At 35.1% G+C, this 72,089-nt stretch overlaps 1 protein-coding gene and 1 non-coding gene across 2 annotated transcripts; both read left to right on the forward strand.

Annotated features, from left to right (window-relative positions):
• Nucleotides 1-24,676: 24,676 nt before the first annotated feature.
• LOC131639891 (uncharacterized) lies at nucleotides 24,677-32,061 on the forward strand. Its single transcript, XM_058910335.1, has 4 exons — nucleotides 24,677-25,892; nucleotides 26,091-26,237; nucleotides 26,611-26,796; nucleotides 31,280-32,061. Exons 1-4 carry the CDS (start codon nucleotides 24,816-24,818, stop codon nucleotides 31,358-31,360), a joined length of 1,491 nt encoding a protein of 496 aa, XP_058766318.1. The 5' UTR covers nucleotides 24,677-24,815; the 3' UTR covers nucleotides 31,361-32,061.
• A 3,255-nt stretch (nucleotides 32,062-35,316) lies between these two features.
• Nucleotides 35,317-35,389, forward strand: TRNAK-CUU (transfer RNA lysine (anticodon CUU)). Its single transcript has one exon. It is a non-coding gene; the product is annotated as a tRNA-Lys (tRNA).
• Nucleotides 35,390-72,089: the final 36,700 nt, after the last annotated feature.

Here is a 72,089-nt window from a genome sequence, read left to right on the forward strand (position 1 = left end):
ATCATGTTGACCGCAAAACTTTCACTTTCAACAAATAAATTTAAAATATCAAATTAAAATTCAAGTTAAATCATATTGATATTCTTAACTAATAAATGTATGGTCTAAGTTTGATTTTCGAATACTTAAAAAAAATAGTATGTGTATCATTATTAATCAATTAATTAGCGGGGTATTCGAGTTGAGTTGAATCGGAGTTGGCCTAACTCGTTATCCAATTCTTTCATATTTTAATCAATTAAGTTCATTGTTCAATCCACAATTTAATAATTAAAATTGAATTAAATTGACCCGTTCATAAAAGTTGGGTTAGTTTGTCGGTTTGTCTATCAAATTTGTTTATTTTTTTATATTATAAAAAATTATAACACAGTTCAATATAATTACATATATTTTTTATTCTTAAATTGAATGAAATATATCTTATGATATTTAAAAATTCATCCATATGTCACAACTTTTAGGGTGTTTTTGTTTGAAAGATTTAAATTATAATTCTGGGAATGTTATTCTTATGAATGTTAATGTCAGGAGTTTTATTCTCATCAATTTGTTTGGTAAATGATTAAGGTTCTTAGAAATATTTTTGAATTTTATTTTATTTATAAAATTTTAAAAATATAAAATAATGTGTTGAAATAATATGAAAGTGGATAGCTATAGTTTGTTATTTTTTATTCCCTTTGCAATATATGATTCCAACCCTTTGACATGAGAATAAATATTTAAAATTTCATTATATTTCTGGATATTATTTATTTCAACACATTTTTTTCTTTCCCGTCTACTAAACAAAAGAATAATTATTTCCAGCCTCGGGTTCACAGGAATCATTTTCCAAGTACCGAAACAAACACACCCTTAATAAAATTATAAAATTTCACAAAACACATCATTTTTATAAGTTGCATAAGTTGAAAATGATACAAATGAAAATAAATAACACCAGTTATTCTTAAAATTAATTTAACTTATTGATCTAGTAGTAGCATTGGTGGTGAATAAAACAATGGCAAAATTGTGGTTTCTAGTGATATACTAATTTTATATCTTCAATAAAATAATTTTAAAAAATCACTGTCACACTAACGGGCTGGGTCAATGGATCCATGGGTTGAGAAACTCAATCTTGATACCTGAACCAAAACTATACGGGTTGGGTATACTCATCAATGAATGAGTTTGGATAATTTATGGGTTGGTTCAGTTTGGGTCGATGGATTCGCGAGTCTACCTGCACCCATGAACACCCCTACAATCAACCAAATGAAATTGGTATCCTTGTGTGTGGTACTCTATTTTGGATAGATTTTTTTTATATAAAAAAAGAAAAATGTGGATCTATGTAATAACATCTATGAAATTAATACAACTGTTGTTGAACCAATAAGTCTGCTATTGATGATTACCTTAGAGGCAGGGTCGTCTTTAAGGGGGTGCAAGGCGGGCTAGCGTACAAAGCCTCAAATTCTTCACACTTAACATGTGGTTAAATAGGGCCTCATAAAATATTTATATTGATTAAAATATAGTCAAATAGGGCCTCTATTTATTATTTTGTGACTAAACTACGACTAATCTACACGGGGCCTCCAAAAAAGTTGAGACGACCCTGCTTAGTGGTTTGATGATGACAATGTTGATACTTGTTGAAGTAAGTGGTGATATTTTTCTGACTCACTATTGATGGTGATTAACTTGAAGATATCTCAAGCTTCATCAAGTAAATAAATCAAGGTTCCATTGAAGTGCTTATTAGTTTGGTGTATCTAGCAAAGAAACTTGAAGCTTTAGAGTTGTGAAATAGAGAAAATGTGGAAGCTCATCTCGTCGTGTTTGTCTGAGTGAATTTTTTTGTGAAAGTAGGAGAATAACTCCTAAGCAACTACGATAACACACACATAAAACCTTTGAGGAGCCTATCTTTATTCGCTAAAATTACCTAATAACTTTTTAAAGGCATAACAAATAAATTAGGGAACTGTCTAACCAATTAGGAGTTGTTTTACCATTGAATAATCGATTAGCTCTACGGTTATAATAATTTATTTCACTTTATAATGCTCAAAATCGATTGGAATAATTCTCTTAATGATTGACAACAGTTAGAAATCAAAACATTCCATTTGTGGCTTGCACAATCGATTATTCACATTTAATAAATGATTGGGCTAATTGATTATCTCGTTAAAACAGTCCATGCATTGTTTCATTTTGAGCCCTATTTTCTCCTATATAAAAGAGGCATTTCCTTGTTTGAAAACATAGCAGAATTTAGAGTTTCCTTGTTTCTTTTTATTTTACTACCCTGATATTTTTCTTTCACCATAAGTTGCTTTAGTGCATTGTGAATGAATACTACTTGTGAGAAAAGTTTTGTACTAATATCATGCTTTATTTGTTTATTTTAAGAGTGAAATTCTCTTAAATGTTCTTGTTTTCATTCTAGATATAAACCAGTGAAAATCTCTATTTGATTCTAGAACTCAGTATGGTAAAAGTTATGTTTGGTTATTAAGATTAGTTGGTAAAATCTCTACTCGGCTTGTGATCTAAACCCGTGAAAAATTTCTTGTTTGGTTGAAGGGATATGCTAATGTGAAATCTCTCGATTCTCTTGTAACAAAGGTTCGTGGGCATAACCTGTAAAAGCTCAAGTCATTATTAAAAATCTCAATAAGATCTTTTGGGGAAAGGACTATGACAACATTCTGTCAAACGTCTATAAATCTCAGTACCATCTCTCTAACCCTATCTCTTTATATTATGTTATTTATTTTCTGAGTTTTAATTGTCTCTGTAACTCTTCATTGTGTTATTTCAATACTAACACAAATTGTTATTTTAAGTAAACATTTTTCAAAATTACTCACAAATTTTAATACCATAATTCACTTCCCTCTTCCCCCTCATGCTTGGAGTCACTTGTTCAACACAATCAAGTAAGATCTAAAATTTTCCAATGCATAAACTATCGCAAGTAATTCTTTTTCTCTTGTTGCATAATTATAAAGCCATTTATCTTGAATCACTTAATTCATGTATTCTATCATGATGGTTGCGGTACAGGTTGTTACTTTTTGAAATAATAGTTCTATTTGTTACCAAAACATTTTTTTGGCATTAAATCTCCATTAATCAATTTATGAAAGTAATTACATACTACTTGTTGTCCATTTAGCCACTTTTTATTAAAAAAAAATTAAAAGTGTCTATTAACACTGTATTACTAGTATATAGTTATTGATAATTTCCATGATTTGAGTTATGCATCGTCATTCTAAACTTTACTTGAATAATTTTTTAGCATGGAAATTTTTTGCCTTTCGTTTTCCTAGTACTACACCAATTGCATAATGGCATCACACATTATTTCAAATTCAAGTGTCTAATTTGATGTAGTGATTATGTGTGTAGTTACTAGTTTTTTCTTTCAATTTTTCAAAAGCAAGTAAGCATTGTATTCTGTGTTCTAGTACAATGACTTCTGTTACCGTGAAATTGTATTTTTCCCAATATAGAATCAGATTGATTTTCACACACCTTTTCAATATGGAGTCTAGATTTTGTAAGCACATTTCGAAGGATGCTCCGAATACCTAGAAGCCATCCATAAAACTGTTATGGGCCAGCCAAAGGCCCCATACAGGTAAGATTCAGATATTAAGCCCAAATAAAATTATCCATCATATATAATGGACACACGTGAGACTTAAGGTAGACTTTTTTAATCTCATAATTTTCCTTCACTCGTCTTGGACTCTGTAACTGATTTGGATGTTGGTGTGATAACTTTGCAAGTGTACCCCGTGTTGTCGTATTGAAGATCAACATCATTGCATCAGGAGTCCATTATCATCAATCACAATTGTGGTTCCAATACGAAACAAAAACTTTTATTCATTTTTATTCAATTGTGCTTCATATATACACACACACACACACACACGATCTAAGAGACTGTTATTTTAGTGAGCATTGATAGTAACATTATATCTTATTATGATTTGTTTATGTTTTCGTAGTTGTGTATACGGAAGTTTTCCACATATGCATCTACGAAGTTAAATTTGTTTCTTTTTTTATTATGTTTTTAAACTTAATCGTATCAAATTAGTATTTATTTATTATACCTTGCAGACATTATGGCTAATGAGATGGACCGACTGATACATTGGAGGGTTACCAACATGCCTCTGTGTGACGTGTACGGAGCCAGATAGTCCCAATGGTAGCTGACACCTCTGTTCCAGTAGAGGTCTTGGTTGAGGCCACACCGCAGACTACTCCGCAGCTTAGTGCACACACGCCTTCCACTTTTACTTCTTCATCCAGGAGGCGTCGGGATGTTGGCAAGGGTACATCCTCGGCGCCCTCCTCCCGCAGACATCATCGGGATATTTCAGTGCCACCTCCAGCTGAATTTGCTTCTCCTGTACCACCTCCAGTCGATGATGGTTCTCCTATGCCACCTCCTGATGGTGTTGACCCACTACATGAGGATGTTGATGCTCTTGAGGGTTACCTAGGGGGTCCCTCCAATTTTTCATGTTGATAGGATACATTGATCATACCGCTAAACATGTCTGGGATGGAGAGGTAACATTGCTTAGACTTATTATTTTTTTTGTTCTCATTGGAAATTTATTATTTCTAACATTGCTTGTTATTAACAGTGTTTTCATTAGAAATTTTCAGGATAGGACGACCCATAAGTTCTATAACCATAGGTGGAAGATATTATCTCTAGAGCAGCCTGAGGAGCCGTGGTTTAGAGATGTCCTCACAGCATGGACCTATGTCAGATTGGGTACACCACTATCCATAGCGGGATGCTCTTGGAATTTGCAGATAGATGACACCAAAATACGTCCTCCTTCCATCTACCTCATGGTGAGATTACTATTACCTTGAACGGCGTCTCATGCTTATTGCATATACCTATCGGGGGTTCCCTCCTTCATCACGGTAGGATGACGAAGAGGAAGTGATAGAGCTTCTGGTTGAGGAGCTTGAGGTTGATCCACTCAATACACTAGAGGAGGTGGATAAGACTCGCGGAGCGCACGTGAGGTTTTCTTTCTTGATGTGGAGGTATGATGAGGAGTTAGTTGCGGCACGACAAGCTGTTGCTGACCCAGTTGAGGTGGAGATACACAAACAACGTGTGCTTAGGTGTTACTTTCTATTTTTGATTGGCACTCAGTTGTTTGTGGACATGAGCTCCACATATACGTATGTCCCTTACCTCATGTACTTTTTGGATCCCGCACAGATTCATGAGTACAACTGGGGGAGGCAACACTATGGTACAGTTATCCGAGACTAGGAGAGGGATACTTGTGGAAGACTAGGATTGTTGCAGACAGTTGTTCACTATTAGTGGTAACAATCTTATATCCTTATACTATTTTTCACTACTTTTCATTCTATATTCGTGATAATGTTTGATCTCAGTGTTTTTATTTTCATTTTAGGGTTGGATATTATAGCATTTCCCGATGATCATTGGCTGGGGAGAGGTGGATGGCTACAATGAGGCCTGACCATGTGCTCGTGTCTTCATATCCGTGAGAGGGAACCAGGCGGTGGATCCTTACAGAGTATATCTGGACTGCATAGTTGCCGAGGACACCCGATATGATTGCTACGCTACTTACTGTGAGACGCACCCGTTTGATAACATTGCATTATTTTCTAGATGGTTGGCATGCAGTTTGACCATCACTATTTCATATCTTCCAGAGCGCGTCATGCGGTAGCTCGGCTACTGTCAAACGACACTTCGCCACCTTCTGTCTCAGCTCCTCTCGGGTTGACCCGTCGGCAAATAAATTGGATCTTTGTTGACTATCAGTAGCACATGGTTCCGGACGAGGCTCGGGCGACCAGAGTAGAATTAGACTGGAGTTCATCGATGGGTACATCACTTGGTTCTTCACTGTGTCACACCCCTATATGGTCCACACTGCAGCGGGATCACCGCCCAGACCAGCTCAGATGGACCACACTCAGGATTAGGGGTGACAGACTAGCATGTCCGTCCCGCAAAAGCCCGTGAAAAAATAAGACAGGGCGGAGCAGGTATATTTTGAGAGTGCGGGTCTAAAACCTTGCCCTGCCCCACAAAAAAGTGAGGCTGGGGCGGGGAAGGCCCGCATGCATTGAACCTTTTAGGCCTAAAAATAGTGAAATTATATGAAAAAGTTCATGCCCGTAAAAAAAAAAGGGGTGGGGCGGGGCAGACACATTAAAGAGAGTGGGTCTAAAACCTTGACTCGCCCCGTGAAAAAGTGCGAACAAAACGGACTTTCCCAGTGGGCCGGGTCCGTTTTGTCACCCCTACTCAAGATGTGCTTCCTCGCTGTCGTCAGACAATAATATAGCGCGGGCAGACATTGAGGGTGGTTTCTCCCCTTAGGGGGTTTGATTTCATATATATATATATATATATATATATATATATATATATATATATATATATATATATATATTGGATGATATCATGGAGCTGGCACATGGGGCATTGGTGTATCGTAGACATCGTGCCGGGACAAGTAGGGTAGTAGACGGTAGAGGTAGACGAGCCGACAAAGGAGGTGGTGGACGCAGAGGAGGCGCGAGAGACAGAGGAGAGGATGTAAATATTGTCCTGCACACACAGTAGTGATAGTGTTGATTATTTTGATGTCTGTATTTTTATTATATTGATATACTTTATTTTGATTATGTATATGACATATAGGGGTGGAAATAGGCTAGGCTAGGCTTTATAAGGCCCGAGTCTGGCCTACGATAAACTTAAAAGGCCTGAGCATGACCTGTGGCCTATAATAAACTCTCTTTTTTGTCGTGGCCTGGCCCTTTTAAAAGCCTGGCCTGGCCTGAAAGCCTATTTTTTATTATGGTTTTCAATTAATGCATATTATTTAAGAAACCTTATAAGTCGTCATATATATGCATATATATATATATATATATATATATATATATATATATATATATATATATATATATATATATATATATATATATATATATATATATATGTATATATATACCGACCTATTTAGCCTTTGTTCTAATACACGTGCATATATAGGCTTGCCTATTTAGTTTTTTTTCTAATATACATGCAAATATAGACTGATCTATTTAGCCTATTTTTAATATACATGAAAATATAGGCCGACCTATAAGGCTTCATAGGCTTTTCTAATAGCCTAAGCCTGACCTATTTTATTAAATAAGCTTTTAAAAAAGCCTAAGTCTGACCTTTTTGTTAAATAAGTCTAACCTGGCCTTATATAGGCTAGGTCATAGGCCCCTGTAGGCCGGCCTGACCTATTCCCACCCCTAATGACATATCACTCGTTGGATGATGTATATGATGTATTATTTCATGTACTATATATCATTGAGTTGACGGCACAATAATTTATGTATTTTTTTTTGCTGTATTATTTTGTCGTTGAAAAACAAATTGGAGTTTTGGAGTAAAACATAGTTGTTTTAAAATATAACGGAATACTCCGTAGATACATCTACGGAACATTCTGTTATTAAGACTTTTCAAAATTATATCTACGAAAAAACTTCTAAACTAAATTAACTTGAGGTTTTTCCCAATATTACTATTTTATATATTCTTACACGATCTAAGAGGCTGTATTATCCTTCAATTCTATTATGTCATATAGGCATGGCAAGCAGACCCACACCCGCGGAGCCCACCCGCACCCAAGTCAACGGATGAAAAATCGAGTTGACTGGGTTCAGATTCGGGTTCGGGTGCGAGTTTGGGTAGTGTGAAAGCCGCACCCAAAATCACACCCGCTTATATATGTATATATATATATATATATATATATATATATATATATATATATATATATATATATATATATATATATATATATATATATATATATATATATATAATATTTGTGGAAAATTATAGGAAAAATATATTTTCTGTATTTTGCTGCAGGTTCAGTTTTGGGTGAAAAAACCCGAATTCAATGGATGTAGACGTGAGTGTTATTTTACCACCTGAACAATATTTAGATTTAGATTTAGATTCAAATGCCAATTTTAAATGCGGGTTTGAATAGTGTGAAACCCGCACCCGACCCGACATGTTGTCATCCATATCATATCTTTTCTTCCACCTACCATCAAATAAATGTTTACACCTAAAATAGACCACAATCCACCTTCTTCCTATTAAATTATATATGACCTAACAAAGTAGCATCTATTCTATTTTATTGCATATCGTGCTATCTTTCTTCTAGTAACTTTTATACTAAAAAAATGAATTGAATATAAAAATATTTTATGCACTTTGGAGGTTGTTTATTTTACTTTTTGTATAAAATTAACCATTAGTCTAAACCTTCTGTCAAAAAAAAACCATTAGTCTAAACCTAATTAGTTGTTTTCTTAATACCATATATATGTGCGAAGTTTACATTGTCATTTAAAATAATTAATCTATATAGGAGAATCAGTTGAAAATACGAGATGAATTCTTTTAGTCAAAAAATTTTCCATTCGCAAATGTCATGTTAGAATTCTTTACCACTTATTTAAAAGATCAAAGATCTATTACCATTTAGATTAATTTATTATTATTGTTGCTGCCTAATTAGCTTTATTGCATAATTTCTCTATTGATTCTGTGGCTACGTTATGAGACTTGTACGACGATTTGTTTGGCAAGGAGAGACGTGTATTTAGACCAATTTTGTTTTCTTCATCTATTGACTTGATGCTTACCGGAATATATTGATTTTGTTTTCCTCTTGTTTTCACTGAAAAAAAAAAGAAAAACTTAAATGCAGTTTTGGTCCTCCTATTTTAATATTTTTTAACTTTTAGTCCCTCCATTTTAAAATTCAACTTTTTGGTCCCTCAACTTTAATTTTTTTGAGATTTTGATGGTCCCTCTCCAGTTTTGCATATGTGGCCTCCTCATTAATGACGTGGCAGTGCTACATTAGGTCCATGTCATATTTTATTTCATTTTTAATTCATATTAATTACATTTTATTTTGTAGATTATTAAAATAATTAAAATAATAAATATAAAAAATATTTTTTTAATTCATAATTAAATTGTAGTCATCTTCATCTTCTACAACTTAATCGTTTAGCCAAACCCAGATTTGTTTTCCAGATTTTCAATAAAATAAAACTATGTTTAATCAGATTTTCAATTTTATTTAAGCCTCGTTCAAGTCTTTTGCATCCATGTGCAACCAAATTCTTTTTCACAATATTTCCACCTCCATCAGTATTCATTATTCTGAATCCAATTCTTCAGCAGTCATGAACAATCCAATTCTTCTGTATCCTGTTAAAGGCTTTGATTTGTTTATCCTCATCAATTTGAAGATACTTCACAATGAACCTAGTTACTTTCATGTACAACCCTTTCTTCAAAACCTATCAGTTATGGTCTCAAATATCATCATTGTGTTCCTAGATTCAAAAGAAAAAAAATCCAAATTCGTTGTTTATGATCTCAAATTTACTCATTGCATTTTCAGATCTAGAAGAAAAAAACTCAAAATCAGAAAGAATAAAAACCAGAATACTCAGATCCACAAAAAATTAGGAGACTTTGGAGGAAAAAAACCATGATACAAAACCTAGATCCCAAAGATTTTTTTTTCCGATTCAATCAATTTTGAGTTTGGAGTTTTTTCCCAGAGTTCTGGTTATAGTCTTATATCCTGAATTTTGTTTCATGATTTCATCTATTTGAATGTATGGTTGTTCTAATCATTCATTGTCACATTGAATGAAAATTAATTTAAAAGTTAATTTTTCATATTGAGTATAAATTGAAATTGTGCATACTAATAACATTTAATTTCTACCAAATATATGTAGTGAACAATGCGAAAGAGAGATACAATACAATAAAGAATAAGAAAAAATGGGAAGAAAGAAAAGAGAATAAAAATGGGAAGGGAAATTTTTTTTGTTGTTTTTCTGAGTTTTTGTTACTTTTAAACTTGTGTTTTGTGTGATTAATGAGGATGATGAATTTTTTTTTGCTTTATACCACCGGTTTAGTCCGGTTCGGGGGCGAGTTCTGGCATCAAGTGGTTTCACCCACTTCTCGATCGCAGTTGCGGGGGATCAAACCGTGGTTCTCCCTACCAAGTCCAGCGCCAATCACCACTGGACCAACTAACGATTGGTAATGAGGATGATGAATTTGTTTATGGATTAGAGAGGATGATGATTCGTTTGATTTTATTTTTTCAGTTATTAGTATTTAATAATATTAAATATATTTTAAATAATTGAGTATGACTTTAAATGATGGATTAGGGAAATGTTCTTATTTTCAATATTTAAGGTATCATAATATCACATTAAAATGCAATATAAAAAGTTAATATTAATTCAAAAAAATAAAAAGTAATTAATTTTATTTAAAAATGAAATAAAATATGACATGGACATAATGTAGCACTGCCACGTCATTAATGAGGAGGCCACATGTGCAATATTGGAGAGGGACTATCAAAATCCCAAAAAAATTAAAGTTGAGGGACCAAAAAGTTAAATTTTAAAATGGAGGGACTAAAAGTTAAAAAATATTAAAATAGGGGGACCAAAACTATATTTAAGCCAAAGAAAAAATTTAAACCACAAGAAAATACCATCAGGGATGTGTTTAAGGTGGCATAATGGAAAATTCTCTAAATTTTTTTTGTGCGGTGTTAGTTTTAACTATATATTTATTATTATTAAATTTGAACGGTTTAAATCAATATGTGAAAATCAATTTGAATAGGTTTCGACCACTTCTTTTTGAGTTTGTTGGTTCGTTACAAGGTAGCTTTATACCGGAGAAAGGGACTACAAAAAATATAATTTTGGCCAAGGAAGTCATGCACACTATACACATTCATAAGAGAAAGGGAGGGTTAGTGGCTCTCAAGATTGATCTGGAGAAGGCTTATGACAGAGTCACGTGGAATTTTCTTCGAGCCACGTTATTGAATTTTGGTTTTCTGCAATCTGTGGTTAACTTGATTATGTGGGGTGTTCAAGAGGCTAACATCTCTATTATGTGGAATGGTTCTAAATTAGCCCCCTTCAAGCCTCAATGAAGCCTTCGCCAAGGGGATCTATTGTCTCTTTACCTTTTTGTGCTTTGTATGGAGCACCTAGCAATTCAAATTCAGAAGCTTGTGCGTGATTATGCTTGGAAGTTTGTCTGCATCACTAAGGAAGATATTGGAATCTCATCTTTTTTTTTTTGGATGATGTGCTGTTGTTTTGTGAAGGGAACAAAGAACAAATTCATTTAGTTGCAAATACTCTCAATGAATTTTGTAATGCTTCTGGAATGAAAATTAACGTTGAGAAGTCCAGGATGTTTTGTTCAACCAATATGGTTAGTGATCTGCGGCAGGAGCTTTCTAATATCTTCGGTATTACCAGACCTAGCAGCCTATGTAAGTATCTTGGATTTGCCTATTTTGAAAGGGAGAGTCACAAGAGCAAACTTTTCCCCTATCATTGACAATGTAAATACTCGCTAGGCCTCATGGAAAAACAAGCTTCTAAATAAAGCTGGAAAATTGTGCCTAGCAAAATCGGTTTTGTCTTCCCTTTCGGTTTATGCAATGCAATCACTGTGGCTTCTTGAATTTGTTTGCGAGTATATGGACAATAATATTAGAAGATGCATTTGGGCTAAGGGGATAGCAACCGCAATTGGAATCTAGTCCCTTGGTGTGATATCACTTGCCCCAAAATGGATGGTGGCCTCGGTATTCGAAGTGCTAGGATGAACAATGTGGCGCTTCTTGGAAACCTCTTGGTGGATGTTATTCGTTATCTGGATAAGTTTTGGGTGCAAGTGTTGTGTCAAAAATACTTGGAAAGGGTAACTGTTCTTGAAGTTAATAAAAAGTCGAGTGACTCGTATATTTGGAGGGGCATTTTGAAAACTAAAGAGCATTTGAGAAAGGGATTTCAGCCGAGCTAGGCCTTGGAGATTCCTTGTTTTTGTATCATAACTGGCTAGGTTCAGGGAAGCTTTGCAATAGGGTCCCCTTTGTGCATATTTCTTATACTTATTTGCACGTAAATGATGCATGCGAAAGTGGATTTTGGAACTTTGAAATGTTGTATTCAGTGCTGCCCTCAGATACTCGTGATGAGATTATGCAGGTGCGCATTCCAATAGAGTTTACAGGCGCTAATATATTACATTGGAAAGATAAATTTGATGGGGGCATATACAACAACATTTACTTACCATCTTTTCAAGGGTTCTAACATGGTTGATGTCTGCTGCAATTGGAGGAAGGTATGGAGTCGTAAAGTCCCAGAAAAATCCGAATATTTCTCTAGTTAATTGGGAAGAAAACTTTGCCTGTAACACCCTTCTAAACCCCCGCGGAATACAAATTAAATTTAGAGTAAAACATGTAAAAGGATGTTACAACTCAAATAAAAATAAAACCATTTGTGATGCTTTTTCGAGGAACATAAATCAACATTATTAAGCAAACATGTTTAGCACAGCGGAAATAAATTTCAAAGTCTGAATAACTTAAACATCAGTTATCAGTACCAAATCACCAACTCATAACTCAACTAGAAATTATCCAAACCAATAAAATAAGAGTTTACCAAAATAATTCTAAAACAAAAGTTCCCCAGTGTTACAAGACCAGAGCATGACACAAACACGACCGAAAACTAAAAGGATTAGCTTTACGAGCTATCCTCACCAAGCACAACGCCGATACTCCTTAATCTGAAAATGATCAACAGTAAGGGTGAGACATATTCACAATTAAACTATATTATGAGTTCATAAACAACAAAACATCATAAATAAATTGTTCACCCTATTGCAACATATTATAGGTTTCAGAAATTATTCACCAACAGTTACGAATGCAGTCAAACACAAACCACATCACTATGATATAACACTGGAAATCTTCCAATAATGTTATAACAACACATATACAAATGCAATGACTATGCATGTGGTACCAATCATGGGATTAACCCATCTCACCGATCCAAACACCACCGGGATACGACCACCGCCAACTCACTAATTCCACACAATGGGAATTAGCTACCACTGATCCAAACACCATTGGGATACAACCACCATATGATTATGAGTGCATGCATAACATATAACATACTATTCATCAACACCGAATCAATATGAACAATTTCACCACAACATAACTCATCGTTAACAACACCGAATTTATTATATTCACGTTTCGGCACAATCACATAATCACACCATACATAATTCACACCAAACATAACATCAACATCACAATTATGTTGTCACAACATCGCCACATTATCACATTCATCAATAACATTCACATAGCTTTTATCAATCACAAATGACATATTGCATACAAGACAATCAATGTCATTCTCAACAACCACCAAAAACAACATCTACATTTGATAAATTTAAGCATCATGTATACATACAATTACCAAAACATATGCAAATAAGAATTATCCATATAATCTTAACATTTAAGCATATCATCATATTTCAACATATTGAATTATCCACCACTTGCACGACATACATTCATCATGTAAAAATCACAACAATGCATAAAAATTAGCATTCATCAATTCCATGTATCAAAACTAGCACATGATACACAATATCAATACATGTTATTATTAAATAACAATAATCCATGACATACACATATACAATTACATGTCATTTACACAAACACATAATAATTAGATCATCTAGTGCTAATCAATTTATTTTCATCACAAAGAGCATTTCGTTAGCTTCCTAACGCTTCGAACGAGGATCCAAACGGAGTTACAGTTCAAAAGTTATGAATATTTGAAGTTCAGTAAAAACTGTTAGACTCAGCCGTAACCGGGTACGACATGGATGGTAACCGGTTACGCCGTGTTAAAAAGTCCAGTGACACTATTTTTTGAGTGGTAACTGGGTACGCATATACCGTCACCGATTACCACTGTACCATAACCAAAAAACCCCTTTTTGACAGCATTCCATCTTCTCGACTCAAACCAAAACATACCCAAACATTTATATCATCAAAACAGTGCCAAATTCAACATTCTAACACATTCCTAACATGCTTGGGGTTTATCTAACATCAAGTATACTCCATAATCATCAATTTCATCAAAATCCTCCAAATTACTCTATAGGTTTCAAAACCCCAAAACCCTTGATACATTCAATTGAGATAAACAATACACCTAATCAATTTTATCATCCATAAACTGATAATATAGGCTAAAAGGAATTATTCCCCTTACCTTAGTCAAGAATCTTGAGAGCTTCCTCTTCCTCTTCCTCTGATTTCACGTACCTTGAATTCTTCTTTTATCTCTTCTTTTGCTTTCTAATTTATTTTCTTTCTAAAATTCTAAATATATGAAAATGAAAACTAACTTAGTAGGGCTTACTTGTTTGCACCTCTCTTTTACTAACCATCACACTAAGCCCAGTTGTTTTATTTCTCATAATATTCAAATAAATAACCAAAAATCCAAATAATCCAAATTAATAATTTAAATTCTAATTAAATTAAACAATAGAAATTATGGGGTGTTACACTGCCTACCAATGCAAAGCGAAACCAGAAACATCTCGCAGCTACACTAGCCCGTGCGATCTGTGGGGGGGGGGCATCGAGAATCTTGATCATTTGTTTCATGAATGTCGTAGTGCAAAACGGTTGTGGGAAGCAATTTCTCCTTCATCTTTATGTTAGTCTGTTACTGCCCAGGATTTCCAGCAATGGTTCTCCAAAGTTTTGAACTCTAGCCAATATTTACTACATATTACCATCATGTGGTGGATATAGAGATGAAGGAATCATGTAGTTTTAGGTGCAGGAATTTGGACTATGAACTATGATACGAGACAGGTTTGGCAAGATACTCAATCTTGAAAAAACTGGACTCCGTTACCGGAGCATATATATATATATATATATATATATATATATATATATATATATATATATATATAGGCGAAATACCCCTTTTGGTCCCTTAAGTATACCCACTGGTTCACTTTGGTCCCTCAATTAATTTTCGTGCCATTTTGGTCCTTTAAGTTTCTTAACATATCCACGTTTGTCCTTCCGTTAGTGAACCGTTAGTCAAAGTTCAAAAAAAATGTCCAGCTGGCATTTTGTTTAATGACATGGACACGTGGATTCCAGATGGCAGTGAAATACATATGTGTACCACCAAATGCAAGGGTTATCCTTATAATTTAAACTTATGTTTTTTTTTAAAGAAAAAAATAGCTACACTTTGATTAAATTGAAAGCCATATAGAAACCAGATGCAGATAAAAATATGGTGTTTGCAAAACCATAAAAAGTGTAATGAATTACAGCAATCATAAAGCCAAAGATGCTTTTTCCAGCTAAATCTAAAGATGAACAAAACCTTGCCCAAATTAGTTTCATGAAGAAAAAACATTAATGTTGTATCATGAACCACGTACCACGATAGCCTCTGCCGCCTTCATAACCTCCACCCATGCCACCGTCATAGCCTCCGCCCCGGCCTCCTTCATAACCTCCGCCCCTGCCACCTTCATAGCCCCCACCTCTGCCTTCACGAGTCTTCATGGACTCCCTGTTAGCAAGCTACGCCTCAACATCAATTAATCCCATCCAAAATTCCTCCGCCCAAATCATCTTCCTCCTCTTCTCTCTTCAACTTTCTTCCTCCTCCCAAACAACCCCCTTCCAATACACTTTCAACTACTCCCTTCAATTTCACCGGAATCTCTTATCTCCCAAAACCTAAATCCAAAATGCATGAAAAACCCAAAAGACTCGTTCAATCCGAACCCCCTAATCATTCCTTTACTGAAACCTAATCTTTACGAGAATGAAGATGATGACAACGAAGAAGAAGAACGAAATAGAAGAACAAAGCTGGAGTCTTCCCTTCAAACTCCATCGATGAAATCATTCTTATTCAGCATCACAACACCCAGAAACTCTTCCACTCTTGGTGTTTAATCAACCTCTGGCTCTGGTCTTCATCCTTAAACGCTTTTGTCAAAGAAGCTGAAAATTTCCATTTTGAAAAGTGATTCTTCTCTCAAGCTGAAAAATTTCCAATCCCTATTTCACAATGCACCGTCCTTTTCTTTCTAATCCTTATTTTCATTTTTATTTTTATTTTTTATTTAAGTTAAATGGATGCCACATGTTAGTTTTTAATTGGTATTGATTCACATGATCAGTTACAGTACCTACTCAGCTGCCACGTAGACATTGTTAACGGACGTTTGAAGAAAATAGACAGAAAGGACTTATATGCATTTATTAAAAAGTTAAAGGACTAAAGTGACACGAAAAAAAAATTAAGGGACCAAAGTGAACCAGAGGATATATATATATATATATATATATATATATATATATATATATATATATATATATATATATATATATATATATATATATATATATATATATATATATATATATATATATATATATGAGTCAATTTATCATGAATTAATTTTGATATTATTATCACTATTATTAGCAAAATCAAATAGTGTTATTAATATTAGTACTATTTTGTGTTCTAAACAAAAAAAACTAAGATTTAATATTTTTCTGAGCTACATAATTATTTTTATAAAACACAATTTTTTAATATTTTTTTTCAATATCAATATATTTTGATGTTAAAATGATGTATTATTTAATATTTATTATTATTATTTTATTTTTCTTTTGCATTTGTCAGGATTTGAACTCGTGACTTCTAATACTATGTGAAGTTTTCTTTTGAGAAGTAAAAATGAATGTTGGAAGAAAGTGCTACGTATGAATATGGGCGATGTGAGTTAAATTATATTTAAGTGTCAGGATTAGAATGTGCGATTTTGATTTAATATATTATAATAGATCCCCTAAAATCCTCCCTATTTAAATCATTATATTATTTTCACTCAATACTTCTCTTTTTTTCAAAGTCATCTCTTTCCTTGCCCTCCAAACTCCAAAACAAAACCTTAAAATCATAATAAATCAAGACTAAAAACAATTTAATTCAAGTTTATTTACGTTAAATAATTTCTAATTTTAAGACTGGCCATTCTACTCATGGTAATACATTTTAAGGTGGCTAAGGTGCATACATTAAACTACCCTAAAATGTCAAATTAAACTATCCTAAAATGCCAAAGGGTCCTGCTAACTTGTGTCTCAAAGGCACATGTTAAAGATATATATATATTTTTTTTGGAAATCTTGGTATCCGGCCTTGCGACCGACTAATCTAAGAGGGACCAATCCCACCGTCCACTAGCGGGGGCCCCGTTTAAAGCCAGAACAAAGTTCTGTATGGACTGGCCCACGCAAGGATTGATAGCACCTGGCAGGATTCGAACTCAGGACCTTGAGAGGAGCACACTATCAAGACCCAAGCCTCCACCACTAGGCCAACCCTTAATTAGAATATTTAATTGAAATAAAGTCGTATTTAAAATTTCAAAAAATAGATTGTACGCATTCCAAAAGAATATTACTATAAATAGTTTATCAACTTGTGCCCCTGAGCCACATGTTAGCATTTGTCAATGTCAAACACACAAAAAAAATAATAAAAACTAATTAATATTTCAATAACTACTAAATTGTAGAAATCCATGAAATTTAAAGAATATGAACTACTTTGTCGTTCACGTGCATTTTGTTAGCAAAGAGAAAATAATGATATAATAATATTACTTTTCTTTTAATTAAAAAAAACTTAAATACACTTTTGGTCCTCCTATTTTCAAATTTTTTAAGTTTTAGTCCCCCATTTTAAAACCTAGGTTTTCGATCCTTAAACTTTACCTCATTTGAGATTTTCATGGTCCACTTCAATTTTGCACAGCTGGTCTCTTCATTAATGACGTGGAAGTCGAATAGTTCAGCCACGTCATTAAAAATATTTTAAAACTCAAAAATTTATTATCTTTATTTTCTTAAATTATTTTTATTAATACTTTTAATAATTAAATATTTTTAATGATTTTAATTAATATATTTTTAGAAAGTTTATTTATGAATTTATTATTAAAATATATTATTTGAACCCAAAGCCCATATCCATCTCAAGAGCAGCCCAATACTAAAGATTCAAGAAAAGTATTGTGAAAGAGTTTTTATGAACATTTCTATTTACTTTGAAATTTCGATGTGAGACTTCAATGTTAGAGCAAATGATACAATATCACCATGGCAGACTTTGACAGTAGCAGTGCAGTTGTTAGTTGAAGATTTCGTTTTGCAAATATGATCCTTCGAAGGGTGAAGACTCGAAGGAAGATGGTTGCTGATGACCGTCTTTGAAGATAAAATGGCTCCTGATGGCCATGTTTCGAGGATGAAGAATTTTAAGTCATAACGAAGATAGTGAATGCTGAAACTAGTAGGAGTGTATATCTTCGAGACTTAGACAAATTTTACGAGATATGTTAAGTACTGATGCTTAGCGTGTTTTCGTGGTATTTTAATGTTAAGTTATATTGCCACGCGTCGAAGGAGGATTCAGGCGGGAAGATTTGAAATTCGAAGAAGTTTGCATAACTGTCCAGAGACAGATGGCTTTCCGGGGATTCTCATGAGAAACGTGGCATTAGATTAGCGTAGGACCGTTAAGGTCGAAACTAGTATAAATAAGGGTTCTAATGTTAGGATTCAGTGTGTTCATTTTGTACAAATCACTCACATATTACTCAAGTATCAAGTGTTAAGAGAAAGAGTTCGCTGAGAAATGTACGTATGACACCACCACCATTTTAATACATGTGTATTTTCCTTTATTTTCAAGTATCTTTCGATATTATTGCATTTCGTTTACTTCCTGCCATTTACATTCCTGCACTCTTTACTTTCACGTTATTTATCTTTGAAGTATTTAACATTTCTGCACTTTAAGATTCTTGCACTTTTACAGTTTTTATCTTATGTTTTATCTTGACTTATCTTTCGCTGAAGTTATATTTACGTGTATAACCAAGTGATTGCTAACCTTTATTGTTTCGATTGAGTAATTCTTATTTTCAAGGCAAATCGTAAACATGGTTCGAATCATCATAAATAACAATCTTTTTGACTATGTCCTAGGATCAATCTAGTCGATCCTGCGAGTAACCAAATCATATTTATTATAATTTGGAAGACTAGCGGTTGTTTACCGGAAATCACCGTAAACAGCAGCACCATTCTTTTTCAACTTCTACAGTAATATATACCAAAATACATTAGTAATTTGTAAGTGAGGAAAAACATTGAGAATTTTGTTTGGTCTTTATTATATATATATATGCAATGCATGCTATTGTGATGGATTTAAACCAAACATTGACCTATCACACAATCACAACTAAATATGTGGTACATAATGAAAATACTATTTCAAACGGTTAAACTGATTCATCAAAGTCAATAGAACGGGTTGACTACTCAGATTTGATTCTTCTCATTCGAGTTTGACAAGTGAGAAAAGAGAATGGCACAAGACACGGCATAGAGTGACCTAAGTTCAAGTACACGTTCTCAGAAATTTTACCATACAAATTCTCATCTATATATGTGTATCACCAATGCCACAAGAAGGACTCACACAACGTTAAAAGAAAGAAACTTACATATAATACGATAAACTATGAAACACAACTTACATAAAAGAAAGAAATTTTTTTATACTAAGCAATGTGTTAATATTTAGAAACCTACATATAACACACGATATCATGTTGTAAACATAGTCACAATTGTAAGAACCTTAATTAGAATCATTTAAAGATAACACAAGGAACATTGATGTAAGACAATACAAGTATCACTTAGCTCTAAAAGGCAATACACAACTTTCAACCAAAGAGAATACCATAAAATGTGAAACTTTAGAACAACAAGATATTACAAGAGACAAAGGAAATCCCTTATCCTACTGTATGCATCCATACCATTTAACACCGCATTACTCAATTAGCTTTATAGAAAGCTTCCACAATATTGTTTGAAGTGTTAAAATGGGAGATGAAAGTTGCAAGAAAAACAAGGTTTGATATAGAAATCTAAACCAGTCCAACATCGTTTGATATATAAAAAATTTAGCTTTTATAAAGTTATTTTTACATTTATTTTATTAAAGAAAAGATATCTGGACTACAAAAATTAGGCCCATTGATTCCTTCAACATTTAATTAATTAATTTAAAATAAAAATATAATTAAAATTATTAATAATTAATTTATAAAATAAAAACAATTATAGGAAAGTTATTAATAATTTATGCTAAAATAGAATTTAAAAAGTTATTAATAATTTATAAAATAAAAAATAACTATTGTTAATTAAAAATGACACAAAATCTGACGTGGAGTTACTATAGCATAGTGTCATATCATTAATAAGGGTGCCACGTCTCAAAAAATAAGGGGGACCAAACAAATCTCAAGTGAGGTAAAGTTTAGAGACCAAAAACTCCCAATCTGTCATCAATGACACGTGGCACTAAATTTGGCACTATACTATAGTGGGATTAAAAAAAGGTTTACTTTCTAATCTATAGCTAATTCATAAATTTTTCATAGATAAAAAAAATATAGGAAATGTATTGACGAAGCTATCATTTACAAACATTAGTCTCATTCTAGGAAAGAAGAAAATCAAATTGAAAGAAACAATGTTTGAGAACTTGCTCCTAAAGCTTCAGATAATCTAGTAATTGAAACCTTAGTGGGTCTTTCACAACAAGTTTGATATTTTTGGAAATGTTTTGAGAAATAAATTAAAACTCATTGCAAAAGGTTACAATCAACAGGAAGACATAATTTTCAATGAAAATTATGCCCATGTAGCTCGATTAGAAGCCATAAGCATGTTTCTAGATTTCTCATGCATAATGTTTTTCCAATCTATTCCAAATGGATGTAAATAGTATGTCATTGAATAATTACATCCATAAGGAAGTGTATGTCAATCATCCTCTCAATTTTATAAAATTCTTCTTACTCATGTTTTCAAAATGAAAAAAAGGCTCTCTATGATCTAAAACAAGCTCATAGAGCTTGGTTTGATAGTCAGAGAAATTTTATGCTTGAAAACAAGTTTCAAAGAAGGAAGGATGATACAACCCTTTTCAAACCGAGCACAACTTTTTCTTATGCACGCTTTTGTCATTTATTCCATACGTTATCATTCAAAATTTTGAATTTTAGTTTAGATAATCTTTTTAATTAATAGATAAATGTTTTATATCTTGATCTAAATATTACAAAAATTATAAAATAATGAAAGACAAGCAAGTCAACAAGTTGTGTTGTTAACCCTTTTTAGATAATAAAAACAATCCTCTTAAAAATTACACACATATATCTAAGAGACAAAATATTGTGATGCATGATCATTTAAACTCTTTATAAAAAATTCACTATCTTTGGTGATAGGAAGGCAAAAGTATCAAGTACAAATGGTAAATATGTTGATTGTCAAAACATGATTTCTAATGTTTGACCATTTTTTAAAGTGGTTTTGAAGCATGCGTCTCCCATTGTAAAATCATTGTTTCTTAATTCCATAAGTGGAAAAACCATAGTCAAGTCTATACACACGTGTTTCTATCTTGCTCACATGTACACCAAAATATTTATCGACCTAAGTGTCAATCTTCTCTCATGCGTTTCGGCCAAGAAGTTCATACACGCCTCTTTCTTCACAGATATTCACACCCACCTAAATATTTTAAAATTAACCTCCTTAACAAAGTCATGTTTGGAAAATACCTACATTGAACCGTGTGCTCATAAAGATATCCATGCACGCCTTCTGAAAAAATACAAACTATGTTAATATAAGATAATGGAATCACAAGGCAATACCTGAGGAAAAAACGATACTCTAGTGATGACATATGCTAACCTTACCCATAAAAGGAATGACTAGACCAAAACCATGTGCTGCTTGCAAACATCCAAAATTTGCTTTCTGTCATGTCTAACTTTACTTTTATATCCAGAACACTTTTACTAAGAAGGGACAAAATATGTGGACTTTAGAAGGACACTGTATTTCCTAGTAAAAATGTCAAGGTCAAAAGCTAGAATTATACCATAAAGACTATCCAAAGCCATGTCAAAATCATAGCCTATACCACATATCCTATTGTCTCTCAATACATGATCTTGTAACCAATATATGACCCTAGAAGGCATAAAAGTGTATAAGGTGTTGGGTGAGAATACGGAGTAGGAAAATAGTCTAGGATATGTGAATAGACCCTTTAAAAAACTTTGATTGATTTTCCAAAAATAGAATATCAGAGGTTTTTCAAAATTGTGTGCGGAAGGTTTGAAACGAAAATCTGAAGGCTATACTTTTATTGGAATTTTAATCACGTCAACAAATACACAATTCACAAAACTTACCGATCATTCAATAATGATTTATTGAATGATTATATATTACACGAGATGTATCCTATAAGATATTTCAATTATGATTAGATTCTAACAACACTAGTTTCCCATAATTTAATCATTACTAAAGCTCAATTAGAGACCAATGCTAACAAAACCCAAACTTTACATGATAAATTGCTACCAATTGAATAAATGATAAACTAAGTTAAGAATTGAAAACCTAAGCATGCAATGTCTTACGAAAATTAAATGCGAGAATGATATATAGTGGTTCAACGTTCGTCATCACATTGCCCACTCCACTCTTCAATGGTTTCCCATTGGAACTTGCTTTTTCCTTTTTATTTTAACAAATATTGCAAGAGTTCATATAATCGCTAATGCATAATAATACTAAGAAAAATAAATCTCCTATTTGGATCTTGACTTGTATACAGTGTAATGCCAAACTCTTATATGCATAATCAATCTGCTCACAGTTTTCGTGTGTGGCAATCACCCATTGATCCCACCGATTTCTTGAGCGATGAACTATTTGAAGATTTGAGAAGAACTGCACCTTGTCCGGAGCCTTCCCCACAATCACTACCAAGGTAATCTGAAGAGAATAACCTCTTTCTTTCCATAGGAATTTGTCAACATCAATGATAGCAATCTCAATCTTGCAAGCTACCTGAAAATCTCAATTGAATCTTCAAGAACGATTAGTTTCAAGATGATGTCCCCCTCAATCAATGACAAACCTCTCATTATCAATATCTGAAATTTAACTAGAGGTTGAAGATTAAAAAAATCCGTTGCAAAGGTTTTTGAACTTTTAAAAAATGAGAGGGAATTGATTTCACAAAAATCCCAGTATAGATTCGAGTCAAGATCATTTCATGATTTGAGTCAAATGAGCAAGTGGTGTGAAACAAGATCTCATGAAGAAAAGTGACCCATTTGTTTGTGATTCGAGTTAGGTTAAAAATGTGATTCGAGTCACACAGATTTATGATTCGAATCATGTTTTAAGCATGATTTGTATCAGACAAGTCAGTGGGTGCCAGGATGTCTGTGATTCGAGTCATGCACAAACTGTAGTTCAAATCACAAATACCTATTTTTTCTTTTCACCACTGTTTTGCTTGATTTGCATCATGGATTGTGAGTGATTCGAATAACACATAAGAAATCTTATTTTTTCAAGTTTTTCAAAATAGTTTATAAGATTCAATTTCCCACGTGGCTTGAATTAATATCACTTATGGTTCTTGTTTCATTAACTCAGGCAATTGACTTAAACCATCATCATCAAATCTCAAACATAACAATTGATTTATGCATGCAAAAAAACAAATCAATTCAAACTTTATTTTGAGATATGCAATCATGAAGGAGTCTTAATAAACGATAATAAACGAAAGCGATAAGACTTGCATCGAAACAAATGTATTGGGGATGCTCCCCCTGAATGTGTTGGGGACATGCAACTTCATAAGAAAACTTTTACATTCGATTACAAACCCAACCCTCAACCCTAAATGGTAAAGAAACCATCCTCCAATTAAGGTAATCCCCATACAACTTTTTACCATCCTTCACTATCCACAATATCTTCAACCGTCCCTCACAACTTTTTACGAAACCATATAACTTTCTCCTCCATGTGAATCAATGGACACATCCTTAGTCCAAAAAATTGTTTAATAATCTCCATACATGATCGAAGTAGAAGAAACTCACTCTGTGAATCCTTTAATTATGGAAGAAGATGAATTAACTCCATAATTCCCGATAATTCTCTTCATGGTAACCCCTCGATAAAACTTGTATCTCGACTAACAACTCCTCTTAGCAATTTCACCCATAACACCAGACTCCTAATGTCCAAAGAGAACTTGATTCGACTACTAAATCATTGAATTTGGTTCATGAATCAAATGAGTTGAATATGAACAAAAAACTAAATTCTTTAACTAAATGAGCTGAACTTGAAGTATATATAGTCTGACTCGTTAAGTTCACATATCGAGTTTTGAGCTGAATCAATATTTATCAAATTGAGTCAAGATAAGATAAATTTGACTCGATCGCCTAATTTTCATCTTTAACCAAACATTAAAAAAAATTTAAAAAATGCATGCAACGATCCCTAGCCCCAACGGACCGGCTTATAGCACTCCTCTGGTAGTGACTAATAAATCTTATTCTTTAGTATGCTTAAACGACAGTGTTTTTAAGCAATGTTCTAATCCCAAATATTCATTCAGCTGAAGTAACACCAAAAACCACTAAAATTTTGTTTGCTCCGCACTAGAGGATTCAATTTTGTTTAATCTACCCAATGAGAGGAAGCATTGGAGCAAGACTTCAAAATTCCAACATTCCCAATGCCACAAGAAAAACCCTAGCTTCATTTTCCACATCTTCAGGTTTCGGCGGCGGCGGGGATGGCCGTGGCGGTGGCCGTGGTCGAGGCGGCTCTTTCTCTGGCCCGCCACAGTTTAACTTCAACGATAAAGCTCCGGGTAACCCTAACTCCGGCGAATCGAAATCTGACACAACAGAGTCACCAATTCCTCCTGGTGCTGGCCGTGGCCATGGTCGTGGTGGAACAGTTCCTCCTCCAGCAGGTTTTCCTTCCTTTTCCTCATTTATGTCTTCCATTCAGCAACCTAGTGTAGGTCGTGGTCGAGGTTTTGGTCCATTGCCGCCTCAATCTGAAAATGATAAGCAGCAAGAACAGAAAGCTGATTCTGTACCCAAAAAACCCATTTTCTTCAAAAGAGAGGATAATGTTTCTCAGACAGAAACAAATCAATCACTGCCTCCGAAAAAACCTATTTTTACTAGAACAGAGGAAGTTAAACCAATAGATTTATCTGGTGATAATGAGAGTGATAGTAGATTCTCAATGAGCTTATCCGGGGTGTTGCCTGGAACTGGGAGGGGGAAGTCCGTGGAGCAGGCGGATCGAGAGGCTCCTCAAGTTACTGTAGAGAATAGGCATATCCGCATTCGGCAAACTCCAGGTGATGCTGCATCTGGGAATGTTCCTAAGAGACAGCCAATGCTGAGTCAGGATGATGGTGATGGAAGTAGTAGTGAGAGAGGAAGAGAACCTAGGGAGAGAGGTGCGTTTGTTCGTGGCCGAGGTAGAGGACGTGGTAGAGGAAGAGGTGTTGGAAGAGGGTTTAGAGGGGCGGGTGCAGATGATAGGATGGGTCAGATTCAAGATTCAGCGCGTTCTAATGCTGCTGGGCTATACACTGGAGATAATGCAGATGGTGAGAAATTAGCTAAGAAGGTTGGGCCTGAGATAATGAATCAGTTGACGGAAGAGTTCGAGGAGATTGTTAGTAGAGTTTTACCCTCACCGTTGGAAGATGAATATGTGGAAGCATTCGACATTAATTGCGGTGTAAGTGGCCAGCTACATATATTTATTTGTTGACAATAGAATTTTTTTTCTAGTTTAGCTGCATCAAGGTGAAACTTTGCCGTTTTTTTATAAAGAAAGGGAATGTTTTAGGTCAACTTTCTATCATCATTTCTTTAAGCATATCTTATATTTTATTTCCTTGTTTTTGCTTTTCTGTTTCTTGATTGATTATTGCAGATTGAGTTTGAGCCGGAATATATTATGGAGTTTGATAGCAATCCAGATATTGATGAGAAAGAACCAATTCCACTTCGGGATGCACTAGAGAAAATGAAACCATTCTTGATGAAATATGAGGGGATTCAAAGTCAAGAAGAGTGGGAGGTATGTGGTTTTATTGCTAATCTTATCCATGGCTGAGGATTATTGCACAGTAATTTATAATGGCATAACTTGCAATGATTTAGGGCATAATTTTCTTATTAGTACTCTTTTTTATGTCGTTTATTCTGCTCTATCTTCATAACAATCTTATGGCTTGATTGCCAATAACTTTGTTTTAGACTTTTAGTTAACCTGTGTAACAAGTACATTGAGATAAGTGTTGTTTTGCTGCATTTATTTTGAAATAGCAATCTATTATAATTTATGTGGGTGCTAGCGGTGAAAGATTTGTCATTGTTGTTTATTTATCTATATGTGCACATATGTTGGTGTTACTTTATCTCTATTATTTTCTAACCCTGTATCCTATTAGGAAATAATGAAAGAGACAATGGAAAAAGTTCCATTATTGAAAAAGATTGTTGATCACTACAGCGGACCAGATAGAGTAACCGCAAAGAAGCAAACAGAAGAATTAGAGAGAGTTGCTAAAACTCTTCCTGGAAGTGCGCCATCTTCTGTGAAGGATTTCACTAACCGAGCTGTTATCTCTCTCCAGGTATGGAACTGTTAAAATTGTAGTGTGAAACTTAAACTGAAAATTTTAAAATGCCTTCTTTACTCTGATTACTGTTTCTTGTTCTGAGTGTCTCTGCTGGTGTACTATTGCTTGCTCATACCGTTTACTGTTAAACAAAACCCCCTTCAGTATAGTTTGAACATAATTTGATATTAGTATGGGGTTTATATTGGGAATGGTCGTAGAAGGTTTTGTACAGATTTGGCATAAGAAATTCTGTTCACAAGATTGTATATTCCAATCCTGAGGAAATGTAGTTCTTCTTTCTAGGAAGTTACAACCGTATTAAGAAATGTAATAACGGGTAGAATATTTGTTGTATTACTATTTTGGATTCTTGAAATCAATACAAGGTGGATTCTGTACATAGGTCGAGGAGTTATTGCAAAGCATTGATAAGAATATTAGTTCTCTGGCTAAAAAATGATTAATATTTGTTTAAATCTGTTATAAAAAATATTGTTTAAAAATGAATGACTATCATGAGTTATATATGATGTTAAGGTAGACTATTTTTTGATACAATGTGATAGTTAACTCTTTTTTTTTTTTTTTTTGTGGTTGAGAAAAGGATAGTTAACTTTGTTATTAGCCAACTAGGTGGTTCCCTGATTTTAATTGTCAGTCTAATTCTGAAGCAGTTTGCTGTTCTTAATGTTTATTTTTACATTAAAGAAGCCATTCTGAGACTTTGTATTTTAGGACTTGTGTTTATATATGTTTTGGTAATCCATTTATTCTGGTCATAGTTACTTCCACTTATACTTGTGTTTGAAATTATTTGTACTATTCCTCCTTAGCACATTTGGTAGCAGTGTCCAATCTTGACATGTGAGGAAATATGTTTTGAATTTGTTATCCCGAGTCTGGCATTGATTCATCCTTTCATTAGTTTCGATAAATATGCATATTCAAAATGCATGGTTAGCTGCATAGTTTTTGTGCCAACATATTTTTTATCCTATGGATAAGTTGTTACTTAAAAGTTTGGAGCTTTCCTATGAATTATTTAGGAGTTCTATGAATAATTCCTTGTATAAGGACATGTATTCTAGCATTTCAAATAGTTTTTTTTGCATTCAGTTTGAAGCATATAAAAAAAATGGTATTCTGATATCATCAGTTTTTTTTTTTTTTTTAATCGTGTAGCTTAGGTTTCTTTGGTGTCATTGCCATAGTACTTTTTTTTGGAATAATTTTCTAAAAAACAGTCTTGATCGCTCAAATACAGCAGAATGAAGTACTAGAATTCAAATGGTTATGCTAAGCTCTTTATGAGATTTTGCTTATGTGAGGTACGTGATATAATTCTATATAAAGTATCAAGAGGGAGAATTTGGTCAATTTAGTCCAGTTGAGAGTATTGGGCCTAAGTTATCAACTAAGTAGAAAAATGCTGGGGAAATTGGCAAAAGATGGGAAATAAGAGATTGACGAGGACTTAGCTATATAAGGAATAAGTGGGAGAAGAAAGAGACTATTCACAATTTTTAATTAGAGTTATTAATCCCAAATAGAGGAGTGAAGTGGCCGACTCCAAAAATGGGATAGCGGATAGTGGGATGACCACTATTTGACTATTGTTTAGACTAATTATATGAAGAGGAGTGCTAGGAATATTTTCTTTTTAACACTCTCTTATACTCACTTTCTTATTTGACGAAATACACGTGGGTCCCTCATTTTTGAAACGGATCCCACATAAAGTGGTAGAACCCGCATGTATTTCACCCAATAAAAGAGTGAGTGTTAGAGAGTGTTGCTAACATTCCTCTTATATGAATAATCTATAAAGCATATATTCAATGTAAAACCAAACAAATAAGAGAGGAAGAAAAATAAAAGAGGAAGAAGAGGAATAGAGTTATTAAATGACTATTACTTAAAAAAATCAAAAAAACAGAGGACAAAATGAATAAAGAAGCAAAAAGAAAGAAAAAGATTTAAAAAAACAGAGTAACAAAGAAAAAAATAAGAAAGAAGAGAAAAGAAAGAAGAAAGAAGAAGAAAAGAAAGAAGAGAAAAGAAAGAAGAAGAAAGGAGAACATAGAAGTAAAAACCAACTTGAGAAGAGGGGATTGTCGGTGACAATGCTAAGAAACAAAGTAGACGGATGCGGCGGCATTGATAAAGGAAGCAGACGGAGGCGGCACTTGGAAGAAGATCGTGAGAAGAAAACTCTGAAAATTGAAGCGAATGCGTGTGAGAAGATCGAATCCTCTGTTTTGTGTTCTGAGCTGCTCCAACATTTATTTATTTTGAGGATAAATCTAGGTTTTCGTGTTCAAAACATTTCATGTCCGCTCGGGCCGGGAAGCGCTCTGCTCCCACTACCCGTTAAAATATCAAATAGCGGCTCGGGCCGGGAAGCGTTTTGTGAGAACCTTTGGGTTGCCATCAAATGAATCACCATTGGCACACACATAGTATGGTATCATAGCCTATTGAAGACCCGTTGGGCCACCTGCTATCAAATCATTGTTATTGGGCCACCCGGGTTGCACTTCAGATATCTCTAGTCATGGACGTGAGAGGTGTGTTAAGAGTTCCACATTGGATGAGATATGATTCTAAGTGAAAGATGAGTTAGAAACATAAAATCTAACATAGCCTTTCACGTGTACTATGACATAATCAAGCAACCTATGAAATTACATATCAAGTTGAAAATGTCATAGAACGTATACACACAGCATCTGGTCAGCTTACCTTTGATGTGTAGAAATTGAAACAAGAGCTTCTGCAACCGAAAGCAAATTCTTTCAATTCTATGTTCCGGCAATCTCTGTTGCGCACACTGTCTTGGGGCGAGCCTGCTTCTGTCTGCGATCCTCCTTGCAAGCTCCTTCAGGGATGCATTTGACGCAGCTCAGACCAAAGTCAAAAGGCCCCAACAAGAGGTATATGAGTCTCGAAGAGAATTCAACTGTGTATCGAGTCGTCGAGTTTGCCGCGTGATGGATTGGAATTAGTGAGGAAGTACAAAAAAGAGTTTGTGCTTTCTGCATGTGCATTACTTTTTTGCAATTGTTGTTGTGGCTGGTTCTCGGGCCCAGTGTTAAGCTTGAAGTTTTGAAGCATGCTGTAAAAATGCTGTGTGTTGATGCGGCCCTTTGTTTAAGTAGTTTCACTAGTTTGTTGCCAACATGTGCTGATTTTCATGTGCTGCGTTGTGGAATAGAGTTGCATAAACATGTTATTTGAACTTTTGTTATTAGGGATGACATTACTAGAAATTACTTCAGTTGAGATGTATGTGGATTATGGTCGTGTTTCTTGGGCATTGGTGGGCCTACATGTTAGAGTTTAATAATAGGAGGTATTTAGGGAATGAAAGCTTAAGTGTCTACATCAAAAACTTTGTTCTTGATTTATCTACTTACAGTCAGTGGTCAAATTGAGAAAGGATTACATATTTTTAGGAAGATTAGAGGGTGTATGGCTTAGAGCCAAATCCTAATCAACTTTGTAATGTGCGGAGACTTTTGAGCTTCTACTTGGTGCAAGAATTAATAGAGCTTCCTGCAATTATTTTTGTTTGTGAGGTAAGTTGGTGCCACCTTGATTGCAATCATGGGGGAGTGCTGCTGCTGGACACAAAAGGTAGTCAAGCTTGCGGAGTTTGTGGCAGTTAATATCTTACTAAAAATATTCATGTCTGTATCATTGGACAACTTGCAAGTTGTTTATGCTAAAGCCTACACCAGTAGTTGGGGAATATACTGCCCAGCGAAGGACTTTTGGTACCCTTCGGCTACATCTCAGAAATGAAAACTGTTGTTTCACTTCCAACCTTGAAATACCACTACTGTACTGTTCTTGGAGGGAAATTTTTTTCTGGAAGTGGGCATGAGATCACTCAGTGTGCACTCTGCTTCCTATGCACATGTTCTTTGCATGTTCCTTGTCTTTTAAAGCATAACAATCCTACTTTTTCTAAGACAATCCAAGTCTTAATGGCTCTCATGGTTACCACTGGTGAAGATGTTCGATTCCGAGCATCTAGACAGATAATTGATTACAATCAGAGAGTTCTCTTAATAAATGAGAGACACGCGATGAGATAGTTATATAAGGAATAAGTGAGGTCACTGAGAATTCTTCTCTGGTGAAACAGTACAGAATTTTGGGCTGTTGGACATCGTTCTAACAAATTTTCTTTTCTTCTCTTGTAGTTTGCCGTGTTCATCAATTCCAATTACAAAATGTTCAGTCTTTTATATGCTACAAAACTATAAATCATATGCATTTGGGTGTGATATTATGTAGATAAGCTATCCACCATCATGTATACATACTGTAAAAAACATCATGTAAATTTATAGCTTATTCAATTTGATTTTTTGTTTTTACCTGTCTTTTATTTCAGTCAATTATTGGGAATGCTGCTTTTAAAAACTATTATAAAACAACATTCTGCACAATATATATTATTTATATTTGGTTTGTATTATTGATGCAGAGCAACCCAGGCTGGGGATTTGACAAGAAATGCCAATTCATGGATAAGCTAGTTTTTGAAGTGTCTCAGCATCACAAATAATCTAATAAGCCTTTCAAGATTAAACATGGTGGGTTTCACAGTATACAATTTTATTTTTTACTCGTGGACAAGTCATGCCTCCTTTCATTTCTTTTTTATTTAAGAAACTTCTATAACTCTTGTAATAATATGAATGATAGCTATCTATCTCGTAGCATCGATGCTCGGAATTCTCGCATCAGTTGTATACTTAGTTTTCCATTTATTTTAGATTCTTGGCTATAAAGATAGAGCTCTATATATAAAGTTAGAGCTTGTCTGTGTTAGTTTTTCTCATAATAATAGACAGAAGATGCAGTGGAGAAGAATGGATTGATGCACATGTTGAATGTTTTTACTCCGGGGTGTATTTCTTTGCTCTTATAATATGAGTTGAATATTCTTTCTACTATTTTTCGACTGAATTCACTTGTCGATGCTCTACCACCATTTTGTGTTTGATAGAACAACCATGGGAAACAAGATCCATTTAACGAAACAAACACTGCCAGGAAACGATTCCGCAAGACATGCTTTTGTTCTTCACTTGAGTTTGGTTTTCTAGAGTAGCCAAACACTTATTTCAGTTATTTGCACCTTTTGGTTACATAATTTCTCAATCAGTTCCTTATAAGTAGCACACTAACGAAAGGACAGTGAATTTTTGGGAGTGCATGGGAATATAAGAGTAAGAATGGATAAATTATTTACCGACCTAAAAGTTACATTTGGGCAAAATTTGGTTATAGCTGTTAATTTGTTGGTTCTTCAAAATTTGGTCTCAACTCACATTTTTATACAGCAATTTGTTGGTTCTTCAAAACTTGGTCTCAACTCACATTTTTATCTAGCCAAAAAAGGTTTTAAATGGTAATTAGTCGAGAATTTTTCATGCCACCTCTAAATTAAACCCGACACCGTCCTGTATTTTTCATATTGTATAAAAATGCCCTTCTCATTATTTACCGACCTAAAAGTTACATTTGGGCAAAAAAATCATAAAAATTTGGTACGGAATTTTTTGGAAATAGGTGAAAATTATATAATTTTACTAGATATTTAAAAAATCAATAAGTTTTTATCGAATATTTTGAATTTTTTTTTTATAAAAAATTGTTGCAATTTAATTGAATTGTTTGAAAATCATATACATTAATACCATATATTCACAAATTTTTTGGAATTTCTGTGGATTCTTTACTGAATTTTTGAAAAATCCTGTACATTTATATAAGATTTTTCTTAAAAATCGGTATTTCTAAAAAATCATATACTTTGTACAAGTTTTTTTCTAAAAAATTCAGGAAATTTAACGTTACTTTCTTTCCATTAGTGTTATCTCCATCCATAGCCGCGAGTATACATAAATTTATTGCAGTTGGTTTTGTTAATAACAATTTTGATTCAGATGATATTGAAACTAGATTGTCCATTACTTTCCGTCATTAACCGATGGAGACAGAACCATAGTAAATATGCAAGAGCATGTGAAATAACATATGTGAGACACATAAGGCATTGGGAAGAAGAAGTGAGGAAATCACAACATAATTTATTATGAATTGATATTGTAGCACATTTTGCATTATATGTATTTATTTTATCGGGTTAATTGTTTAAATATTTTGTACATTTGTTAAAAATATCAAAACTTAAGAACTTTTTAAAACTTCCCACTACCTACCCGATTTTTCAAATATTCGAGAAATTTGGTATGTACCAGTTTTTTCAAAATATTCAATATGAATTATATCAATACATATGGTAAATATGCATCGAATATTTGAAAAAAAAATGATATTTTTTCGTATAATTACTAGAAAACAATGTTCTTTTTACCAATTTTTTAAGAAATTTATCGTATTTCTTCAAATAACCTCACAAAGTTCTGATATTTATTTGCAATATTCAATATTTTTTTAATATAAACACAAAATTCAATACTATGTAAAATAATCTGGCACTTAAAAATACTTTTAAAATAATTAAAATTATTTTACAAGACATAACGATAAAAACATTGCATGGATGTGACGACAAAAAATATTTTCTAATTATATGTGTTTTAATAGAAGGAGAGGGAAGGGTAGAAGAAGATGATCCGTGCTTTTTATGGAAGCCCCCAAAAGCTTCCACTTTTTACTCAATTTTTTTCCTCAATATTATTCAATTTTGAAACAAAAAAAAAAAAAAAACTTTTTACCAAGAATCTTTTTTGCAATAAAAAATAATCTAAAGAAATGGGAATTTCAACCCTTACCTAGCTTCACAAAAAATAATGTATAGTTGGAGCCAAAAAATTCACTCAACAGAGGTCTCCCTAAATAAAAAAAAATAAAAAAAGGGCTGCTATTCATACACCAAGAATTTTACACCTTATGCTTACACCATATTAAAAACAACATGGCCATATATATATATATATATATTAAAAAAGATAAAAAAATAATTATTAAATATAATAAAAAAAGAAAACCGTATGTTTATACGGTGTAGTTGTATCATTGTGTGTAAACATATCATTCCTCAATAAAAAAACAGCAATGCTATGTGTACACTAAAGTGTACACCTACACCGTATTGGTGTATGTACGGACGGCACTGTTCATGTACGGACGGTACTATTCACCGTCCGTACATGATCAGTGCAATATTATATTAATTTTTATTTTTTTTACATTTTTATTTTTTTTAAATACTATTTTTAAAAAAAATTTGACAATACCTGCAGATTTACTTTCGGATTTACCTGTATTTGAAATTACCTACGGATTTACCTAAATTCGTAGGTAAATTCGCAAGTAAATCCGCAGGTATTGTCAAATTCGTAGGTAAATCCGCAGGTATTGTCAAATCCGTAGGTAAATCCGCAAGTAAAATCCGCAGGTATTATCAATCCGTAGGTAAATCCGCAGGTATTGTCAAATATTTTTTTAAAAAACATAAAAAGAAAATAATATTTAAAAAAAAGTAAAAAAAATTAATATAATATAATATTATACTGTTCATGTACGGACGGTGAATAGTAGCGTCCGTACATACGGTGTAGATGTACAAATAGCATTATTGAAAAAAAAATAGCAGTACTATCTTTACATTTAAATTTTGTACACCAGAGGTACACCGTATCCATTTTCTAAACTTGCAGTGTTACACAAATTCCAATTCAAAGAAAATTTATTAAAAAAAACAAAAGTATGCATAACTGTATATAAATACGGTGGTGTAGTTGTAGGTTTCTGGTGTATACTTAGCATTTCTCATAAAAAAAAGTTTTAGTATACGTCACTTTGAATTTGAAACTTACTATTTTACAAACCGTTTTTTTCTTGACAGCAAACATGTTCATTAGATGACAGAAAACAGTCATGTTTTACTAACAACATCTTTTGACAGATTAACTAAGCTATGGGCAGCAAAATTAAAATTACGATTAATTTAAATAAGTCGAGAGCCATCAATTGCACCTATGACTGATTTTGGACCAACACACTTAACCAATACTTCCACATCAAATATTACGCGACATTGTTCCACTTGGGATGTTTAGCCATTGTTGGACTTGGAATTATAACTATCCGTTCTTTTTGACAAGTTGACAAGTTGAGAGAACAACTGAGTTGGTTTAATCAATGACAACCAAACCCCATGTTTAATAATCATTCAAAAACCACTCATGTTGGTTGGAGTGGGAATCAAGCAGCTCATAAATTGGCAATGGCAAGTTTACAATAATGAGATTATTTAGGACGAGCAAACTCCTCATTATATTTTGTATCATGATGTATTTAACATAAAAATGTGTGGTTTTGATATGAGAGAGTATTTTATTTATGTTACTTATATATTATAATCGGTTTTGATGAGAAAAAAAAAAAGAACTATATATCATTAGAAATCTTAATGTAACTTGTGGATGACACAAGAGGCAATTGGATAATGATCAAATATAGACGTGACACTAGACAGGCATCAAAGCCCGTCTAGCTCAGTTGGTAGAGCGCAAGGCTCTTAACCTTGTGGTCGTGGGTTCGAGCCCCACGGTGGGCGATTTATTTTTCCACACTTTTTTTTGAAAATTTTCAATACTTTAATGCTGCACAATTCTCTTCATTTATTGGGCCTGTTTGCTCTCCATTCATTCACCTTCTATGCTCCCACGCACAGTTCTGGTTAATAATTTATATTTTACTAATCCAACTATTTATAGAGTTAATCTACTTAATAATTTTTTTAATGTAACAGTTGTATTAATAAAATAAATATTTATAATAAATCAAATAGTATAACTCCATGGAGATATATTCTTAAAATAAGTTGATATCTTAATATGTGAGAAATAAAATAGAATGAACTAATATTAATTTTAATCATTTATCATTATAATTTTTATTATTTATTAAACACTAAGGACATATAATTATTAAATAATTTCAGTGTCATTATTATTCATCTTCTCCAACATTACATCAAGTCATGTAATACATATCCATTATACTCAGGTATTACAACATATTTAGCAGTTGAAAACAATATTTGATAGTAATTCACGTTAGTTTTCCAAAATTTCAAATGACAATTTATTTGAACTTATGAATTAAAAATTATGGCTAAAATCGTCGAAGAATATACCTTAAGTTAAAATTAGGGTGGTAAAACGGATCGTGACCGGTCAAGTAGGCCCGCGCACCCGCCATAAAATGGCGGGTTGGGTTGGGATTTTGGGTTTGCTGCCCACCAAAGTCCGCCCCGCCAAAACCCGCTGCTCGCCAATGCTCGCCCCATCAAAATCCGCCGCCCGTCAAAACCCACCTCGATTGTTCGTTCAGCCTATCCTGCCTTAAGTCCGTCTTTTTAGTTAATTGTATTAATTCCAATTCTTGATGGTTTAATTTATACATTTATTTGTAAAATTTGTTAAAGAGATGTTATATACAAAATTGTTTAAAAAAAATGAAAAAATTAATTGAAAGGTAAAAAACTCTATCAACCTATTAAAAAATATAAAAATAAATTAATAAAAAAAATAGACGGACAAGCCCGCCGCCGTCAACCTGCCACCTTGGTGGGGCGAGCTTGATTTCTAGACCCATTTCTACTTCGCGGGCTTGCCCGCCCCGCTCTTTTTTTGGCGGGCATAAGATGGGGCAGACAGTCCGTTTTGCCACCCTAGTTAAAACGACAATTTTTTTCAAATACTACTCAGTATATGTCGACTCCTAGGGAGCATGTGTCGACTCTAAAAGGACAAAAAAGTACGAATTTGCAAACAACTCAGTATGGGTCAACCCATACGACGTGTGTCGACTCCCAACGGCAGAATGCAGAATTTCTGCGTTTTCTCATCGTTTGAGGTCTTCCAAACCTCCGATTTCGATTCCTTAAAAGCTTCGGTCTTAGAATTCGACATACTACAATTATCTAATGGGTAAAACAACAATTTAACACATAATTCTTAATTTTGTCGAAAACATATTAACCTCAAAGCTTCAACCTTCAACAATTGTGAAAAATATTACAATTTCAAAACAGTAAAACCACACATAATCATACATGAAAATTCATCACTAATTAAGCCAACAACATCATAACAACACCATAAACTCGTATTTAATCAATGTAAATACCTTATTGGAGGTTAAGGACTCCTCTACCCTATCCTTCATGCATACACTATTTATTCAGGGTGTTGTCCCTATTACCTTAGATTCTTAATAGTAAAATTAAATTCAGATTAAAGTGGGTGTTCTTCCTTCTTCAAGCTCTAGTCTCCTTCTCCCAAACTCTTGTTTCTTTCTCCTTTTCTCAACAATTTTATGTACTGATAAAACTCTTTTCTCCTAATTCCCTTTTAAGATAAAAATCTAATTTCCTCATAAGCATATTCATACCTTACCCTCACTTTTTTCCCTAATTTCCACCTTGTCCTCAATATCTCTACAAACTCCTATTTTTCCTTTTATCTTATTATTTTAATTTTTAATAAAATAATTCTAAATAAAATCTACCAACTTCTAATTACTCTCTACATTCCCTCTCAAGGTCACACACCCTTACCACCCAAATTAATTTAATTATTGCCACATAATAATTAAATAAACATACAAATTCATAAATACTCTAAATAAATAAGATAATCTAAATTGGGGTATTACAATTCTCCCCCACTTACAAATTTTTGCCCTAAAAAATTACCTTAAGTAAACAAATTCGGATACGTCTCCTTCATCTGGATCTCAAGCTCCTAAGTTACGTTTCCACCAGCTGGTCCAACGCAAGCTACCTTCACCAATCCTCTATCCACACGGGTGATGTCTCAACAGTCAGATTATCCCTCACCTGCACATCATCCACTTGGATCACATGAGATGGATCTAAAATGTATCTCCTAAATTGAGACACATGAAAAAATCATGAAGATTAGTAAGCGGGGTGGCAAAGAAATCCTATAGGCCACTCCTTTGATCTTCTGCAAGATTTGGTACAAACCGATGAAATGTGGAGTGAGCTTTTGAGACTTCAAAGCTCAATCAACACCAGCTACCAGAGCAACCCTCAAGAACACACGATCTCTCTCTAAAAACTCAAGTGCTTTCCTCCGCTTATCATGATAGCTCTTCTGAAGACTTTATGAAGCTCTCATCTTCTCTTAAATCACTTTGATCTTTTCCGTGATCTGTTGGATAATCTCTGGTTCAATGACCATGCCATATCCGACTCATACCAACATAAAGGCGTCATATAACTTTTACCTTACAACGCCTCAAACGGTGCCATTTCAATATTCGATTGCCAACTGTTATTGTAGGTTAACCCAATTAATGGCAAAAAGTTATCCCAAACACCTCATTGTTCTAGCACACAAGCTTTCAACAAGTCTTATAACGATTGGATAATCCTCTCGGTCTGACCATCTATCTGTAGATGATAAGTAGAACTCAAACGCGACTTTGTACCAAAATCCTTCTACAAACTCTCTCAGAATCTCGATATAAACCTCAGATCTCTGTCAGATATAATGCTGGATGAAATTCCATGAAATTCCATGAGCCAATTTAGTCAGCCTATCCACAATTACCCAAATAGTGTCACAACTCTTCACTATTCTCGACAACCCCGACAGAAAGTCCATTGAAATTCTGTCTCACTTCCACTCAGGAATAGACAATGGTTGCATTAAACCCAACAAATTTTGATGCTCGACTTTTGACTTATGGCAAGTCAAACACGCATACACAAACTCGTCAACTTCCTTCTTCGTTCCAAGCCACCAAAACATCTTTCTCAAGTCTTGATACATATTCGTAGCATCGGGATGAATACTCAGACCACTTCGGTGTCTGATAAGTGCCAAATTGTAGTTATTTATGTGTATAGTTTTGCGGCACTTATCTTCTCCTTTTCCTCAATTTAGACGCGTTTTAGTGTATATTACATAAATACGTATACTTTGTATTTAATCGAGTTTTTGATTCATTTATATATCGGCTAATGGTTTTCCATTCATTTTGTAGGTATTTGAGCATGTATGAAGCATTGAGTAGTAAAGCTTCAAGGATGCAATTTGGATCCTTAAAGGAGAAGCCATTTGAAGAAATAAAAAAGTGCAGACTGGTGTGGTTCACGGGGCGAGCCTGCTGCTTTTGGTGTGAGTCATCGGGCAAAGCTCTCCTTCGCCGGGCGATCGTGGAAAATAAGTGGTCTCACCACTGACTTGGTTCGCCTCTTGGTCGCCAGGCGAAAGAAAAAGGAGTCGTAGGGCGAAGCTTCTCTTCGTAGGGAGAAAGAAGATATTTTTGCCCACTTTTTGACGTGGCGCAGGCTGTGTGGCCAGAATAAAGTCGTTCGTCAGGAGGAGCAATTGGCTCGCCGGGTGAATGCGTCGGGATAACATTTTTGTATATATTTCAATTTCATTTCATTTGTTAGGTTTATGTTGTTTAGGGGTGATTTTTGTTCTCCCAACTTCATCAACCTTATTTTTCCTTAGGATTAGCTTAGATAACAACTTTGGATCTTGCATTCGGTGATTCGGAGGCAGATTGCTCATTAACCGACACTGACAAACCGGGAGATTTGTGGTTTTGTCTCTCTTTCTCTCTATGTATATCTCTTAGTTGGGTTTTGTATATGTATTTACTTTGAACTCATGTATATTTGTCGCCCATGGAGTTATATAAAATCTGCTTTAAAAATCTTTATTGGTGATTGTCTTAGACTTTTGCTTTGTGCTCGAGGTTTGGTTTGTTATAGACATATATTGCTCGAATCCTTATCTAGGATGATTATCTGTTAGTTTCTGGATTCTAGAGATAGATTTAGAGCTAATAATATTGATGGGTTTCGAAGCTTAATGCTTCTGTGTTGGTTGAGAGATTGTCGATAGAGTTGATATGGATGTCTGTTGTGTTGTTGAGGTGGCTGAGAGATCGTCGCCGAGATGATATAGTAGTTCTCTCTACTTTGGGTTAGAGATGACTTAGGGTGTGAGCGATACTGGATGATAATAATGAGTATTGTAGGTTGAGTGTAACTGGTCGATAAGTTTAAATGTGTGATAAGTAGATTATGTACATGCTTGATAAGTCTTTTCTTTCTGATGAATGAATTCTTTTGGGTTGATATTTACTTTTCTATTTTTATGCTTTAACCATTTAATCCAAACTCATAACTATTATAAACTGTTGAACGGAAGTTCGATAGACCAATCTCTGTGGACACGATAAATTCTCCGATAAATACTTCAAAAAATTTTGTTGCTTGCCCCTTTGTCGCATTAGCAGTGTCCTTCATCAAGAATACTCTTCTTAAGTTCAGAAACATCTAAAACACACACTTGATCACATAATCTCATAATACCATTCTCATTGATTCGAAAATCACTTCCTTCACCTTGATTGATTAAAGCTAATCAATCAGACAACCTCAAATCAATCCTCCGACCTTCTTTAATCTCATCATTAATACCACTAGTGAGCCTCAACATACCTAGCTTCACAAATTGCGATGTAACTTCACAAACCGAATCAAATTTCTAAATTCTTTAATTAGCTCCAGCTCCTTAGCCATCAATGTCGACATGTGCAATGTCAGTACATCAACCATAACATTGGCTTTACTAGGATGGTAATTCAAACCAAAATCATAACTCTTTAACAATTCGAGCCATCTCCTCAGTCTCATATTCAACTCATTCTGATCGAATAGATACTTCAAACTGTTATAATCACTAAACACTTCAAATTTAGAGCCAAACCAATAATGTCTCCAAATCTTAAGCGCGAATATAACGACAACCAAACCTAAGTCATGCGTAGGATAATTCTTCTTATGGATTTTAAATTTTCTCAAAGCATAAGCTACAACTTGTCCATTCTGCATCAACACACCACCCAAACCCATCTTAGAAGCATCACAATACACGACAAAAGACTTAGTTGGACTTGGCAAAACAAACACTAGGGCTGACATCAAACTCCACTTAAGTTCTTGAAAACTCTCTACACATTTCACATCCCAAACATAAGCGTGACCCTTCCTAGTTAGCTGAGTTAATGGCAAGGCCAAATTTGAAAAGACTTTGATAAATCTATGATAATAACCAGATAGTGTCAAATTTGAAAAGGCCAGATGATTTTGTAAAAGATGGTTATTTATCTTTTGTTATCATAGATTTATCGATAAATCTAACACCATAAACACCATCGCTTGTCAAATTTGTTATCATAGATCTATTATAATAAGCTTCTCCGCCACAAGCTCTGGAATTGACACTATCTTGTTGAAATAATTAATATTTACATGGATGAACTCCAACTAGTTCATACCAAAGGTAACATCGAGTTGATTCAACTTCTCGCAAGGACACTTCAACCTGAGCGGAAGACATGAATCTCGAATCCATACTCTATTTAGGTCCGACAAACAACACCACCTCAACAACACCTAAAACACCTCAGAGAAGCTGAAGCTTCTCCTCCACTTGTTTCAATCTCGCTCCTAAGAGGTTAAAAAACAACGAGTACCGACAGTGTTTCACACACATGTCACATACCAAGGAACAAAAAAAATTACTCGACTTGGCCGGATGGACCAACCTGCTCTAATACCACTATGTAACACCCTAAAACCCTGCGCTTATTATGATAAAATAAATCATAATATATATATATATATATATATATATATATATATATATATATATATATATATATATGACACTTAGGATGTTACTCGGCATCAAACACATTTGCTTTGTAACACATAATCATATAATAAGACATTTAACACATGTCATCGCATGCTCACATTCACTTAGGGTATCATTGCAGCGGAATCATAAAGATAAACATGCTTTATAAAGTCATATAAGTCTCATAAAATACTTTATTAAAACTCAACAAATACCGTAAAAATCTCCTCAAAACAACATAGTCATCACAACAACGAGAGTATGACATCCAACTCTCTAAAATAACATAACCAAATGAAAGAAAACAATCTTTCACCCCACCTAATGTTACAAATCAGAGCAACGTAATTCTAAGAAAACACAACAAAAAGGAAAGAAGAACAACCTCGTGCCATCCTCCCACTCTAAGTAGCAACTTAATTACCTGCTTATCTGTAATTTCAGAGGAGCACATACCACGATAACAACAAATAGGTGAGAAATCACATTAATAAAGTAAGCGGTACATACTATAAGATAAGTTATAAATGCATACATATTCTACATATAATTGCTTACAACATGTCACAATACATCCTCACACCCAAATCAACAATCACACACAAACATATATTATGCACACAACTCATTTATGTAATGCAACTACATTATGCAACTCAATGCATATGCATGTGGTACCAACTCAATATTTGGTTCTCTCAGAAACCAGGTCCCCTCTCTGAAACCATGAGCCCCCTATATCAGCTCCAAGACCTCTCTCCGAGTTTGGTACAAGCCATTAGTCACCTCTCTGAACTAGCAAACGTGGCTCTTGACTTAACTCAGATGATGCAGGAATTATACATATCAAGGTCAATGCGTTAAGACCCCTCTCTGATCCTAAAAAAATGCACTGACGACTATTGTAATCCACTCTCTAGATTACTAGGCAAACACATTCACAAATGCACAACACAACTGCAATCAGCGCAACACAATTATGAAATAATTTCAAAGTCATTAGTACTCATCATCTCCAACATAACATCAACAATCCATGTAATCCACATCCATTACTCAGGTTATCACAACACATTCAGACCCTGAAAAATAATTCTATTTGATAAAAATTCATGTTAGCTTTCCAACGCTTCAAACGAAAACTCATTTGAACTTACGGATCAAACGTTATGGCCAAAGTCGTTGGGGAATACAACTTAAATTAAAATGATAATTTTTTTTCAAATTCTGCCCAGTATGTGTCGACTCCTAGGGAGCATGCGTCGACTCATGGGACTTATGTGTCGACCTATGAGACTTATGTGTCGACTTCAAAAGAACAGAAAGTCTGAATTTACAAACGACTCAGTATGGGTCAACCCATACGACATGTGTGTCGACTCCCAACTGCAAAATGCATAATTTATGCGTTTTCTCATCGTTGGAGGCCTTCGAGACCTTCGATTTCAATTCTGTGAAAAAGCTCTAGTCTCAAAATTTGATGTACTGCAATTAACTAATGAGTTAAACAACAATTTAACACATATAATTCTTAATTTTCTCGAAAACATATTAACCCCAAAGCTTCAATCTTCAACAATGGTGGAAAATATTAAGATTTCAAAATAGTAAAATCACACATAATCATACACGAAAAATTCATTATCAATTCAGCCAGTATCATCATAACAACATCAAAGACTTAGATTTAATCAATGTGAAATAACCTATTGGAGGTTAAGAACTCTTCTACCCTACCCCTCATGCATATACCTTTTATTCAGATTGTTCTCCCCCTTACCTTATATTCTTAATAGCAAAACTGAATTCAGATTAGAGTGAGTGTTCTTCCTTCTTCAAGCTATAGTCTCCTTCTCCCAAACGCTTGCTTCTTACTCTTTTTCTCAACAATTCTACATAGTGATAAAACTCTTTTCTTCTAACTTCCCTTTTAAGATAAAAACCTAATTTCTTCATTAGGATATTCCTACCTTACCCTCACATTTTTTTCTAATTTCCCCATTGTTCTCAATATCTCTACAAACTCCTATTTTCCTTTTTATCTTACTATTTTATTTAAATAATAAAACTAAAATATTATTTTAATTGATAAAATAATTCTAAATAAAATCTACCAATTTCTAATTACTCTCTACACTCCCTCCCAAGGTCACACACCCTACCACCCAAATTAATTTAATTATTGCTACATAATAATTAAATAAACACACAAATTCATAAATAATATAAATAATAAATAAGATAATCTAAATTGGGGGCGTTACACCCCTCACCTTACAAGCTGATTTTATATATATGAGTTAAATATGTTGAATATGTGATTATGTGTAAAAGATGATAGAAAAATATTATTTATAATAATTATTGACTTATTAAAAAAGACTCAATACTAATATCAAATACGAGGCTTTTCACTTCGTCACATCGCCATGGTCATTTTACTAGTGGGACGTAGATATCCTAAGTTCTTTTTTCGTTGGTGTCAAAGCAACTGAAGTTCCTTATCGTCAAAGTAGACTACTTCACAAAGTGGGTAGAGGCGAATGCCGTCTCAAAAATAACGATAGGGAGGATTCCACGTTTCTATTGGCAATAAATTATATGCATGTTTGGTCTACCCAGAGTCATCATATCAGTCATTCAATTACATATAATTTGCTAGTTCTACCATGATGGATATTTGCCTTCGCCTGGGGCTACACAGACAGAGTTCATCTTACACATCCACATGCGCCATATGTTTCTTAATCTCAGCATCACTCGACTCTCGATTCAAAATAAAATGGTAAGTCTTGATGAAATTTCAAGTTTCTTCCCCATTCAAAGTACTGACCTCTATCTCTACGGTAATCAAAGCAGGGAAGGTTGAAGCTCCTACTAACATCCTCATAAGAGAAAAAGCATCATAGAAAATATCCCAAACTGAGAGTCACTAGACACCAGAATAACAACTGGAACTGAGTGATTATACACTTGGCGACGAGAATCTAAACTAGAAAACACTTCTTCCCTATCTAAAGTGGAAAATCAGTACTCCAAAAATTGCGAGACAAATTTACGAGAAGATCATTTATATTGTCCATGGTAAAATCAGTTATGAAACAAGCTCAGGATAAGAAGAATCCTTAAAAAGAGTAGAGTATAACAAAAAGATGAAATTTAAATGCGAAATAGAAAGCTTTGTTATAGAAAAGATAGACGCTAAAAAAATGCTCTTGAGAAGAGAAAAAATTAGTGAAAAGTGACTCTCAAAATTAGCGAAACCTCTCCCAAAATATAAAGTAATATTATTTGAAAATCTAAAAATTAACCCTGTGGCATCATTTATAATTGATGACTTGATATGTATAGAGTGAGAAATTAATAAAAAACAAAATTTGATGAATACTTTATTCATATTTGGTCTCGGAAATTTAAAAATGTGTCCAAGAACCATATTTCTAATAGTTATAGCAATAAATACGTACAACAAAGATATTTTTTTCACATATTATAGCAATAAATACGTACAACAAAGATATTTTTTTCACATAACAGGTGTATCGTTTTCCCTCTTCATCTATGACCCATTCTGTCTCTCCCATTGATTGTTTGACGTTGAAACTCATTCATAAAAAGTGTTTTATTTGTTTTCAATGCAACAAAAACACTCCTCATAAATTAAAAATTGCATAAATCAAATAATATTTTTATTAACATTTTTTTAAATTAAATTTAATACAAATACGATTGACTAAAAATATATAATTAGCATCGTACTAAAAAAGAAAAATATAAAATTATTTTTATACTAATATTTGACTGAAGGAGTAGAAAATAATTATTTTTCATTTGGTATGTTCTTGGTTCCTTCCTTCATTTTTTTATAAGAAACCATTTTGCACTAGTAATAAATCATATATATAATAAATCATTTCGATCTTATGCTATGTCTTCATCTTTGTTTGTTGTAACCAGTTATCATAGATAGCTCTTTCCGACTTAAATAATAAGCTTTTATATTCCTATATAAAAGGAATTTCTTTTCTTATGTAAGCACACATTTTTAATAATATAACAAAGTTTTTATATATGCTTTGTCTTCTATCTATCCTCTATCACTAAAATACTTAAAATTTCGATCCTCATTCCGCTATATTACATTTCTGGTATCATCACCTGGTTCAAAATTAAGGTAGATTTCTTAATCCAACTATTTGCCTATGATAATTAGTGGCTAAATTTTTTGTTGTGGAAGGTTAGATAACTTAGAAGAAACTAAGTGTGCAGGTTCTTCTCTTAATATTAGTATATTTATATCATGACAACAAGTTATAAGGGTTTTTTTTTCAAAACTAAAAATGTTTTTTAGTGTTTTCTTATATTCATCGTTTTTCCTAGGGAAGGGAGTGTTAAGATGATTTTGAAGAGAGAATTTTTACTAAAAAATATTGGACATTTTTGATTTAGGAGAGATCATTCTATCCCTTAGGGTTGATAGTAAACAACGTTTTTGTTTGCAAAGATGACTTATCAGTTGTTGCCTAGATATATTTTTATTAAAATTGAGAGTTATATTTACCTACTTAGTTTTACCTAAGGTAGCTAATCGTCCACAACATCTTTAGCCTGTCATATTTATGGATTCTGATGATGATAATTGTAATACGGTGAACTGACTATTTATCAATCGAAATGTCGCGGTAAGCAAGAGTCGCCACCGACTTTTATTTTATCCAAACAAATTCGGAAAGGCAAAAAGAAACAGAAAAAAAACCTTTTTAAAGAAATCTAAGTTCGGGGGGTAATTTATGCAAAGGGAAGGTGTAAGGCACCCTTTGCATCCATGGTCTTCCATGGGCTCTTAATTGCTTTGCTTGCTCGTTTGTTTTTTTTTTTTAAAAAAAAGGTAGATGAAAGAAAAAAGTGGACTTTAGCTCGTAAATGAGCGTAGCCAGTTTTCGAAGAATTGTGAGAAAGAATATTAAAGATGAGCATTGCAAGGCAATTAGGGGCAATTACCTTAAACTCAGATGATAGGTCTCTTTTTAGCCTTTCAGAATGAAAGGGTCTATCCTTGCCATAAGAGGGCAGGAAGCCTTTCGTTTGGAGGTAGAAGGGTCATCGAAATATCCTTTGCCATAAGACTGTCCCTTGCCATAGGAGGGCAGGTAGTCTAAGGCAAGGATCAGAATAAGCTTTATTCGTAGGCAGCCAGAAGATACCTCAGCCTTTTTCCGTAGGCAACTTCCGAGGGTCGAGGTCATATTTGTGTATCGAAGGCAGCATCATTTAGGGTCGTATGACCTTTAATTATCGAGGCAGCATGGCTGAGGTATCCTCGTATTTGAGGGACATGGCTTATTCTGCAAAAAACACAAAGGCAACAGGCAGCAGGCAACAGGCAACAGGCAACAAGGCAACATAGAGGGTTACCCAAAAGCGTGCGTGTGTGCACCAATCACGTGATTATATTCAATTATATTATCTTGTAAATTAATGAGGCTAATTCAATTTAGTAGTTGTCACTCCCTATTTTACTAACCACACAGATAATATAAGGCAAGAAACAGTAATATGGGGAAGGGGACAATGAAACCAGCGGATCCCTTAATAGGGTTTGACATAAGTAATAATAAAGATAGAAAATATCAGGGTTATGGTTTAGGGTTACCGATACTCGTAGCTTTGACAATTTGACAAACCCTGAAAATTGGAAAAGGAAGAATAAACAGAAAGAGGTGAGTGCATTATCGGTTCCAATGCAGGTATGGTTAACCCTAATCAATAAAAACAACAATAAAAGAAAAAAGGTAAAAGAAACTTAGCTTCGATTGATGAAGGTTGATAGTCGGGGTTTGCCTTGAGCATTGACTCTGACCATCTGAGAATTGACAGAAGATAATAGGACGCAGTGAGTGTATGGCTAATTCAATGGCAATCAAATTTAACCCTAATTTGATAAAAGAAACAAAATAAAATAGAATGATTATTTAAAATAAATACGAAATAGAACTTAGCTTTTGATTTGATCTGATATGGTTGGCAGTCGGAGGAAGCCTCGGGGTTAACCCTGAAAAATGACAAAGCAAAGGCAGAAAAGAGGGAAGAAAGTGACTAAAAAGTTTAAGGGCAAGAAACCTAGACCTACCGTTAATGGATAACACCTACCTAAGACCTTAAGGGTTAGAAAATTAATCTAGAAATCTAATTCTAATTCAATTTAGCTAAACCTAATTAAATAAATAAACAAAGTTAATTGGCTAAATTAATCCTATTTTAACTTAAATCTAAATTTACTAATTAATTGAAAATGGAAAACAACTAACCTAATTAAAACTAAGTATTTTTAGGGAAACTAAAAAAAATCTAAAATTAAATTAGATAAAACGTAATTTTAAATTAACCCTAAAAATTAATTCTAAAGCTAAATTTAACTAATCTAAAGTTAATCCTAACTAAAGTCAATCCTAATCAAGTAAAATCTAATAACTAAATTAAATTGAGATTAATATTTTTTGTTTTAGTATTCTATAAAAAAGATGATAAAAAACAACAAAAAAAATAAAATAAAATAAAATAGAAAACAAGATAAGAATTAAAAGAAGAGATAGTTCAGTAACCTCACACGTCTTGAAACAAATTTCCTCTTCACCTTCCTCACGAAACCGATGCCGTCCTCCATTCTTTGATTACCAACCTTGGATCCGAGCACAAACGGAACCGATAGCCATAGTAAGCATCCCCGCCTTTCTCTTCATCTCTCTCACTCAATATCACCGCTTCTCTCTTCAAACGGCGGTGGCTGTCCGGTGAAGATGGTGGTGCTGTGACTTTACTTTGAGTTTGTTGTGATTTGGAACTGCAGGTTCGTGGCTGAATCGAAGCGAGGGAAGCGTTGAGGATTGTGTAGTGATGAAGAATGTTGTTGTGCGATCTGGAGATGCCGTCGCAGCCGAGATCTTTATTGGAGGAGGTCGCGTGCGTGTGCTGACAGCGGAGGAACCGACGGTGGCCGGCGGCGGTGGCTGACTCCGGCTGGATCATGTTTCTTCCGATTTGCCAACTACCTTTCCGTTTCGAGTTGCTGTTGATGTTGTTTCAAGTGCGTGAATCAGCTTGAATCGGAGGGCTGATGATTATTGCAATGAATTGCAGGTCACGATTTGAATGCGAAGGTTGATGAGTGTAACGCTATTCTGCTCTTTGCAATGCTGTTGTTTGAATGCCGTTGTCGAGTTGACGTCGTCGCCGTGATGTCTTGCTTCTGCGATGTTTGTGGTTACTGATGCCATGATGTCTTGACTCTACCGCGCGGCAGCCTTGATGGTTGGTCGTGGCGGTCTTTCGCGGGGCTTCCGGTGATGGCTCTCTGTTCTGCTCTTCTACTCAACCCATAAACAAACCCTTTCGGTCCCATTCTAAATGCAATGATGAAGATTGGAGGAAGTGCTCGCTGAAGGTTGCCACGCGCGGAATTTTACGGTGATGCTAGATGATATGTTGAGTCGTGAAAGCGCATGTATACTGTTAATGGAGCTGTGATGTTGGAGAGTTAAGTCCCTGAAGGTTACAACAGGGTGTTGATTCGCAGGTAATCACTGGATGATGTTGGAGATGATGGTAAAGTTAATGAATGGTGGTTAGATGCAGATTGTAAATTCCTTTTTTGTGGTTTGAATCGATGGGTTTGTGAAAAGTTATTGTTCCGTAAAAGCAACAACAACAAGTGTATCTTCTGTACAAAAATGTGCATGAACTTTGGTTACAAGAAGGTTTCTTTTTTAGTGAACACGGTGGAGAATGGATGTTAATTGAACGAGAAAGAGTGGTGGAAGCAGGATTAGGATTGTTTTTTTTTTGACAGAAAACTATCCTGGTTTCTACGAGAATAGGGTTTTTCAGAGAGTGGCAATTCAGGGTTGAAAGATCAGGGTTCCTCTTCCCCCTCCGTGTTAGTAAAATAGTTTATTTATAATGAAAATTAGGTTAAATTAAGAAATGGGCTTGGATCAATTTAAGCTCAATGGACCTTATATTTGTTTGTACCTAAAAAACAAAAGGAAATAGAACAAATGCAAATAACAATATGATAAAATGATTTACTAATTTTAATTAAAATTCAACTTAAATCTAAATTGAATTAAAATTAGAATTGTAAACCTAAAAAGGATTAGTAAACCGAAAATATTATTAAAACGTAAAAACGAACAAAATGCGCAACGATGAATATGTAATGCATATTTTCGATTTTTTGAATAAATGCAAAATTAACTTAATGGCAAGATGCAAATGATATGCAAAGCTTACGCAAGAAAACAAAATCTAGAGGGCAAATTTTGGGGTATGACAGCTGCCCCTGTTCAATTATCTTAAACCTGAAGATGTAGAGTGGTTTGTATGCCAGTCGGTATCTGAAGGTAGAAGGTGATTGAACACTAGAATACTAAGAAATTTGCCCTAGGGAAGGAGGGACTTTTGTCGGAGATGGGCTTGTAGATGCCATCTGGTAGTTGTTGGAGTATTGATTGTTGCGAGGTTTCTGTTTTTAGTCTTTGAATGTTGAGGAACCGTCTGAGGTATCGACTCAAGTCTGAATTGGATTATTTATGGAACCGTCAAAGGTACCGACTTAATATTCGAAGCATATCATCAAGGCACCGTCAAAGGTATCGACTTAGATATGAAGGTGGATCATTAAGGAACCGTCAAAGGTATTGACTTAACTTCCAAAGGTAGATCATTAAGGAACCGTCAAAGGTATCGACTTAAATCTGAAATGTTGATCATTAAGGAACCGTCAAAGGTATCGACTTAATTCTGAAAGGTCGTTAAGGAACCGTGAAAGGTGTCGACTTAACTTTGAAATGGATTATTAAGGAACCGTCAAAGGTATTGACTTAACTTCCAAAGGTAGATCATTAAGAAACCGTCAAAGGTATCGACTTAAATCTGAAATGTTGATCATTAAGGAACCGTCAAAGGTATCGACTTAATTCTGAAAGGTCGTTAAGGAACCGTCAAAGGTGTCGACTTAACTTTGAAATGGATTATTAAGGAACCGTCAAAGGTATCGACTTAATTATGAAGGTGGATCATTAAGGAACCGTCAAAGGTATCGACTTAAATCTGAAATGTTGATCATTAAGGAACCGTCAAAGGTATCGACTTAATTCTGAAAGGTCGTTAAGGAACCGTCAAAGGTGTCGACTTAACTTTGAAATGGATTATTAAGGAACCGTCAAAGGTATCGACTTAATTATGAAGGTGGATCATTAAGGAACCGTCAAAGGTATCGACTTAACTTCCAAAGGTAGATCATTAAGGAACCGTCAAAGGTATCGACTTAGATCTGAAATGTTGATCATTAAGGAACCGTCAAAGGTATCGACTTAATTCTGAAAGGTCGTTAAGGAACCGTCAAAGGTGTCGACTTAACTTTGAAATGGATTATTAAGGAACCGTCAAAGGTATCGACTTAATTCTGAAAGGTCGTTAAGGAACCGTCAAAGGTGTCGACTTAACTTTGAAAACAGAGACAGCAATATCCTGAAAAGTAAAGGTTAGTTTTCTTATGTCATGATGCATGTGTTATGTAATGAGCACCTCAAAATAAATGAGAGACTTTGTATGTTTATGAGGTGATGTATGCGATGTATGAATATGTTTGTGCCGTATGGTATGCGAAATATGATTTATGTTGTCTTTTTCGAGAAACTAAATCTCTATGTCTTTGTGATTTTGACGTCTGGTCTTGTCTTGAAGATGTTTAGTTGGGGATTTATGACTTCTGCTTGGGGATGAATAGTAATTTGATGGATCCTGACTGGGGATGAAAGATATTAGTAAGCCATGTTGGAGAAGAACAAAGTGTCGGTGGTGTTGAAGATGTCAACTCTGTTGGGGATGTGATTTTATGAACCTGGCTCTGCGGGGATGTGATTTTATGAACCTGGATCTGTGGGGATGTGATTTTATGAACCTGGCTCTGTGGGGGGACATGGGTGTCTTGAGAGTTGCCCCCAGTATTATAGCACTTGTCATTCCTGGATCTGTGTTGATTAGAACGTGCCAATGAGTGTTGATCGAAGATGTCAAACTGGACTTGCATAGATTTGCCCCCAGTTAGCAGGAACTTTGGTAAGATTCGCCTCGCGAGGACTTTATGAAAGGTACACTATGGGTGATATGCTCCCAGCGCTCATAGGCTCAAGACAATGTCCCATGTTGATTGGGGGGTATCTTTAGGTATACTTGGATGCGTGCCCCTGATTGCTCGAGTATCCATAAGAGATTCTCGGAATCTTAACTTGATTGCCCCAGATTTGATCGTGACATAGTTCGAAACCCTCTTGCGATGTATGCCTCTTGACTTTTTGGCATTTGAGAGATTCTTCGACTCTTGACTTGATTGCCCCAGATTGATTGGGCAAAACGGGCCATGCCCCTTGTATACGTAGAGACATCGCTTCTCGGAGTAATTTTGTCTATCAGGATAACTTTCAGTCATTAGTTGTACCCTGTGCAAGTTTTTTCTGATGCTAACTTTTGAAATTATGTAGCAGAATATGTTTAATAATGAATTCATGAGATGCAATGCATACGTTTGTCTTGAGTTTCTTTTTGAAACATTTAAAACAGGATGTAATAAAGCATGACATTTGTAAAAGCATGATATTTGTAACAATGTGATGTTTGTAAAAAAGAAATATCAACTCAGCATTTTTTGGTAAACCTTAAGGAGTCAGGATACCCTTTTGGTGACAGTACGCTTTCGAACTAACCATGCTTCAATTAGGACTTTCAAGGGTTGTAACGTGGCTTGGTTCACGGTTTTAAGAAACAAAGGATAATGGCTCAAAGTTTATTGTACCCACCCCTCTTCGTGATGATCTTCAGTCCTAAGCTCAGCTAAATCAAACTTATGCATTCAGGTTCCAAGAGACTTTTGGATTTGCACCTTTGATAATGATGATGGTTCACAAGCAAAGATAACTTTTGAGATGGCAGTCACTTCTTCCTTTTGGTAGTTACAACATTGTGTTGTTCAGGAACTTATTGACTTCTCTGTTTTCATCCTTTTGATATCCCTAATTTTTGCCTGAACTGTGTTTTTTTTCTTTTTAGATTACAGTCAGCGGGATGCCTTGATTTTTGCCTAAGTCACCTTTTTGATTTTTGACTTAGCGGGCTTTTCTTGGTGTATATGTTTTTTCATTTTTTCCCTTTTGAAAGATATTAACTGCCTTGTTTGATGATTGATGAACCATCATTGTCTTTTCATTGACATCTCCAACACTCCTTTGATGTGTGCGGATGAATGCTTGTGATTGAAATCCTTGTTGAAAGGTGTACTGAGTGATTCTCTTAAAATAGAATGCACAGCCAAATTAAACTGAGAACTACCCTGCCCCAGGTTATGATCAAGGGTTTTAATACAAAAAAAAAGAAACTTCTACTTCTTAGGCTCAAAGGGGGTTGACGAGGGATTAACATCCTTATATCTCCGCTGTTTAGGAATTGAAACAATGCCTGTACATCGTCAGCATAGTCCGCTCAAAAGCATACTGTATGAGGTTGCGGTATCGTTTTCGTCATCCTCCCTTAAAAGGCTTACAACTTTAGCAGGAGTTGAATATCACAAAACACATGCAAAGTAAAAACATAATTTAAAATGAGTGATAACGAAATAATTTATTCAAGACAAACATATGTAATGCACTGATGATGATTATTAAAACAGATAATGTCTATCATAATTCCAATTGTTTAAACAAACAGGAAAGGAAATCGCAAATGAGAGTAAATCTAATGATCTAAAAAGTTCATCCTTCTAAACATTAATCAATCTTGTGGTGACCAGGAATGGGAGCATTGATCGCTGCAGGAATCTTGGGATGAGGGAATTCAATTTCACCAGCATCGATCATATATTGAATCTTGTTCCTCAATGTCCAGCAATTGTCAGTGTCATGTCCAGGACTATTAGAGTGATATGCACATCTTGCATTAGGATTATAACGAGAAGAAGAAGTACTAGGGTTCTTCGGAGGGTCCTTCAAAGTAATCAACTCTAACTTCAACAAGTGTCGTAATGCCTGAGCCAGCGTCATATTGATTTTTGTGAATTGACGCCTAGGTGCATCTGACTTGCATCTTTGTTGTGGAACTGGTGTAGAGATCAGAAATGTCCCCACAGATTGATTGTGTTCGTTGCGACCTTTTCGATTGTACACAACCTTAGTCATGCGAGGTTCTTCAGGTGAGTTGAAGTCAATGATATTTTCATCAATTAAGTCTTGAATCTTGTGTTTCAACGGTCCACAATCCTCTGTATCATGACCAGGACTATTCGAATGATAAGCACATCTTGCATGATACTTATACCCAGGAGCGGGATTAGTAGGAAATGAATATGGAGGCAATAGAGTTATCAAGTTCTGATTGAGCAGTTGTTGCAGAGCTTGAGACAGCGGCATGGGTAACGGAGTGAATGACCGCTTAGGTTTGGATTTCCATTTATCATGCCCACCTTGCTCCCTTTGTTGGTCCTTCTCCTTCTCGGCCAGAAGTGCCTTTAATTCTTCTTGCCCCTTGGCCAAGTGAAAGATTATTTTCTGGAACTGGTTATTCTGAGCCTGAAGATTTTTGACAGATTGTTCGAGATCCATTTCCTTGCTGAAATAAACAGCGGGAAAATGAGGCATTTGTTTTTGTGAAACCTGTGATGCCATGTTTATGAATGATATGATTATGCATATGCAATGTTTTCGAGGACCTTGGAATTCAAATTTGTTTAACACAAAACAAAAGAAACTTTATTAATAATACTTAAGGGAAAGAATTTGCAATTTGTTTTAACTAGGAATAAAATAATAAAAACAAAAGTCTTCAAGTCTCCCATGGACGCTTCCTTTTTGAACCAATGAAGTTGTTGATGCCTTGCTCCGCTTGAAGTAGCCTTGTGAGCTCTAATACTTTCTTTTCTTTAGCACGAAACTGAGCTTCAAAAGTGTCTCTTTCTTCTTTTAATTGAATCCAAGATCTCTTTAATTCTTCGATGTCAGTTGGTATGTCTGGATGAGCAATAACTTGAGGAACTTTTTCCTCGCAATCGGGCTCCACTATCACAGGTAGGACATATGGATAAGGCATGACGAGACGTTGAGCACGAGTGCGCACCCATCTAAGATAAGGCCCCAAAGGAATGGAGTTTCTCTGCCCCAAGCTCTTGCTATCAATTCTGTTCACCATATCCCATGCTCGTATAGACTTCCGGCGGTGATTTTGAGTATCATCTTCATAATCAAACACAACCCTTTGTAAAAGCATCTGATGAGGACCATCTCTTCGAGCGTAACCAAACTGTCGTAAGGCCAAACAAGGATTATAAGTAATACCCCCTCGTATGCCAAGTAACGGCACATCAGGATATTGTCCACAACGGTCGATGATGGTAACACTCTCCTTGGATAAGGAAAGCCAGCGGATATCAGAATGAGAGAGTGACATTATTCTCTTATGCCATTTCAGCCTTTGATCGTTCCTCATTACTGAGCGAGGAAAGTGCGAAATAAACCACTTAGATAGCAAAGGTATGCAACACATAAGAGTCCCTCGTTTCTTCATAGTACGAGTGTGAAGAGAGTGTAGGATATCTCCAAGCAAGGTAGGAACTGGATTGCGTGTCAGAAATATCTTTATGGCGTGCACATCAATGAACTGGTCAGGATTAGGGAATAATACCAAACCATAAATGAGTAAAGCTAATATGTCTTCGAAGGCTTGATAACTCATGGACTTCAAAAACATGCGAGCTTTTCCGAATAAGAACTTAGCGAGGAATCCCTTGACTCCACTTCTGGTTTCCCAATGACCATCAATATCAGACTTCTTAAGATGTAAAGCGGGAGCGATAACTTCTAATTTTGGAATTTCTTCCAAACCAGTGAACGGAATCTGATCTCGGATGGGGAGTCCAAGTATGTCAGCAAACTCTTCCATAGTAGGTACCAACTGATAATCCGGGAAAGTAAAACAATGATGCTCGGGATCGAAGAATTGAAATAGTACACTCATCATTTCTTCGTCAAAACCTGAAGTAACTAAACTGGGCAAGAGACCATGTCTTTCAGAGAATCGGGAACCTCCAGGAATCTCTAATACCAATTCTTTCAGTTCGGAAGGTATCTTCACAAAGTTAACTCGAATGGTGTTTCTAGTCTCCATGACCTACAAAACAGAACAAAGATGAATTCCTTGGTCCTCGAATGGTTAGTCATGATGTTATGATGCTTATGATGTTTATGATGTCATGATGTCAAGTAGATAACAAACACAAACAAGTCACACAATTTTGCCTTAAGGTTAGGCTTGCATGTAGTCCAGAGGTGCGTACCCTCCCCCTGAAGTTTAGTCGGTTCAAACCTGTCCTATATAAAGATCGGGTTCTAGGGAGCTCATATCATTGACCTTTCTCGAAGGCGCTTATCTCAGTTCGGCAATCGAATCGCCAACCGAAAAGGTCCTGAAAGTCCAGTCCATATGAGTGTAGCTTCGAGTATCAACCAACTTCAGTCGGAACCAAAGCCAGCCATCTCGCTACTTTCTAATAGGCTAAAGTCAAGTTCGACTAAGGTTCTAAGGGCAAATTAGTGCTTAATGACACCACGCGGCAGCCAAGCATTTCCTCAGGTCGGATCCCAAGGAACACCAGGACAAACCAATGTGTCACACTAACGATGGCCATCAGATCAACCACATCAGTATACGCTGTGCAGTCTCCTTGATCTCATGCCATATACCTAAGGTACTCAGATCCGGGTTAGGATCTTTCACACATCAAGATACCCAAAACAGCCCTGCAAAAATAAAGCAAGCAAAGCAAACAATAGAAAACATTTAAGTGATCCTAAACTTTTAAGGTAACCCCTCTTTTTATCGAAAATCCCCAGCAGAGTCGCCAGTTCTGTAATACGGTGAACTGACTATTTATCAATCGAAATGTCGCGGTAAGCAAGAGTCGCCACCGACATTTATTTTATCCAAACAAATTCGGAAAGGCAAAAAGAAACAGAAAAAAAACCTTTTTAAAGAAATCTAAGTTCGGGGGGTAATTTATGCAAAGGGAAGGTGTAAGGCACCCTTTGCATCCATGGTCTTCCATGGGCTCTTAATTGCTTTGCTTGCTCGTTTGTTTTTTTTTTAAAAAAAAAGGTAGATGAAAGAAAAAAGTGGACTTTAGCTCGTAAATGAGCGTAGCCAGTTTTCGAAGAATTGTGAGAAAGAATATTAAAGATGAGCATTGCAAGGCAATTAGGGGCAATTACCTTAAACTCAGATGATAGGTCTCTTTTTAGCCTTTCAGAATGAAAGGGTCTATCCTTGCCATAAGAGGGCAGGAAGCCTTTCGTTTGGAGGTAGAAGGGTCATCGAAATATCCTTTGCCATAAGACTGTCCCTTGCCATAGGAGGGCAGGTAGTCTAAGGCAAGGATCAGAATAAGCTTTATTCGTAGGCAGCCAGAAGATACCTCAGCCTTTTTCCGTAGGCAACTTCCGAGGGTCGAGGTCATATTTGTGTATCGAAGGCAGCATCATTTAGGGTCGTATGACCTTTAATTATCGAGGCAGCATGGCTGAGGTATCCTCGTATTTGAGGGACATGGCTTATTCTGCAAAAAACACAAAGGCAACAGGCAGCAGGCAACAGGCAACAGGCAACAAGGCAACATAGAGGGTTACCCAAAAGCGTGCGTGTGTGCACCAATCACGTGATTATATTCAATTATATTATCTTGTAAATTAATGAGGCTAATTCAATTTAGTAGTTGTCACTCCCTATTTTACTAACCACACAGATAATATAAGGCAAGAAACAGTAATATGGGGAAGGGGACAATGAAACCAGCGGATCCCTTAATAGGGTTTGACATAAGTAATAATAAAGACAGAAAATATCAGGGTTATGGTTTAGGGTTACCGATACTCGTAGCTTTGACAATTTGACAAACCCTGAAAATTGGAAAAGGAAGAATAAACAGAAAGAGGTGAGTGCATTATCGGTTCCAATGCAGGTATGGTTAACCCTAATCAATAAAAACAACAATAAAAGAAAAAAGGTAAAAGAAACTTAGCTTCGATTGATGAAGGTTGATAGTCGGGGTTTGCCTTGAGCATTGACTCTGAACATCTGAGAATTGACAGAAGATAATAGGACGCAGTGAGTGTATGGCTAATTCAATGGCAATCAAATTTAACCCTAATTTGATAAAAGAAACAAAATAAAATAGAATGATTATTTAAAATAAATACGAAATAGAACTTAGCTTTTGATTTGATCTGATATGGTTGGCAGTCGGAGGAAGCCTCGGGGTTAACCCTGAAAAATGACAAAGCAAAGGCAGAAAAGAGGGAAGAAAGTGGCTAAAAGGTTTAAGGGCAAGAAACCTAGACCTACCGTTAATGGATAACACCTACCTAAGACCTTAAGGGTTAGAAAATTAATCTAGAAATCTAATTCTAATTCAATTTAGCTAAACCTAATTAAATAAATAAACAAAGTTAATTGGCTAAATTAATCCTATTTTAACTTAAATCTAAATTTACTAATTAATTGAAAATGGAAAACAACTAACCTAATTAAAACTAAGTATTTTTAGGGAAACTAAAAAAAAATCTAAAATTAAATTAGATAAAACGTAATTTTAAATTAACCCTAAAAATTAATCCTAAAGCTAAATTTAACTAATCTAAAGTTAATCCTAACTAAAGTCAATCCTAATCAAGTAAAATCTAATAACTAAATTAAATTGAGATTAATATTTTTTGTTTTAGTATTCTAAAAAAAAGATGATAAAAAACAACAAAAAAAATAAAATAAAATAAAATAGAAAACAAGATAAGAATTAAAAGAAGAGATAGTTCAGTAACCTCACACGTCTTGAAACAAATTTCCTCTTCACCTTCCTCACGAAACCGATGCCGTCCTCCATTCTTTGATTACCAACCTTGGATCCGAGCACAAACGGAACCGATAGCCATAGTAAGCATCCCCGCCTTTCTCTTCATCTCTCTCACTCAATATCACCGCTTCTCTCTTCAAACGGCGGTGGCTGTCCGGTGAAGATGGTGGTGCTGTGACTTTACTTTGAGTTTGTTGTGATTTGGAACTGCAGGTTCGTGGCTGAATCGAAGCGAGGGAAGCGTTGAGGATTGTGTAGTGATGAAGAATGTTGTTGTGCGATCTGGAGATGCCGTCGCAGCCGAGATCTTTATTGGAGGAGGTCGCGTGCGTGTGCTGACAGCGGAGGAACCGACGGTGGCCGGCGGCGGTGGCTGACTCCGGCTGGATCATGTTTCTTCCGATTTGCCAACTACCTTTCCGTTTCGAGTTGCTGTTGATGTTGTTTCAAGTGCGTGAATCAGCTTGAATCGGAGGGCTGATGATTATTGCAATGAATTGCAGGTCACGATTTGAATGCGAAGGTTGATGAGTGTAACGCTATTCTGCTCTTTGCAATGCTGTTGTTTGAATGCCGTTGTCGAGTTGACGTCGTCGCCGTGATGTCTTGCTTCTGCGATGTTTGTGGTTACTGATGCCATGATGTCTTGACTCTACCGCGCGGCAGCCTTGATGGTTGGTCGTGGCGGTCTTTCGCGGGGCTTCCGGTGATGGCTCTCTGTTCTGCTCTTCTACTCAACCCATAAACAAACCCTTTCGGTCCCATTCTAAATGCAATGATGAAGATTGGAGGAAGTGCTCGCTGAAGGTTGCCACGCGCGGAATTTTACGGTGATGCTAGATGATATGTTGAGTCGTGAAAGCGCATGTATACTGTTAATGGAGCTGTGATGTTGGAGAGTTAAGTCCCTGAAGGTTACAACAGGGTGTTGATTCGCAGGTAATCACTGGATGATGTTGGAGATGATGGTAAAGTTAATGAATGGTGGTTAGATGCAGATTGTAAATTCCTTTTTTGTGGTTTGAATCGATGGGTTTGTGAAAAGTTATTGTTCCGTAAAAGCAACAACAAGTGTATCTTCTGTACAAAAATGTGCATGAACTTTGGTTACAAGAAGGTTTCTTTTTTAGTGAACACGGTGGAGAATGGATGTTAATTGAACGAGAAAGAGTGGTGGAAGCAGGATTAGGATTATTTTTTTTTTTTTGACAGAAAACTATCCTGGTTTCTACGAGAATAGGGTTTTTCAGAGAGTGGCAATTCAGGGTTGAAAGATCAGGGTTCCTCTTCCCCCTCCGTGTTAGTAAAATAGTTTATTTATAATGAAAATTAGGTTAAATTAAGAAATGGGCTTGGATCAATTTAAGCTCAATGGACCTTATATTTGTTTGTACCTAAAAAACAAAAGGAAATAGAACAAATGCAAATAACAATATGATAAAATGATTTACTAATTTTAATTAAAATTCAACTTAAATCTAAATTGAATTAAAATTAGAATTGTAAACCTAAAAAGGATTAGTAAACCGAAAATATTATTAAAACGTAAAAACGAACAAAATGCGCAACGATGAATATGTAATGCATATTTTCGATTTTTTGAATAAATGCAAAATTAACTTAATGGCAAGATGCAAATGATATGCAAAGCTTATGCAAGAAAACAAAATCTAGAGGGCAAATTTTGGGGTATGACAATAATCATCAAAATAATTTGATTAAACATGAAGAACTTATGGAATATCCAAAAAAATTGGATAAACTTAATAAACGGACAATTCCACCAATACCTTCAAATCAAATTTAAAATTTTGGCAAAATAGATATATTATCTCGTTTTGCTGTAAAAAGTTTAGAACAAACTATTCAAATTTTTGAAAGTACCCAGACAATCAAACTTTTAGCAAAAAACGATTTAATTCCTTTTAAAAATTATAATTATATCCATGTTGGTTTAATACAAGTTGCTGTTAAACCTTTGACTTTGCTAGGATTAAATACTAGCATCCTGGGATATATTGGAGATGGTAGATGTAAAGATTTTAAACAATCTTTAGCTGTTTAATTGAGACAAGTCTGTGTCATGGACCAGTTTATTTTGATGTCTCTCCCAATATAAGCTTATCCATGTCTGGTAAAAATTTATTAGATGCTCTATAATTAACCATTCATACCAATGGTTACAATTTCAAACCTGGTAGTGGAATTATGGCTATATGTTATAGGGTTTATTACAAAGTTCTTACCACTTTAAACCCTAAAGCTAAACAAACATCGTTTCCAGGAACTACTACTTTAGTTCAAACTAATTTGCTAACATCTAATGTTGCAACTAATAGGTTACTAAAATGGGATGAAATTAATTTTCCAGAAACCTGGAACCTTCCTCAGGCCATTAACCGGAACCTATCCTTAATAAGGATGTTGATTAAATAATCCAGTCTAGTGAAGGATATTTAGAGATAAACTTTAGCTCTAAAAGAATTATTAGAATACCTAGATCTATGTCTGGAAGACATTCTGTGAATTCTATAAATGAGTTTTACTCTGCTCCTAGTCAATTAGCTAGACCCTCAACTTCTCAATTAAGAGAAGAAATAGAAGTCGTTGAAAATATAAGACTTAGTGAAAATAAAATTCCCCATGGTATATATCAAAAACCAAATCCTCCTAGAGTAGAATCACCTACTCCCTCAGATATAGACTTCCCGTTATGATGTTATATTTTTCTCCAGGTAGTAATCTAAGAAACCTCGTCAATGACGAGTTTCAGCATGAAAGATACACCCAATTTAGAAAATGGTTTTTTAAAAATTTTTCGGCTCCTGTGCTATCAAGTTGATGAGTACTATACTCAAATGTCTACGAACCAAGATTTCATTCTCTTTGTCAAATGGTTCATTAGTTACTTTATAAGTAAACAGAAAGAAGAATTAGTCTTCATGAAACAAGACGAACTGTTAGTCCTACAAAAGCCTTGGGAAAATATCCAAGGAGAAAAAATGGAATCTCCTTTTCCCCCAGAACAGACAATAAGTTTGGGTTCTCATACAGAAGCTACAACTTATCTTACCCTTCAATTACAAAGGGTTTAACAAAATCAGATTACTCTTAAGGAGTTAAATTCCATAATTAGATCCAACAATTATACTAATGCCTACCTTGTTTGTCTAGGAGAACAATTTATTTCTCTAGAAAAAGAACCTTTTTCCATAAAAGACCTTTTAAAAAAACAAATAGCTCGTCAAAAAATTATTGTTGACCTTATTAATAAGCCTAAACCTCAGGAACAAGCTTCTACATCTAATATTTCATATGTTCCTATAATTCAACCTCCTATTCCTATAGAAGGATTTAAAATGGAAACCAACAGTGATGAGTTTGTCCGTATTCTTGAGAAAAAGCTTAAAGATTTACATTTAACTGTTATGTCTAATCAAGACTCTTCCAATGAAGAAGACATTAATGATTTAGCAAATATGTTTGCTGACTTAGACATTAGTAATCAAAATACTAGTGACATAAACCCGGTTTATAACTCTAAACCCTTAGAAAAATACTATTATAAGCGCCCATCTCCTCAAGATTTACTTTTTGCGGAACCTGAACCCTTCAAAAATTCGTATTTTAGAAAAGCCATTTATGAATGGAATATTGATGGATTAAATGACAAGCAAATCGTGGATACAATACCTAGAATAATTATGTATTCAACTGTTTGTAAACAGCACGGAAATTATGACAGAGATATTGCCTCCACTACGCCAAATGAAACATTTACCAGCGCAGCTACGCCAGCGCTTTTGAGAGAAAGCGCTGCTATAGCTTTCACTAAAGACAACAATATAAAACAAGGGGAATAAAGCGCTGGTATATGGGGGACCTACGAAAGCGCTTTTAAAAAGCGCTGGTAAATGGGGGACCTACGAAAGCGCTTTTAAAAAGCGCTGATATAGGCTGGTCTACGAAAGCGCTTTATAGAAGCGCTGGTATAGGGTAGTCTACGAAAGCGCTTTCAAAAGCGCTGCTATAGGGATATCCTACGAAAGCGCTTTTCTCTTAAAAAGCGCTGGTATAAGGGGTGTTACTAAAGCGCTTTTCAAAAGCGCTGTCGTAGCTTTTATAAAATTAAATTAATTAAACTAATGAACAGAAAAACACGTTTTGCCCCAAATTTCTCAGTCTCTCTTCTTCTCCTCGCGTACGGCCTGAAGCCCTAACCACCCTCATCACTGTTTCCGACCGTTCCCCTCCGTCACTCCGCCACGACATTCATCTTCAATCGCAGCTCTCCGACCGTCCCTCCCCCTCTGGTTCGCCGTCTCAGTCGCTGGTTCGCCGTTCTCAGCAGCTGGTTCGCCGTCCCTCCGCCTCTGCTGTGTCGCGCTTTTTATCTCCATTTTTGTTCAAATCAGGTTTGACAAATTTCTTGATTGCAAATATTTTGTCATTGGATTTGGAAGCATACTTTTCAATTGTGAATCTGAATGAATTTGGTATTACATGAATGCTTTGAATCAATGAATTGCTGTAGGTTTTGTTGAAAAATTAAGTCACATTTTCTTTTGGATTTCTTCTACCTGGTGCTGTTTGTGGCTTATAGAGCTACTGTCCTTACTAGAGTTAATTGGCTTATAGAGCTACTGTCCTTACTAGGGTCTGTGGCATATGTTTTGATACATTATTTTGATACATTGTTTTGATACATTGTTTTGATACATTGATACATTATTTTGATACATTGTTTTGCTCTGTTTGAAGACAAAAGAGGTTTAGTCACAACAACTTACAAATTATTATAGGTTTTTGAGTGAAGATAATTTGAGTGATTGTAGGTTATGTTGTGTGTAAATACAACACGACACCGACAAATTAGTGAAGATATTTTGAGTGCTATCTTATTGATTATTAAGATTTAATAGTATCCTTTGAAATTAACGATAGAGTAACATCCTTATTTAGATTTTTCCAACTAACATGTATATAAATATTGTTCACATCTTTTCATTGTTAATGAGAAATATTCAATATTCAAGTAAAAAGAAATTAATATCATTGATGTTAGAAGTGACTCTTAAACATAACTTAGGCACTATTTAGATAAATAGTTTAATTAAGTACTATATTACATTAGTGCATATCATATAAGTGCCTATCTATAAGCTATTTCTATAACAAAAGATAAAGATAAAGCATCTAGCCAAAACATATTTGAGCATTTCGGTTTTGTAAATTCGGGTGTTTGTAGTTACTAGCTAATTCATAATTGATTTCATAATTGAGAATATATTCTATATTCATATTTTGCTTTCACTTTAAACTATAAAATTATAATTTTGTTTTCATTTTATTTACCATTTTAAAATAATTGTACATGAATCAAGTTTATTGAACAAATAGTTGAATATGCTACAGTTTGCATATTCAATTTAGTGTTTATTGTTTATAGTTTATTGTTTATGGTTCTATTTAATATCAATTTAGTGTCTCTCAACCAATTTTTTGGTTTGTGGAATTATATTACCTTGAAATAAGGTAATGTCTTCTTTAAGAAATCGGGTATTCTGATTAGGTATTCTATTATGATGATAGCTATTTATTATCTTGACAGAATTCCTTAGTACCTGATAGAGAAACCAAGACATGGATAAGACATGGATGAGATCAAACCGATTGTCGAAAGAGTACGAGAAAGGGGTATGGAAATTCGTTGAGTTTGCGGTTGCGCACTCCGAAGACCCGCTTCGAATGCCGTGTCCTTGCTTGGGTTGCTGTTATGGGGATAAGGTTGACGGGAAAAAGTTGGGATCCCATTTACTACGGTTTGGAATTGATAGAAGTTATACATGTTGGACAATGCATGGTGAGAAAAGTAACGGGAATGCTGGGTCGAGTTGTAATAGGAAGTATGCTTCAAACGACGATTGCACAGACACATACGATTGCGATCGAGTCGAAGAGATTGCAGAAGCGCTTGAAGAAGATCTTGCGGATTGTCCCAAAATGTTTGAGAGGTTGGTAAGCGATGCAGAGAAACCGTTGTATGATGGTTGTTCAAAATTCACAAGATTGTCTGCGGTGTTAAAGTTGTACAACTTAAAGGCGGACAATGGATGGTCGGATAAAAGTTTCACAGAGTTATTAGCCCTTATGAAAGATATGCTACCAGAGGATAATGTTCTTCCCAATCGAACGTATGAAGCCAAAAAGATGTTGTCCTCTATTGGCATGAGCTATGATAAGATACATGCATGTCCAAACGATTGCGTTTTGTTTCGAAACGAGTATGCAGCGTTGAATGAGTGTCCTAAATGTGGTGCCCCTCGATATAAGAAAAAGTTGTCTCCTGCTAAAGTCTTATGGTATTTTCCTATAATTCCGAGATTTAGACGCATGTATCGTAGTGAGACCGATTCAAGACACTTGACTTGGCATGCAGATGAAAGAATTATTGATGGAAAGTTGCGACATCCGGCAGACTCACCACAATGGATGAAAGTTGATACTGAATATCCTGAATTTGGAAAAGAAGCAAGAAACCTTCGGTTGTCATTGTCTACTGATGGAATGAACCCGCATGGTATTCAAAGTATCTTGCATAGCACATGGCCTGTGATTCTTATGATCTATAACCTACCTCCGTGGCTATGTATGAAGCGTAAGTACATGATGTTATCTATGCTAATTTCTGGGCCTAAACAACCAGGGAATGACATAGATGTATACTTGGCACCCTTAATCGAAGATTTAAAGTTTTTGTGGGAGAACGGTGTGGAGGTTTACGATGGGTATAGGAAGGAAAGTTTCAACTTGAGGGCGATGTTGTTTGGAACAATTAATGATTTTCCAGCATACGGAAATCTATCCGGGTACAGCAATAAAGGTCAAAAGGCGTGTCCCGTTTGTGAAGATGAAACCGATACGACACGATTGGAGCTTTGTCAGAAGAATGTCTTTCTCGGCCATCGTAGATTCTTAAATTCTAATCATCACTACCGTGGGTGGAGAAAAGCATTCAACGGAAAGGCCGAACACGGTACAGCCCCGCCTTTTTTGTCAGGTGATCAAATTTTTGAAAAGGTGAAAGATGTGAGCACTCAGTTTGGCAAGCCTTTTGCACATTCACTTGTCAAGGGTGGGTGGAAGAAGAAGTCAATTTTTTTTGAACTTCCATATTGGAAGTCGTTGTACGTAAGACATTTCCTGGATGTTATGCATATTGAAAAAAATGTATTTGACAGCGTCATATGTACGTTACTCAATATACAAGGAAAGTCTAAGGATGGCCTTAACATAAGGAAGGACATGGTAAACATGGGAATGAGAACTGAATTGGGACCCGTGACGAAAGGAAGACGAACATATCTGCCACCTGCTGTTTACACTCTATCTAGAAAGGAGAAGAAAACATTGTGTAAGTTTCTCAGTGAAGTTAAAGTTCCAGAAGGCTACTCTTCAGATATTAGAAGACTTGTGTCCATGAAAGACCTCAAGTTAAAGAGTTTGAAGACGCATGATTGTCATGTTATAATGGAACATTTTTTACCAATAGGTATACGTTCTATTCTTCCATAAAAAGTAAGAAGCGCAATAACTAAGCTGTGTTTCTTCTTCAGGTCAATTTGCAGTAAGGTGGTCGATCCCGCGATCTTACCAACATTGCAAAAAGAGATAGTTGTTACTTTATGTGATCTTGAAATGTATTTTCCTCCCTCGTTTTTTGACATAATGGTTCATCTAGTCGTGCATCTTGTGAAAGAGACACAATTGTGCGGACCAGCTTATATGAGATGGATGTACCCTGCTGAACGTTATATGAAAATATTAAAAGGGTACGTGAAAAACAGAAGTCGACCGGAGGGCTGTATTGCGGAACGATACGTTGTTGAAGAAGCGGTTGAGTTTTGTACTGAATATCTGTCAAATGTTCAATCTATTGGACTCCCTAAGTCTCATATTGTCGAAAAAAAAGAAGGAAAAAGGCTAATTGGAAATAAAGTTGTGACAGTATCAATGGTCGAACGAGATCAAGCGCACTTGTATGTTCTGCACAATGAGATTGAGGTTGAGCCGTATGTTGAAATGCACAAGATTGTTCTCCGAGATTTAAATCCAAATAGAAATGAGAACTGGATAGTACGAGAGCACAATCGAAGTTTCATACCGTGGTTTAGGGATCATATTTATTCAAAGTATCGTTCAGATCCTGCTTCAGTAACAGAAAGGTTGAGATGCTTAGCCTATGGTCCAACTGTAATTGTGCTTTCTTATAGCGCATACGCAATTAATGGATACACATTTTATACCAAAGAATAGGATGATAAAAGTACTATGCAAAATAGTGGTGTTACCTTGGTGGCTGAAGCAATGCACATATCAAGTGCGAATGACTTAAATCCGAAATTTGCAAATTTGTCATATTTTGGGGTTATCGAGCGCATTTTGGTGTTTGATTACGCGAAGTTTCAGATTCCTGTATTTGGTTGCAAGTGGGTTGAAAATAATAGTGGCATACGAATGGATAAGTCAGGATTTTTGCAAGTGGATCTCAATAGGGTAGGGTACAAAGATGAGCCTTTCATTCTAGCCTCTCAAGCTAAACAAGTGTTCTATGTCAATGATCCTTCAAGTACGAAATGGTCTATAGTGCTTTTATCTAACAAAATAGTTGATGAAAACATTGAAGATCAAGGTGATATTAGTGTTGGCATTGATTCTTGTACAAGAAGCGATCAAAATGAGAATGAATCTTGTACTAGAAATGATCATAATGAGGGTATTTGGATTAATCCAACCGTCCGTGTTGTTAAGAGACGCGTTGAACACAATCCTACCAAGAAAAGAAAGAGACGTTAGTGATAAAGGTAATAGTTTTATTCACTTTGTACCGATTGTTTTATTCAATAGTATAGTACTTATTCAATTTGTTTTATTCAATTTGTACCGATTGTTTTATTCAATTTGTACCGATTATTTTATTCAATTTTTACCGACTAATTTGTTTTGAACCATGTATCCGTTTGTCGACTTCTTTACATGTAAATATACTATTTTGACGACTCCGGAGCTGCTCATGCACTTATCTTTACATTTCGGGACTGTTTTTTTATCGGTTTTGCTTCTGCCCGTAATCAAAAGTCGGGCTTAGGGTCTGAATTTCGGAAAACCGACTTTATTTTTGAGTCCGTGGGGACGTTTTACCATAGCCATGTAAATTTCGTTCAATTCCGACAACTTTATTTTTTGACGCTTATTTTGATTTGTACCGATTTCGTTTCCGATTTACTTGTACATGCATGGTTTGACTTCCATTTTACTTGTATAGATTGTTAGCTTATTAATAGTGTACTAATGTGCTTTAGTTTGTTTGATACAGGTTAAATGGCTCCGGATAGAGATGCTCCACCTGAAAACTCACAAGAAAGAGATGCTCAAGAAAGAGATGCCACGGATACAAATGCTCCACCTGATACTGAAGCAAAAGAAGTTGCACGAGGCATCACTATCATGAAGGGAATCGTTCGACATAGAGACCAAGGATTAGTATACCGATTGGAATGGAATTCTGATAAACAAGCAATTGGTCCTAATTCTGCAAAGTTGACAAGTTATATTGGTACACTTGTTCGTATGCATATTCCGGTCTCCGTAGCTAGATGGAATATGAAAAGCAAAGACTTGGATGAGAAAAAAGACGCGATTTGGGACGAGCTTCAGGTATATATCATATATGGTTAATTGTTGTTATTATCTTGACGATAAATTGTTTAAATTACTTATACTAACACACTATGCGTATGTTTTTTTGCAGAGGACTTTTGAGATACCAGATGATCGTAGACGCTACATACTTGGTTTGGCCGGCAAAAGATATAGAGGGTGGAAAGCTTTTTTGACAAACACTTATCTTAAGGATAAAGATGGAAACTTTCTTGAAGAGGCACCGGGACGACCAAAAAAGTATGAGATCTTCATTGGTGAAGAAGATTGGGCTAAGTTTGTAGAGCAAAGAGATGAAGATTTTCGGAAAAGGAGTGCCAAGAATAGTGAGAGAGCATCCAAACCCGCATATCCATACAAAAAAGGGCGTTTGGGATATGCACGCTTGGAGGATAAAATTGTAAGTAAATAGAAATGCGTTTTAATTAATTGTCTAAATGTGTTTTATTTGATGATTTTATCATTTGTGTCAATGCATAGTTAGAGGAGACTAAAAGTGAGGAAACCTCACTTCCTGAACATGTGTTGTGGAGGGAAGCTCGTGTGGGCAAGGATCATGCTGTCGATCCCGAAGTTCAGAGAGTTTTTACTGAATGTGTAAGTATAATACTGTGTCTTTAATTAAATCAAATGTTTTTTAATATATAAATGATTTTTTAATGTAAATGAATTACAGGAGACCTTGTCGCAATCGGCATCCACCGGTGAGGGGAGCATACTTAGTAGAGCACTAGATGCTCCTGAGTATCCCGGTCGGGTGAGGGGTAAGGGTCATGGTGTGACTCCAACCTCTTTTTACAAGAGTCCTAGGAGAAGAAATCCTTCAAATGAAGAAGTGTTGCAAAAGTTGGCGGAATTGCAAGCACAAGTCTCTGAATTGCAAAGAGATAAAGAGGCGTATATGAGAGAAAAGTGCAACACTTCATCGGTGAAAGAAACTAGTGATAAGGCTAGTATCAACTATCAAAGGAAATTTCCCGAGGTAATTATAATTTTTTTTCCTTTTAAATTGTTCTATTTTATTAATGATAATGACTTTATATTTACTATTGGTTTAGGGCATTTCATCTTGCCAACTATACTTATCGGAACCGAGTTATCGACTAGTTGGCAAGGGAAAAGTGCACAACACTTTGGGAGATTTACTTCACCATAGACCGCTCCCGGATGGACACCTGAAAGTATCGGTGGATGTTGTAGTAGATCATGATGCGATGCTACCGGTACCTGACATGGTCTCAGAGACGACATTGCTGCGAGATGCAATAGGATCATTTGTTGCATGGCCCTCGGAGCTCATTACCATTAGTGATGAGGTATATTGAAAACGATTATGAATCATTTAGTTTTCAAATGTCAATTCTAAACCGTTTATTAATTATTTTTTACATTTTAATTTTAGACTGCTCCTATAAAACCCACAGTTAAGGGTAAAGGGATTTTACAGGAGGAGGAGTCCGTTGCATCACTAAAAGAGGTACATTTAAAGTGTTAATAATTAATCTGAATCTAAATCTGCATGATTTTATATTTTACATAACTTATATGATTTTTAGGCATCCGCTCGAGAGTCACAACAAGTGACGCAGCAAGTTCGTACCGTACCACCCACTGGTCCTCCGAAGCCAGCGGGAAAAAAAGGCGGTGCTTTTGTGCCTCGGTACCGGTCGACGCTCGCAACAATGGTTGATATGTCCGATTTGACGGATGGTGCTTTACGTGAAATCGTTATGGATGAGAGTGTCTTCGGTATTGAATTCAAGTCACTTATTACACTTGATGACTTGGAGGAGATTTTTAAGCATGATCAACTAGGCGTCAATAACATGCACTCATACATTCGGTAATATTCCCTCATCCGATATATTATTTAATTAGTCCCACAATATAATTTATTTACACATTTCAATGAAAATAATCTAATGTTTATTATGTTTTTATTTAAGGTTGTTGTATGACAGAGTGTTGCGCGGGACTCCGTTGTCTAACAGATTCCGTTTCGTGTCTTCCGCCCACTGCAGCGGAATGGCAATTGATTCGGAACCGGAATCAGTTAGACAGTGCTTAGTAGATAGATTCATGTCCACCGGCAATACAGAATGTCTGCATCTTTGGGCGTATAATACCCGACCAGTAGGGTTAGTTTCTCATTCTTTGTTCATCTAATCTCTGTTTCTTTTGTGTATAGCAAAATTTTCATATAACCTATTGTTTTTATTTATAGAGCACACTGGTTGCTGCTTGCTATCAACCCTATAAGGGAAGTCGTGTATTATCTGAATTCGGTAAATGGTGAATGGACCAATTATCCGGCCATGAAGGACATCGTTGATTTGTAAGTGGGATCGTTCTAAATATATATTCGTGTATATTTATATATATATATTTACTTATTTGTGGGATTGATCTAAACATATGCTTTTATATATTTGTTAATTAGATCAATACAAGTGTTCCGAAGTCAACGGGACGCACAGGTATCCCGAACTAAATCTAGCAACATTACTTGGATCCAAGTGCAGGCACATTATTTTTCACAATGTTGCTTATAATATATTTATGCTACTTGATAAAACAATGCACAACTATAGAATCTTATTTGTTTTTCTATGTAGTGCCCGCAACAGAAAAACAGTTACGATTGCGGATACTTTGTATTGAGGTTTATGAAAGAAATCCTTCAGGCAAATCAATTAGAGATTCCGATCACGGTATGAATTTATAACTTAAGATAATTTCATATAATTTATTACATTTAACTAAATGTATCATTCATATTTTGTTTTTGTTTTGTAGTACCTTGACGAATTCCGTGCCACTGGATACCCGAGACTTAAGTTGGAAGAAATAAAAGAGGATTTGTGTCATTTTTATATTAAGCGCTTTTTCATGTAGGATTTGTGTCGAATTGAAGTACTATAATATTATTGATGTTGTAATGATGTATATATATAATATTGGATATTATAATGGTATTATATTAGTATATATATATATATTGTCTTACTGATGGCTGAAATAATATCGTCGAAAATAAATTACAGGTCGAAAATATTACAGGCTGAAAACATATTACAGGTCGAAAATATTACAGGTCGACTGGGAGGATTAAATTACAGGCTGCACATTAAAATACCTCATTTAGCTACTAAAGCGCTTTTTAAAAAAGCGCTCTTAAAGGCCCACATACTAAAGCGCTTCTTTTTAAAAGCGCTGCCAAAGATTACTAAAAAAGCAAAAAAAAAAAAAAAAACATACTAAAGCGCTTTTGTAAAAGCGCTCTTATAGGGGGGGCTATCAGAGCGCTTTTTCTGGAAAAAGCGCTCTTAAAGCCCACCCTATAAGAGCGTTTTTACAAAAGCGCTTTAGTATGTTGCGTTTTTTTTTTAATTTTTTCTCTCACAGGTGGGCCTATCACAGCGCTTTTCTGGAAAAAGCGCACTTAAAGGGGGGCCTACCAGAGCGCTTTTTCCTGAAAAGCGCTCTTAAAGGGGGGCCTACAAGAGCGCTTTTTCCAGAAAAGCGCTCTTATAGGGGGGCCTACCAGAGCGCTTTTAAAAGCGCTTTCGTAGCCTATGCCAGCGCTGGCTTTGGCAGCGCTTTAAAGCGCTGTTAAAGGCCAAAAAAAGCGCTTTAAAAGCCCTTCCTCGTTGTAGTGCTCCTTCATATCAACTGGATTTGTTGAGCAATTAAGAGGAGGTTGGTGGGATCATTATCTCACTGAAAAACAGAAAAAAGATATTCTTCACCATAAGAAAATAGTTAAGTCCGAAGCTCGTGGAATTGAATCAAGTGGTATTTCCACCACATGTGAAGAAGATGCGGTTTATACACTGTGTCTCTCTATCATTCAACATTTTGTTGGAACCAATATCCCTATTGGAGAAAAAAATTCA

Source organism: Vicia villosa, linkage group LG1 (genome assembly GCF_029867415.1).
Source record: "Vicia villosa cultivar HV-30 ecotype Madison, WI linkage group LG1, Vvil1.0, whole genome shotgun sequence".
Lineage (NCBI taxonomy): Eukaryota > Viridiplantae > Streptophyta > Magnoliopsida > Fabales > Fabaceae > Vicia > Vicia villosa.

Excerpts from the sequence above, each read along its gene's own strand:
- LOC131639891 (XM_058910335.1), top strand. The coding sequence starts at position 24,816 with ATGAGAGGAAGCATTGGAGCAAGACTTCAAAATTCCAACATTCCCAAT. Across the intron at positions 25,893-26,090 it reads CATTCGACATTAATTGCGGT|ATTGAGTTTGAGCCGGAATA; the intron begins GTAAGTGGCCAG and ends TGATTATTGCAG. Across the intron at positions 26,797-31,279 it reads GAGCTGTTATCTCTCTCCAG|AGCAACCCAGGCTGGGGATT; the intron begins GTATGGAACTGT and ends TTATTGATGCAG.